This window comes from Lygodium microphyllum, chromosome 1, assembly GCF_053477565.2.
Source record: "Lygodium microphyllum isolate KBCC chromosome 1, Lygodium_microphyllum_v1.1.10, whole genome shotgun sequence".
Lineage (NCBI taxonomy): Eukaryota > Viridiplantae > Streptophyta > Polypodiopsida > Schizaeales > Lygodiaceae > Lygodium > Lygodium microphyllum.
In genome coordinates, this window is record NC_141135.1 from 50,484,350 (window position 1) to 50,556,438 (window position 72,089).

Sequence of the window (72,089 nt, forward strand, 5' to 3'; positions counted from 1 at the left end):
GAAAAGAGAGAGAGAGAGAGTCCACTTTGCCACACACCAAAGAATGAGCTCTCAATTGTCTTTTGAACTTTATACAAAGCCCTAAATCCCATTTGGGTGGTCATCCCCTTTTTACATGGCCGGCCATAGCCTAGGCCCTTTTTTCGATTGTTCTCCTATCTTCGTAGCTTCCTTCCTACTGCCCATCTACATTTACAATTCGCTCTTTTACAAAAGTATTGACTTGCACTTTTTCTTGAGTGCCTCTCCTTGATTTAGGACTTTTTCACACTTCTTGTGTTTCTTGATTTTTCTTGGCGTGCCTTCATTGTCCATTCCGCTTTTACCTTGTCTTTGTCTTCTGCTTTAGATTTTCTAGATTTTTCACCTTATTCATTTGAGGGTTAACATTACCCCCCTCTTAGTTGAGTGCTAGTCCCATGGCACTTGTTGGTTGGTGAGTTGGACTCTGCGGCTAGAGTAGCCAAGTGGCTTTTTGAGTTTGTGTACAAGCCATGTTGGGAGGTGTGTCGGAGGGATTTATGGAACTTGAAGGCCCTTGAGTTGGAGATGATCCTTGGTGTTGGAGGGATTTATAGACTTGTTGGAAGGATTTATGGAATTGAAAGGCCCTTGTGTAGGATATGACCCTTGGTGTTGGAGGGATTTTTAGAACAAAAGGCCCTTGCGTTGGATATGACCCCTGGTGTTAAAGGGAGGTTGAGGGGCATGTCCATCCTTGAAATTGAAAATGATGCTAGATGGATTCATCATTTGACTCTCCATGTGGCTGAGTTTGCCTGCATCGTTCCCAATGAGCTTCTTCATTCACTTTTTGATTGTGGATGTTGCGTCCGCTTCTTGGTTGGTTGTGCTTTGCCTGATGGCACATGGCATATGATGGGGAGGGCATTGCATGGATGATGGGGTCTCTAAAGCTAGTGGTGGGGCCTTCGATTGTACTTGGAAAGAAAGGAAGGGTGCATTACCTGTGGGTGTGTGCCATTGTCATGTGGTGCATTGTGCGCATGCTAGTGGAATGGAGCTTAGGGTGACAAGTCTAACCACATGAAAGTGTTACCTCCTTGGGTGTGTCCTACCCTTGATGTGCCCTAAACGATAAGTGGGGGATCAAAATGAGGCTAGGGAGCTAGGAATGGAGCTAGCCAACCGGGGCCATCGAATGCACCTAACTTGAGGACCCCTAGGTGCAGTGGTTGTGGTGGATGTGCAACTTGTAGTGGTGACGTGTGATATCTTTTTCGTTTTATTTTCCTTTGCTTTCTCCTCTCTTTCTTTATTTTCTTTTCTATTTTTAATAATAATATTAATAAATTTATATAGTCGTGATAGAACTTTAATCTTCGTCATCAGAGTGAGGTGGAGAAGGGGGCTTAATAGATTTATTAAGGAATCAGTGGCTTTGGAGATACCCCTTGAAGTTTAGGCCAACTTGAAGGGTGGTGGTGGAGAGGAATAGATGATTGCAATATGTGAAGCGGCTATCATTCATGTCCTCTAGTAGAGCTAAGCAAAATGAAGGCAATAGAGTGGCTCGCATCATTAGCCGAGCCATCGCGCAACTATCTATAGCATTAGGATCAAAATGGAGCACTGGGAGGTCGCACTCCTGCAGGGTGGGGTCTTGCTTAAGGAGTATCCTAAGCAATCTAAGGTAATTACAAGTGGTAATAAAGGTGGATTCAGGGCATGAAGAGAATTCGCTAGTGAATTGGATTAGAGTATCATACAAGTTTTCTAACATGAAGACAAGGGCATCTTCATATATAGTACAATGAGAATTATATGTTACATGAAAGTCATAATGACCATGGATACTGGAGTCAAAATCCACTCCCACCCTTGAAGGGTAGGGCATAAAGGTTGGTTCATTCCGCTTGAAGGGTTGAGTATTGCAAAAGGCCATCCAAGTGTCCAAGTTGGTGTCGCAGACCCTTCTTCTCCATGTAGGTTGGCATTCGTAGCCGGGCATAGACTATGGTACTTCAAAAACTTTATTTTGCCAAAATTTAGTGTCTTTTATGGCCATAATGTGGGGTTCTGCTCTCTCTCCTCCATCCATCTTTTTTCGAGCCTGCTTTTGATGTTAATCACCTCCTCCACCACCTTGATAGCTAACACTCTACACAGGGTGGTGGGGAATTGGAAGTTGAGGTCGAAGGGGCTCCTTGCCATTTCTTCCTCTCCCAGATTATGAGGTTGGTGTGGAAGCTTGTTGGGGTGTCATCTGCACATGGTGGGATAGGTGCCTAGGGTGCCCTCACTCCCCTAGCATTCCATTTTCTCCTTGTTTCCTCCACCAATTGCTTCCTTCTTTCTCTCAGTGTGCCGCCTTTCTTTCAGTGGAGGTGTCTGTGTGTTGTTTCTCTTCAAGCCTCAAGGAAGGAGGCGATGGGACAAGCTCATCTTCATGTGGTACCATTTCAAAGTTCACATCCATCTCCCTTTCGCGGCTTGGCTCTTGCTCCTCCTCTTCAAGGAACCCGAGTGTGTCCAGTTCCTATGAGGTTAGGCCTGCCAATAGGAGATAATGGCATTGTTCTTCCAAGCTTGGGCCAACTCCACTAGGTTGTGGCGGCATCTGCAGCCTGCCTTTAGTGCCCTACGAGCCATTCCCAGTTTCTTTTTCATTGCCTCCATGGACTCTCCCCCCTCTTCCTAGGTGATGTTCAATAGGGTTTCTAGAAAGGTGCATTGCTAGGTGTGGAAGCTCACTTGAGCAGCCTCATCTTTGCTTTCGGTAGTATCTTTTCTTTTTCGGCTTGAGCGAGGCGATGTGCCAAGGCTTGACCCTTTTTTTGTTCTGATTGGCCCATTCTTCCGCCCTCTTGTTCATGTCTTCGAGGCTTTCCCCTTGCCTCTGGGCTAGCACTCTCAGCCTTCATTCTTGGTCTTCCATTTCTACCATTATCTTTTGCTGCTCTTCCTATGCCGCGGTAGCCTCTTGGGTTAGTCTCTCCACCTCTATTTCATACGTACAAGCTCTTTCCTCCCTCAACTTCTCCAACTCTTCTGTGGCTTTAGTGAGTTTCTCCATTTGAGCTTGTAGACCTTCATAGAGTGCCACAATCTCTTCATTGTGTTGTCTAGGCATCATGTGGCCTTAGTTTCTCCATTCAAGTGCACCTACCATTTAACTTCTATCTCTTCCTTAGCTTGTAGTTGCTCTTTCAACTCATTGACTTCCCTTTGGGCCATGGCCATTTTGCGTGTTCTCTCCAGCTGGAATGTTGCCATGGCCTCCTTTTCAACTTCAAGCTCTGCTACCGCGGTTCCCTTCTCCTCCTTGGCTCTACTAGTTGAGAGAGGAGCTCTTTGACATACTCATTGTATTCTTCGGGCGGCCTCTCTATTGCGGGGATGGAAGTTGTAGAGCCTGCCACCTTTTGCTTCTTAGGCTCTCGCCTCGACTTGGCGTCTAATTGCAGCCAATCTTTTGGTCCCTACCAGAAGGGTCCCTTCTCCTGCTCCTTGGCCCATTTCCTTATTTACAAAGTACTGGACCCAAGCCATTAGGTTGATGGCATCCACCTAGGTTGTAGAATTGGGAGTGGATATGGTGACGGTGATAGCGCGCATTAGGAGGGTAGGGATGGGGGTGATTGGAGCCTTGCCCTTTGCCTTCTTGCAGTAAAGGTGACACAAACTCAGGCACACAGGCACTTGAGCTCGGCCCTTCATTTTTGATGGGGCTTGTGGGTTCTGGCTCATCGTACCTAGACTGCTACTCAATGGACCTACGCATGGAAAGGGCCATGTCTTCTTCCTCTTTTTTCCTCAACTCCTCCTCCTTCTCTTCCTACTTCCTCCTCGGCCCGTTTGGACTCCCTGTGCGCCCTTTGCAAGTCTGCCCTTTCTTGTTTCCTCCTCTCCTCCTCCTATTGTTCTTGTGTAGTTTTCTTCTTTGTCTTCCTAGCCTCTCCCTGGCTAGTTTTCTCTTCTTGTTCCTTGCCCTCTTCTTTTTCACTCAGTGTCCTTTCACTGGACTGTGCCTTCCATTCCTGGTGGGGTGGCAACCTACTTGGTGTTTCATCCAGCCCTTCTTCTCCTTCTTCCTGCTCCTGTCCCAGGGCTTCCCCGATGATCGTGATGAGGACCCCACCGAATCCGATGGTTGCAACATTTGAAGATGAAGCTTTCCTTTTAGCCTTGGTGGTGGGAGATTCTTCTCTAGCGGGCTGCTCTCTTATTGCCATGGCTTTTGCTGAGATCTCAATGGTCTTCCTCACAACCCATTGAGATTGACCTCATCCAACAATGCTGTCATTATGGAGTTGCATCTTTGGCTAGAAAATAGTGTGTGTACCATCTTGGCTTGGAGTTGGATTTCTGGATTAGGAATTTCCGCCAAGCTAATGCTGTCATTGGTGTGGACTTTTACCTTGTCCATCCCTAGTAAGGCATATATGCCTCTTATCGGCTTCCTTTTTCTACTTTGTTCACCAGGCCCAATGCATTTTCCACTAGCTTCGGGGTCAATTCAATCTGCACTTGGCAAGTTTCCTCCCACTCATGCACAGTTATGGTGCCGCAATTTCTGTGGAAAGTCCTTAGGAACTCTGCACAGTGGAAGTAGTCCACCCCTCAGCTCACTGCTTCCACATATTTCTACAAATTGCATTGCTCGATGATCTACTTTACTGCCTATTCTTCAATGGCCACGTCATCTAGGTTGAAGATATGCTGGAATTTGAACTGGTTGAAGGCTCGCGTTTCTAGCAAAATTCCACATTTTGCTTGTTCTTCCTCTGAAAAAGGAAATTTGCTAGCCTTTTCTTGGCCTACCATGGTGGGTGCCTATCATGAAGCCATATTCACCATTAGTGGTTTTCAGAGTAATTGCAAGCAATAGGAAACAACTACATGCTTATTGAGCTGAAATGCTTGCGTGCAAAAGTAGACTTTTTCCTCCCATTAGTCTATTGATTTTAACTTTTATTGACCTTTTTCTTAACCATAAGATGTTGCATTTTACCCTTGCAATGTGTGCTTTTCCTTTATTGTTTTCTCTATGCATTTGGTTTGATTCACCTTACCCCTTTCTCCTTTGCAATGAAAAGAATCCTTCCTAGGATGAGAGGGTTAGAGGATGAAGGGCCTTTAGCACACAATCTTAGTGTTTTACTTTCACATGAGCCAGGCATAGAAACTCAGATTATATTCTAACCAAGCATAGATATCCATATCGAAAAGGCAGATGCCCACATGTGTAATGTAAGTGAGAACATCAAGTAAGAAGTCACTAGAGGCCACTCTGCTAGCAACATGCAACTCCTCCTCAGTGAGGATGCGATCTAAATAAGGGTGTTCTTTAATGTGGTCTTCCATGGGCCGATTACAAAGAGTAGTCAACACCCTATATGAAGTTGGAGCGACATAGGTTGCGTCATGTTTAGATGCTTTGATTGTGTATCGTTGTTCAATCTTGGTCATTATTTGGCATCCCTCTAGCTCCCATTGCAATTGTAGATCGTACCATTTCCACAAGAGGGAATTGTTGTCGGCAAGATGTTGCAACTTCTCGATTTCTTGGTTTGTGGCCATGATCGTGCTTTTGCTATATGATGTGATGAGACATTGTTTGATTGCTTGTTCCTTGGATACCTCGGTTGCAATTAACTCCGTAGCTGCTTCGAAAGCTTTAACGAATATGAATTTTGACTCCTCCCAAGAGCAAGGGAGTGTTCGCACTTTTGTCGCTATAGGTTCTTCCAAGAGTCCTAGATCTAGTCAATCGTAGCTTTTAGCCAATGTCATGAAAGCAGCATCCAAGTGTCGAAGGCAAGCAACTAAGTCATCCCCATTATTTTTCAGCTAAATCTGCAGCCAAGGTTAGAATTGAGCACCGCTCATAAGAGGGTCTAAGCTTGACAAGTGGTTGAGGTTTGACAGTGCTAGAGAGGTCATTAGCTAATGGTTGTCGATTGGTTTTCTCGTGAGGTTGTAGCTTAGCCTTATGTTCAATGGGTACAGTTGTGGCTACGGTTGACATACTACTTGGTGCATTTGAGAGTTGAGGAGGGGCATCACTAGGACTAGATGTGGTCCTTTTGTTAGTAATAGGTTGCGGTTTTGGCCGATATATTGGCTTATGCCATGCTGAGCTAGGCTTTAGAGGTTTCATGAATTTAGTGGCTTGAATCACTTGTGGTTTGAGTGATTCTGATGAGACGTTTCATGTGGTCAAGCTTGAAGATGGTGTTTGAGTAGTGCCTTTGGATGTTTGGGCTTTAGGTAGCCAAATCCAGGTGTTACCCACATAGTAGCCTTACCCTTACAATAAGGTCTCGGGGACCCATTGTGGCTTGACTGTGCATCGATGTTTATGGTTTGGCCTTGGCTTCCTAGATTAGTGGTTTGCTGGCCTTAAGGCTAGGTAGGCTATGACAAGTCATGATCCCCCTCCTGAGACTTGGTGGTGGGTTTCTCTACTAGTGGCTTTGTGGATGTGGAAGGAGTCACCCCGCCCTTGCTGAAAGCTGTAATAATGCGAATGTTACCCATGGCTAGGTGGATGCATCGCGACTCGTAGTCAACATTGCAATGAGCTTGCTTCTTAAAAGTTCATCCTACCAGTGATTTTGTGCCTGCATCCTTAGTCTTGGTGGGCAACACATAGAAAATTATCGGCATGCACTCAAAATCGATAGAAACTGCAACCTTGCACTTTCCTAGAAGTTTGTAGGGTTCACCTTTATAAGGGGTGAGACTAGCATTAGTGGGTTGCAACTGTGGTTTGCCAATTTGGGTTCAATGGTCATGAGTCAAGATATTAAAATCATCTCCCTCTTCGATCAATGCGTTGATGGTTCATGTGTGTTTAGTAATGATCGTCATGCATAGGTGAGCTGGTGGTATTGCTTCCTCATCCTCGCTGCTCACTTCAGTGATAGTGGCTACTCGCACGTGGACAGGGGGTGCTAGCAGTGGGGGCTCATGCAATGGATGCATGGGAGGGAAATATTTCTTTATACATCTACCATTAAAGAAGACTATGCCCTCACCCACTAGGGTTTCTAGTTCGACATTGCCAATTCAAGTGATGGTTTGAACCTTAAAAGGTCCTAGCCCTTAAAACTTCAACTTTTGCTTATGTTTCTTCACTGAGTATAGCAGTTCTAAGTCACCCTGTTCGAAGTTTCTCTGCTTGATATGATTATCAAACCAGCTTTTGCATCTTGTCTTCTTGCATATGAGCGCATGGGTGGCTAGAAGCTAGGTTTCTGTTAAGCATTCAAGTTCAATCAAGTGTTCCGTCCATGCCCCCTTCCCATCCCATCTTTCTTGAAGGGTGATCCTGAGACTTGGTACGAAGAATTCCAAGGGAAGGATTGCCTCTGTACCGTATGTCAATCTAAAGGGGGCTTGTCCTACTGCCATCTTGTAAGTTGTGCAATAGGCCCATAAGGCCATCATCAATTTGTTATCCCAATCACTGTGTGAAGCAGAGACGACCTTGGTCAAGATGTTTACTAGGATTTTATTTGTCGATTTAGCTTGATAGTTTGCCTATGGGTAATAGGATGAGGATTTTGATGAAGTGTGTACACTGGTCTCGCTGACTAGTTCAATGGGGCAGTCGAATCGTGAGATCACTTGCTCCCATAGGAACTTAGCAATAGTCCTAGCGTCATTCTTTCTCATAGCTCATGCTTCTGTCCATTTGGTTAAATAGTCGGTGGCCATAGTAATGTATTTAGCATGTGAATATTGTGCCACAAGACTAATGGGTCCGATGAAGTCAATCCCTCATTTCTCGAAAGGTTGTCATGCAATAATTGGGATTAGCTCCATGCGATCTTTATGGATAGGGAAGGCCACCACAGTTGGGACAGCAGCACTTTGCAAGCTCTCGCGTCTCCACTAAAATGTTCTCCTGCGATTCCACCGTGTGCCTCTATCAGTATGTCATGCATCTCATGCTCACACATATATCTGTTCAGCAACCTGTCTTGCCCCAGCTTGTAAAGTTGACCAGCTATCAACTAATAGGGTTGGATTTTCAAGATAAGCCACCTAAGGCAGGCCTTTTCTACCAGTCATTCTGATAGTCCATGTTCAAGCACTTGAACTATGTCATGTGCCCAATATGGCATCATGTCAGCTCTAAACAAATATTTTTCGCTAGATAAGCGGAATAGATGTGTGTCTGGCAATTCATCCATAATGCCCTGTCCAGTCGCTTCTCATGTGGGGACACGAGACAGATGGTAAGCCATGTAATGTTTCTTTCCTTTACATACCACCATCGAGAAGTCAAGCTCTAAAAGCAGAAGAAACCATCTAGCAATGCATCCTGTAGCGCATGGTTTGTTAACAAGATACAACAAGGCTTGATGGTCAACAAAAAAAGTAAAAGGCATAGCCAAAAGATAATGTCAGAATTTCTTTACAACAAACACCATGGCCAAGCCCTCTCTCTCCATTGTTGAGTAATTCATTTTGTTCTCAGTGAGTTGTCTACTAGCAAATCTCACTAGGTAATCCAGGTTGTGTTCACCACATTGGTAGAACACCGCTCCTACCACGAATTTCGAAGCATTGATGTGCACATGGAACGTGAGTGTCCAATATTGGGCTTATAGTATCGATGTGGTGGCTAGAGCATTTTTTAGTTTCTCATACGCGTATTGTCATTCTACGGTCCATTCAAATACAATCAATATCTTGTATAGAGGTCTAGCAATCAATGCATAGTTTAACACAAACCATCGATAGTACCCAATATATCCCAAGAAGCACTTAACATCCTTGTAATCAACTAGGGGTGGAAGATCAACAATGACCTTGATCTTGGAGGAATCTATTGGAAATGCCATTCTTTGACACCACATGTCCTAGGATACATCCATGCTTTACCCAGAACTGGCATTTCAAGGGGTTCAATGAGAGGCAGTATAGCCGACATTGTTCAAAGACCACTCAAAGCTTGCATAAGTGTTCTCGCCAAGTACTAATAAATGCACAAGTCGTCCATGAAGACTTCTAACTCCTTCCTCAGCATGTCTTTGAATATTGTACACATCAGTCGTTGGAAAGTGGCTGGTGTGTTAGTCAATCCAAAGGGCATGACTATGTAGGCAAAGACTCCCCATTCAGTGGCGAATGTCATCTTATGCCTATCCTTAGAGTGCACTTGCACCTGATTGTACCCAAAGAACCCGCCCAGAAAACTGTAGGCCTCCTTGCTAGCTACTCTCTCAAGCATGTGCTCTATGTACGGTAGTGGGTAATTATCTCTCTTCATAGCTACATTTACCTTCTTGTAATTGACATACACTCGAATCTTCCCATTTTTCTTTAGGACGATGACTATGGGCGAGGCCCAATCCATGTGTTCAATTTTGTAGATAAATCCCGCTCTTATCAATTTGTCAATTTCTTCCATAATGGCATGAGCATGCTTTGGATTCATGGGATATGGTCATTGCTTGGCGAGTGTTGCGTCAAGTGTCATGGGTATATTGTGAGTCACCACACTTGGGTCTACCTCTTTAAGTTTTTCTAGGGACCAAGCAAAGACGTCTATATACTCTCATAGGAGAGTAACGAGACTTGCTTCATCTTGCTCAGCCAAGTCATATGCTATAAAGACAGGTCATGGGATATCCCCTGCCTTAGCTAAATTGACCTCTTTAACCTTGGCGGGTCCCTCGATTGGTTCACTTGCTTGCCCCTATCGTTTGGCTCCTAGTAAGATCACCACCCTATCTCCCTTTTTGAACCTTATGAATCATTTTGGCAGGTCTTGTGGTTTTCATTATTTGTCTGTCCACGTTTCTTTACTTCATGTTTGTAGTTCCTCCTTTAATCATTTACATCGTAGGTGGATGGGTAGGTCCCCCTTAGTGCATCTAGTCTTGGGAGGCTGATGTATTTCTGGGTAACTATCTGAGTTGATTTCTGATTTGGAATTGAACTCTACGTCTTCGCTAGAAGAGGAGCTCTCTCTTGGTGGTCGCAGCTTAGAGGGCGAGTCTTTTTGCAGTAGTGGTGTGTCACTTGGTTGGGCTAGGCTTGCCTGCTCGTAGTTGATTGCACCTGTGTACTCCAACCAAGTTCAATTGCAATCCTTATGTCTGACTGCCTTCTCCACTCTAAGTGCACTCTGCTTGTGCAATCAGGGGTCTACTTGTATTTGTTCGATTATATGCCCCCTAGTGTCATACTCTAGGGTATCGATTTCCCTTTTGCTCTCATCACTGAAAGAACCACAATCCTCATATTCGGAGCTATCTTTGTCCAGTCGCTCCTGATTCTCCTAGTTCTAACAATTTCCTTCTTATTGGCTGAGGAGTAAGGTCCAATTATACTTCAAGTTCAAATCACATACCTTGGATCATTGCCATTCAGGCTCATCCAAGAGATCTTGTAGTGGCTTAAGGTTTGCCAGGCAACCTATTGGTTAAGTACCCTAGGATCTCCTGAAGCTCAAGTCTATTGATTGGAACTTGGAATGCAGCATGAGTGGATCACCCACGTAGACTCCTGGTCATCATACAGACTGGCACTGAAGGTGTCCTTGAACTTATCAGTTGCCTTAACAGCTTGTTCATACGCCTTAGTATCTGAGAACGATAGGTCGATGCAAGCAAGAATGTGCATCCAATCTTGTTTGTCCTCAAGGCATGGGATATACTTGGTAAGAGCCCCATAGGATCCCCTAGTCTATCCGTTACCCTTCAGTATGGTGGAGATGGCGTCAATGTTGATTAGTGTAGTCTTCCACATGTCCATCTCTACTCTTATAGTTTCTACTCGATTGCCTAAGAAGATAAGACCGTTGCCCCAGTCTTCTATGACTCGCACGTTGCATATCCAAGGTCGGCCTAGCAGGATGTCGTAGTTCACTCCCTTCATGACTATGAAGTCAATAGAGAATTGGATCTTTGCAATCTTTACTGACCAATTTTTCAACACTCCGAATGGCTTCACCTTCATTCCGTTTGCCAGTGTGACATTAAACCTAATAGTCTCGACTGGTGGTTTACCTCGAGTTTGGAGTACCGCATGGCTTAGTACACTCACTCTTGTCCCTTTGTCCACAATCCCCTTTCTGGTGACATCTCCAAGTGCTAGGACTGACAGGACTGCATGCATTTTCGTGCCTTCCCAAAAGGTGTTGACGTGTAGGGATTTATGTATGGAGTGCAACATCAAGCTCGATATTTGAGTTTCTACATCATGCTTAGGCAAGTTTGTGTGGCAATTGGCTCATTTGGTTCTTCAATGTTGAGATATCGAGCTCCACTCGTGATGCGCCAGGGTGACTTGTGCATTTATGTCACCGACGTGTCAGTTGCAGATGCGGTTGGTACACCGCCCATGAATAATAGCTACATGATAGCTATCCTTATCTATTCTAGTTTGTGGCTCAGTTAGTATGCCACCTTAGTTAGTTGAGTTTGGTTTGAGACCCATATATAGGGTTCTTCTATTTCTTTGTACTTGAGTTCTTTTGGCTTACACAACTAAGAAGAGGAAAACTGTTTTCAGCCTCCACCCTTGTGTGTCTTCCCCCATTGTGCAAGCAAGAAAGCTTCAAGCGAGACTCCTTCCTTCTCTCCCACAATCTTGACATGGTATCAGAGCCTTGTTCGTGGTAAGGAGCTCAAGAAAGCAAGCCAAGCTCGCGGTGTTCTGGTAAGAGGAGCAGTGTTGCTTTCATTTTCTGTTTTGGGAGCAGATCTCTACAGGTAGCACAGTCGAAAAGTGCAGGAGTGCATTGTCTCAGGTTGAGACGCCCTTCGTGGTGAAGCAAGAGGGCTGTATATGCTGCGGGGTAGGGCTTTAGCCCTTGGCGACCTTGTTTTTTTGATTTGAGGCCATTTTGGGGCTTGTTTTGGAGGCGGAAGTTTTCTACACGCACTCAGAAAAAGGCCCAGTTTTATGCTGTGCAGCCACTGTTCTACAGGTCGGTGAAAAGTTACTGTAGAAATTGCATCGTATGCTTGTGCGCAGAGACATTGGGAGTTACAGAATCATCCCTGTTGCCTGTTGATGCAAAATCGTCACTAGGAAGTGACTGTGTGGTCAAATACCACTTTTGCCAGTTTTGCAGATTTTCCCTTGTGAGGGTGAAGCTGTGTTTTTTGCAGTGATAGAATTTTTTGCAGTGTTCTGTAATGGCATCTGATTCTCTTTCACAGATTGTCACTGAAAAGCTTGACAAGAACAACTTCCAAGCATGGAATTTTAGAATGACGAATTTCCTTATGGGAAAAGGATATTGGGAATTTGTTGCAGGAAATGAAGAAGAACCAGTTCTTCCTGATGTTCCCAATCAACAGCAAATGCAAGCATTTAAAACATGGCATGAGAGAGCCAGGAAAGTTATGTACTGGCTGTCTATCAGCATTTCAGACTCTATGATTGTGCATATTCAGGATGCAAGTACGCCAAAGGAGGCATGGGATACTTTGTCAAAAATGTATAGCACAAATACGCAAGCCAGGAAAATGCAACTCAAGCAAGAGTTGCATAATGTGCAAAGAGAAAATATGAGCATCAATGACTACCACATGAAAGTGAAGAAGATTGCAGATGCACTTGCTTCCATCGGGTCGCCAGTGGAAGATGATGATTTAGTTTCTGTGACCTTGAATGGTCTAGGAAAGGATTATGCACAGTTTAGGACATCCATTTCAGTTCGTGAAAGATTTCCTGATTTTGAGGAGCTGATTGCTCTTCTAATTTCTGAGGAGCAAAGAAATGGTGGTGCATCTTCTTCAGGAGGAACTTCAAAATAAGCTGTCTTCTACTCAAATGCTGGAAGAGGTAGAGGCAGAGGTAGAGGAGGCCGATTTGGAGGCCGTGGCAGAAATCAGAATATGCAGCAAACTCAAGAAAACCAGTCCTATGGAGGAGGACGTGGTAACTCTAGAGGCAGGGGGAGCCAAAGAGGTCGTGGTGGATGGCAAAGAGGTCAAAATGCAAATAGTAATGTTGAATGCTACTACTGTGGTAAAATGGGTCATATGGCTAAATACTGCTATAAAAAGCAGAATGACATCATGAATGGAAAACTGCAACAAGGGAATTATGCATCTTCTAGCAGACAGGGTGATGACAGAAATGAGCATTTGTTCATGGTGCAGCACATGAACAATTCTGTGACAAGTGCAGAAGAAAGCAATTATGTATGGTATGTTGACTCAGGTGCATCAAACCACATGACAGGTCATGCAGAATGGATGGAGGATGCAAGGAAAATGGAAAAACCAGGATTTGTGGAGACTGGTGATGATACTGCACATCCTATTGTGCAGATTGGAAAAATTCCCTTGTCTATGCAGGATGGGAAAAAGAAATACCTGTCCGATGTATTTCATGTCCCGAATATCACCAAGAATCTGGTTTCTGTCGGTCAAATGGTTGAGCAGGGCTTGTAGGTCAGATTTAATCCTCATGGATGCTTTGTTGAGGATATGAAAAATAAAGGTCGCTTGATAGCAAAAGGAAAGAAGAAGGGCAGAATGTTTACGTTGGATGCAGACATGTCTGAATTGAGTGCAGCAATGTTTGCACATGGGACCGCGGTGTAGTTGCAGATATTGATATCTGGCATAAACGCATTGGTCATGTTAATGTACAGCGACTTAAATCAATGCAGGCCCAAAATATTGTTGCAGGATTGCCAAAATTCAAGGTTGCAGAAATGCATAAGGTATGTGAAGCCTGTCAGTTTGGAAAACAGGCAAGAAAACCATTTCCTAGACATGTTCAAGAGAGTGAGAAGCCATTGGAATTAATCCACTCTGATGTGTGGACTACTAAAGCTGCATCTCTTGGAGGCTGTCATTATTTTGTCACTTTTATTGATGACTATAGCAGAAAAGTTTGGGTGTATTTTATGAAAAAGAAAAGTGAAGTTTTTGGGCATTTAAAAACCCTTAAAGCTATGGCTGAAAAAGAAACAGGTCTGTAAATAAAATGCCTAAGGTCAGATGGAGGGGGAGAGTACCTCTCAAATGAGTTTCCAAAGTTCTTACAGGAGCATGGCATAAAGCAGCAATATTCATGCAGTTATACCCCACAACAAAATGGAATTGCAGAAAGGAAAAACAGGCATATTGGAGAGGTATCTCGTGCCATGCTCAATGAAAAAGACTTGCCAAATTTTTATTAGGCTGAAGCAGTTGCTACATCAGTCTATATAATGAACAGGACTCCCACTGCAGCAATACATGGGATGACTCCAGAGGAGAGGTATACTGGTAGGAAACCAGATATTTCTCATTTGAAAATTTTTGGTTGCATTGCCTATGTACATGTGCCAGATGAGTTGAGATCCAAGTTGGATCCAAAAGCTGAGAAGTGCATCTTTATTGGTTACTCTCTGCAGCAAAAAGGGTATATATGCTATAACCCTTCTACTCGTAAGTTTACAGTGAGCAGAGATGTTGTTTTTGATGAGATGAGTAGCTGGTATAAACCAGTAAATGTGATTGATGATGTAGATGCACAAAATGGTAATGCTGCACAGAATTCACAGCAGCAGTCACAAAATATTAGTGGACCTGGAGCGTCCTCTAGCAGTGGTTCACATTCTTTGCCATGGACAGGCAGATTGAGATCAGGAGAATCTTCTCAAAGCAATGCAGATAGTGGTATGCAGGTATCACGAAAAGGAAAAGAGAAGGTTGATCAGCCCATGTTTGATGTGAATGCAGGTCACTCTTATGTGGATGGTGAATCCAGTGGCTCAGAACAGAGCATTGATGATGAGTTGGGTATTCCTTCTATTGTTACACCTGGAGTAAGGAAGACCAGGGATGTTTTGAGAGCACCTGGGAGTGAACCCACTTTGCGCAGGTCTACCAGAGTTAGGTATCCTGTGGATAGGCTGAAATATGATGGATTTACAGCCATTCACTATGCATATATGGTCAAAGTGATACAGGAACCAGAACCCACTTCTTTTGAGCAAGCCATGGGAAAAGAAAAATGGGAGAAAGCCATGGATGAAGAAATGGATGCCTTGGAAGCAAATACTACATGGGAATTGGTACCTTTGCCTAAAGGTAAAAATGCAATTGGCTGTAAGTGGGTTTATAATGTGAAGCACAATGTAGATGGTTCTGTGAATAGATACAAGGCAAGATTAGTAGTCAAGGGGTATGCACAAACATATGGCATTGACTATGAAGAAACATTCAGTCCGGTTGCAAGAATGGCAACCGTAAGAGCAGTCATTGCTATGGTTGCATCAAAGGGATGGTCTTTACATCAGATGGATGTAAAGAATGCCTTCTTGCATGGTGATTTGCAAGAAGAGGTCTATATGGAGTAGCCACCAGGTTATGTGCATGCTGTTCATCCTGAGTTTGTTTGCAGGTTGAAGAAAGCCTTGTATGGCTTGAAGCAAGCACCTAGAGCATGGTCTGACAAGATAGGACAGTATCTTGTCACTATTGGCTTTCAGATTTCCAAGGCAGATTTCTCACTTTATGTGAGAAAAACAGAGAAATGTATTATGCTACTTGTCATTTATGTTGATGATTTGATCATGACAGGTGATAGTGATGAAGATATCCTTCATGTGAAAATGCTATTGAAGCAGAAGTTTGAGATGAAGGATTTGGGAGAGCTGCGTTATTTCTTGGGCATTGAGGTGATTAGATCACCAAGTGGGATACAGCTCTTGCAGAGGCAGTATGGATTGGACATACTGTCCAAATATGGGATGACAGGCTGTAAGCCTATTTCAGTTCCTTTGGAGCAGAATGTGAAGCTGAGCACAGATGCAGGTTAGCTTCTAGAAGACCCTACTATGTACAGACGCATAGTAGGAAGCTTGATTTATATGACTATTACTAGGCCAGATTTGAGCTATGCTGTTGGATTGGTAAGTCAGTTTATGCAGGCTCGAAGGAAACCACATTTGGATGCGGCTAGACGCATACTCAGGTATGTGAAGTCCACATTGCAATATGGACTATTTTATGAGACTGGGGTTCAGATACAGTTGCATGGATACACTAATGCTGATTGGGCTGGTAGTATTTCTGATAGACGATCTACCAGTGGATATGTGTTCTCTTTTGGGAGTGCTGCAGTCACTTGGAGCAGCAAGAAACAGCCTACAGTTGCCTTGTCGAGCACAGAGGCTGAGTACAGGGGTGCAGCAATGGCTGCATGTGAGGTAGCTTGGTTGCATAAGCTACTTTATGATATGCATCAGTCTACAGATGGACCAGTTGTCATTTATTGTGACAACATGAGTAGTATACACTTGGCAAATAACCCAGTCTATCATGCTAGAACAAAGCACATTGAGGTGCATTATCACTATGTGCGAGAGAGGGTTTTACTAGGTCTTATTGATCTAGTTTATGTCAGCACAGAGGATCAGGTAGCTGACATATTCACGAAGGCATTGGGCGCAGAGAAGCTGCGCAAGTTCAGAGACCTGCTTGGTGTGTAGGAATTGGGATTGAGCTCGAGGGGGAGTGTTGAGATATCGAGCTCCACTCGTGATGTGCCAGGGTGACCATTGTGCATTTATGTCACCGACGTGTCGGTTGCAGATGTGGTTGGTACACTGCCCATGAATAATAGCTACATGATAGCTATCCTTATCTATTCTAGTTCGTGGCTCAGTTAGTATGCCACCTTAGTTAGTTGAGTTTGGTTTGAGACCCATATATAGGGTTCTTCTATTTCTTTGTACTTGAGTTCTTTTGGCTTACACAACTAAGAAGAGGAAAACTATTTTCAGCCTCCACCCTTGTGTGTCTTCCCCCATTGTGCAAGCAAGAAAGCTTCAAGCGAGACTCCTTCCTTCTCTCCCACAATCTTGACATTCAACCCACTGCTTTAGCTCCAGCCATAGTTTTGGGTGCTACCTAAGCAGGTTGCCTAAGCTCAGAGTTACCAGGGTGGTCATCAATGTAGTGAGGAGGTTGCTAGTCACTCGCCTATCTTCTAGGTCTGTGGTTCTTGTCCAATAGCCTTGATTATTTTACTGGCTTGAAGCATTTAGACTTTTTCCAGGTAGCCCACCAACTTATGGTTCCATCGTCTCCCTTGATTTTGGTTATGGGAGAGAGATTGGGGTGCCTATGCTTGAGAGATCATCAATCTTATCCTCCAGTAGTATGGGCTCAGCGTCCTTTAGGTGCTCCTGGGCCTCCCTCACCCATTCTTTCACCTTCTTGATGGCTTCGATTTGGCACTTTGGATTGGGGTACTCCCCGAACTTAGTACTTTCCTTCTCGGCCATTTGTGGAGCCGATGTTTCTTCCTTAGTGTCAACAACTTTCCTTCCAATCAGCAGTGTTGTGGCACTTTCGGTTTTGAGGGTGACCTTAGCGTCTGGTGTTTTCTTCTTTTGTCTCCAACTCTTCTTTCCAACTGAGGTTTCGCCAAGGTTACTAGGCCTAGCAATGATATGCCGGCCTACTTCGTCTGCGTGTGGGTCATGACTTGTAATGGAATAGGTGTTGCCTCCCCATCGAGTGTCTCGACACCGAACAACCCCAATGGAATCGATGGCTCGTTCTTTGAACTAGAGAATGGCCTTCATCTAGGGCAATTGACAAAGAGATGAGTGTTCCATACTCAGCACATCTTAAATCAGCCTTATCTCTATTTGCTTGCTCCCTCTCAAGGCAGCACGAAGAAATATGTCTTGGGTGATCGCACACAATTGGCTCTTAGGCTTGCCCTCCTAGGCCTCTGCCTCTACCTCTTCCCAATGCCATCACTGGTACTAATCGATAGTCCATGAGGATAGCATTTCCTTCCTCATCATATCACACATATGGGTTTACATACAACTCATCGTTGCTAGGCTCGTCCGCATAATGGTCTCGGGTATCACTCGATGGATAGGTCACGTAGGGTCCATGTGGTGTAGGGATACATGTAGGATTGGTTTCCATCCTAGGGATGGTAGATTTAGCATCATTTGGTGTCGAAAGAGCCAACAAGGTTCCCCTTCCAAAGAAGTTCGGTGACCTGTTCTCAAGGTGGGGTTGACCGTAAGGCTGCGGGTATGGGAGCCTCCGAGGTGATCGACAATGCAGGGTGTCATGGCCGAACCTATCACAATTAGCATAAGGTCGTGACCTAGGGTCCTAACACTTAGCTGGCAAGTGATTTTTGCCACAATGCACACATTGGACATGTGGGCACATTGGTTGTCTCATCATCTCCTATAGTTTGGCTATGTCCATCCTAATCTCTACTAGCTCTTGTCCCAACTGAGTGCCCTTCCCTTTGTCATGAGTGTTTGATTCTATTCTCTCACTTGGCATTGAGACTCTCTTGGAACTCCTAGCACTAGACTCTTCCTGATTCGAGCCTTTGGAGCCTCTTTCCTTGAGCTGGTCATCCACTCTAATAGCTTCTTCAAAGACCCTTACCAGTGCATCTCGCTGCAAGCTTGAGTTGTCGGCCAAGGATTTGTAGAGCTCCTCACCCTATATTCCATTGATGAATACCGTGGATACCACCCTTTTGGTTGGTCTCTCACCCAGGGGAATTCTCTTGAAGAGGCTCCTTACATGGGTCACATAATCTCAAATGTCCTCTCTCTCTTTCTGCTTGACGTTCATAAGCCGCATTAACAGGTTATCGAGGTATCCTAGTTCGAAATATCTCTTAATGAATAGATTTTTCAGGCCATTGAAATCGACATGCTTTGTAGCATCTAGACTTGTGTATCAGGTCTGACCCTTGTCTCCTAAGCATAGTCCAAAGGCTTGGGAGCATTGAATAGGATGAGTGAGGCTGTTGGCCTCGCAAACCTACTCAAACTACTCCACAAAGATATATGGGTCGTCGGTTGCTTAGTATTTATCCAGCTACTTTACTACCACAGGGATTTTCGATTGGCTCCTAGAGCCTTGGTTTCCTCCCAACCCTATCATACTGATGTTGCCAATGATGCAAAGCTTTATTCTGCAGCATTCGTGTTATCTAGCAATCGCTTTGTCAAGAGCTCGCTTAGCGTGAGATCTCCTTCTAGCGCTGTCGTATTGCTGCGCATTCGAGGTGTGTAAACCACCCAAAAGTTGTGCATGTGATTTGGTACTTTGTACATATTTAGTTGTGATTACATTTATTTTCTGCATATGAGTATAGTGGCGAGCATGAAGGGTTGCTTTCAGTCTATGTTGAGCAGGGTCAAGGAGAGAAGACATTACAACTATACAAACAGATGCAAGAGGAGGGCATTTTCTCAAATCTGTACACGATCAATCTTATTGCTGTGAATAGCAAATACTGCAATGTTTCCACTGACAATAAGCATGTAATTAATATCGTCAACAGCAAGGAATTTGGAAAGGTTTCGGTTTATGTAAGGATCTTCTCATAGAAAGAAAGTTGATTGTTTAAGATGGCTTTTGCGGCATTTGGTACAACAATGGTGGGAAGCATTACTTTCATTAGAAATGAATGGGATTGCATTATCAGATGTACAAAGAGTAGAAAAGCTGAAATCTGCTGCTAATGCAGTTTTCCCACTAGTGCTGAACACCTTTTCGGTTCCATGTGATGATTGAAGGGTCTAAGAAGGTTCTAAGGCACTTGTTGGGACATTTTTGGGTTTTAGTGTTTCATATTTAGTGGAGGCATATTCGAGCCCATGAAAGGAGCCGTGCTTTGGGGGGAAAAAGAGAAGCTTTTGTGTTTTTGAAAAGTGCTTTTGGCGGAACAGGATGAAGACAAAAATGGAGAAGATGATATTCTACGACTTCAGGGGAGAAAACGACGCTAATTTGGGGAGGAAAAAGTGCGCTCTGCAATCGAAGAGGTGGGGAACTAAAACATGGAAAAAAGCCTGAGGAAGCTCTGAGCGCGGACGGAGGCGGAGTCGTATGGAAGAGAGAAGATTGGAGGATTGAAACAGGGGAAGAAGGAGGATAATACGGGCGTAGAATTCTGGGGAGGAAAGGAGTCGACACGCAGGGAAAAAGCTCTGCAATTTTGGGGGCACAGCATAGGGAGAACAGCTCACTGGATTTCTATCAAAATCAGAGATCTCTCTTCCCACCGTTATTATTTCATAGGAAGAGCTTGTTAATGTGACCTCTAATTTTACTTGTAGAGCAGAAAATGTCACTCTAGACTCAAGTTTTTGTGGAGATCTCAGTGATGGATCAAGCATTCTTGTGTTACAGATCAAAAATTCAGCTCAAAACAATAGATTCTGGACTGAAATATCAAAGAAACTTGAGTTGAGACACAGCAATGTTGTCCCTTTCTATGCGACTTGCATTTATGACTCTCACAGTTGGTGTGTTTACAAGTACACACACAAGCAAGGATCTTTAGATGTTTGGTTACATGTTGCCAATCAAATGTGCAAGCCACTAGCCATCAAGGACTGCTACGGAGTTCTTGTTGGTGTTGCCTGTGGTATTCAGTATCTTCATGCACAAGAAGTTCTATTTTCTGTTACAGCTGAAAGGGTCCTGCTTGATGAGGAGTTTGAGCCACAGCTTCTGATTGACCATCTTACATGTGAAGAAAAGTTTGACAGCAAACAACAGAGACTTGATGTTCAGCAGTTTGGTTGTTTTGTTGAACAGATTTTGTAATACATAAACATTCATCATGGGTTGAACTCGGGTAAAAATTGGAAATTTTGCGAAGTACAAAGTCTCTGTTTGAATGAGAAAACTGTTGGCATGGACAGGGTTGTGGAGATGGTAGAGTCATTCTTTTATCCTGCAGGAAGGGTTCTTTCTGAATTTAGTGGCTACCTGGCTGATGCTGCAGCGTCTGCGGAGCTTAATCGGACAAACCGATGCTACAGCCGACAGCAAGTATGGATTTCGTAGGGGCCGCGAACCTTTTCCATCTCCGCAGAGTCTGATGGAGTAGCTGAAACTGTGGAGACTTCAGAAGTTGGATTTCATGTTGCTTCGGCAGAGATGAGAAGAGCCACAAACCTCGCTTCAAGCGATCACAGGCAGCAGAGGTCGAAACAGTATCGGATGGTATCTCTAAGGCAAAGAATCGATGGGGTTCATGTGCTGTAGCTTCTATAGATGCCGAAACCCCACAATGGATGCTGTTTGGTGTCAGCCAATAGTTCAACTTTGTGTTCATTGGAGCAGACAGGGTAGATAGTGCAGGTGAAAGAAAGATCATAAAAGTCTGGAATTTCATATTAGCTTTCGAGAGTGAACAATAGGATTCTCTGTATAAGTATTCCAAGGAGAGAAACTGCACTCGGTGAAAAAGTAGATAACTGGTTTTACAACAGAAATTGTAGAGGAGAGATAAATATTTTACCTCAAGAGCACACACCTGTACTTCTCTGTCTGATTTTTTCTACTTGTCTCTGAACTGAATAGTGCAGAATATTTGTAAAAGCATAAACCCATAACTATAATACAGAATAGTCCAGAACTTGTTACTGTGTGGGAAATTGGACAATGTATGTGGAAATATGTCCATGGGATTTTATTCACTAAAGATCTTGAAACTGTTATCTACAGCTTAATCATTCATAAGAGTTAATGATGTTGCAAACTTATCGGATATAACAGAGGAAGATGTCATCCCTTGCTCTATTTCGGAGGGTGGATTTTGGATCATGCTGATATTGTATGAGCTCTGTTTTGAGCTCTTGTGGAGTGGAAAAGCTTGAATTGCTTAATCGGAAAGTTCTGAATGTTGCTGTTATACAGTTACCCTTTTATGCAACCATTATTGGCTGATTGTCAGGATTGCTGAAGAATAAAGACCTTTTTATGGAAAGACACGGAAGGCCTTGGTCCAAAAAGTAAAACAGAGTTGACATCATTTTCTCATCTTGATTATTTGCTTGATTGATCTTCTATCCTGAAATTAGTCAAGATCCTCTGTGGTTGCGACATTGCTTTCACAAACCCTTCGACATCTTTGGTGAACATGACGTGAAAGCGTCGCAGAAATTTCAGGATGGGAGATACTTCAGCCTCTATTTCAACTTCCTCTACAACTCCAGCTGCGTCTACTTCAGCTCCATCAATGACTGCTGCGTCAAGTACTTCAACGGAGGATCTAAAACAGATTTTGCAGAATATGTCCATGTATATGCAGCTCCAAAATCAGCAAACACAATTGTATATGCAGCAGCAACAACAATTGCATCAACAGCAGTTGTCTCAGCAAAGGCAACTCTATTCGGAGCAGGAGAATGCAAACAGCGCAACTAAGGCTATTGAAGCAGTTGAGAGTGAGAAGAAGCTATTTGACGGGCGTAATGTTTCAGCATATTTGAAGACATATGAGATCAAGATGGGTTTTTTTGGAGTTCCTGCTGGACTTATGAGTAAGTACTTCCTTCATCTAGTCACACCTGCTTTGAGGACAAAGTGACTGATCTTTTTATTCAAAATACACATTGGCAAGATTTTAAGAAGGCTCTAAAAGAAGAATACTTCCTTGAGGACTTTGGTATGGCTACTCGGCGGTCATTCCGAGAGTGGGTCTACATGCCAAACAAAGGTATTGCTGCTTCGGAGTTGATTCGAGAATTCGAAGAGAGGTATAGTCAGCTTGATGCCATTGAACAAAGAGCATTGGATGTTGAAAAAGTTGAACTTTTCTTGCAAGCTGCAGATCCTGCTCTTCAAGAAGAATTGGGTGAGCTTCTTGAAGATCGCACGAAGCCTATGGGTCTTAAAACTGATTGGCAGGATGCTCAGGATGCAGTCTCGACTTTGACCAAGAGGAGGATATGGAAGACTCGCCTACAGAATGGTTCCATGACACCTACACTATCATCTGCTCCTATGCCTACTTCTATCCCTGTTATTTCTTCTCCTCCTCAGCTAGTTTCTTGGCCTATGCCAGTGCCTACTATTTCCACTCCACCTATTCCTCCTGTTCCACGACCGATGCCTACACCTTCTGCTCCAAAACCATCCGCTCCATCGGTGCCTACCTCTATTGATGACATAATCAAAGGCATTACAGATTTGACACTAGAGTCAGTCAAAGTAGAGTTAGTGGGAAAGTTGAAGGAGCAGTTTGCTTCAACTGTGCCTACTACTTCTTCTAGTGCTCCTACTGCACCTAGGAGTGCTCCTAGTGCTCCTAGGAAAGATCGGAGATGTATTTGGTGTGATAGTACGGAGCATCAGCATTACAGGGATTGTGACTCTTTCCAGGATGCAAGGAGGCAGAATTTGGTATATTGGGGGCAAGATGGTAAGATTTGGTTGACTGAGACAGGAGCTCCACTTACTACCAACTTTGGTAAAGGTGGAATGAAGAAGTTAGTGGAGGACATGGCTGCGCGTACTTCTTATGTGACAGCTAGAGGTGATGCTTCTGCATATGGAGTACAGATTGAGAAGGGATTGGAGACTCAGTCCGCACTATGGACTTATGCTATGGAGACTGCAAACAAGGGGAAAATTCAGCAAACTGTTTTGACTAGTGCAGGCTCTAGCATCAGATCAGAGACAGGTTGGGACTCGCCTGTTGACAGGTATTCTACTTATGCTTATTTGGCTAAATCTCATGGTGCAGATGTATTTGTTGAGGAGAAGCGTAAGAGGGATGAAGAAAATCCAAGTGCAGCTAAGAAGACTAGAGGGGGTGAGTTTGTTACTCCACCTACTGCAGGACCGTCTTCAAGACCAGGGCCAGATCGACAGATGGAGGATGCTCAAAAGAGAGAAAAGAGGCAAGAGCCTAGAGAGAGAAAGCAGCCAAGATTCAGATTGATGTCCGATATTGAGACATCTACAAACATGAAGAAAATCTTTAATGATAAGATACTTGGCAGTGAGGTGACTTTCACTATTTCTGAGATTTTGGGCATCTCAAAAAGAGAGTTTCAGGATCAGTTTCAGGAGGTCCTGAAGAGAAAAAGACATGCATTGGCTACCATTGATACACAGGGAGTTTTGATTGGAGAGTTGGATGAGGATGATGATTAGGTTATGGTTGATAATGCTTCTGTTTTGCCACAGGTAGAGAAGAGGGTTCAGCCTATGCATTATGCTGAAATTGATGAGCCTGTCATGATACCGCGTAGTCACTTTTCGCGGAGCCATTGGGCTAGGGCAACTACAGAGACGATGGTAAAGGTTGGAGAAAAACAGGTGCCTTATGTTGCATTGGTTGATCATGGTTCAGAGATTAATCTCATTGTTCGTGGAGTTTATGAGAGTAACAGATGGCCTATGGATGTAGAGCATGGGTGGCGTATGAGAGCCGCCAAGAACACTGCAGGTGATTTATATGCTGCTTGCCCTAATGTCAGGGTTTCTATTGGTGATGTAGAGGAGGATTTTCATTTCTTTGTGCAGGATTCATGCTCTTATCCCATAATTCTTGGACAGCCATTCATTACAGAGATGCGCATGGAAACAAAGGTCATGGATGATGGATCTGCTTATGCACGGATTCGCAGTAAAGATGGTATGAGAGCAGTTCAGTTTATGACTGTATGTGTGAACCATGTTAGAAACAGAGATACTCTCAGAGATGCACCCTTGCCCACTGTGAGGGATTCGGATTTTCATTAGGTACCGCCGTTTCGCGAGACGACGGTGGTACAGAGGAGAGGAGATTGGAGTTCTCGCCTCCTGGCAGCAGTGTTTTCTCCTCCGGTTATGTTGGGATTTCAGCAAACAGTTCAATGAGCTATCAGAAGACTTCTAGGTTGCCTAGAGTTGCCAGGCAGTATATATGTAGGAAGGAGAAAAATTTGAAAAATGCAGGAATTTTGGAGGATGATGAGCACATAGATGGAATGTATGACAGTGTGATTTGTGTAGGTACGATGACAGAGATGAGATATATGCTGAAAACTGATATGTTGAATTGTCATGGTAATGTATTAGTGCAGTCCCTGGACATGTTTCATGAAATTGCAGATTTTGTGTCACAGATTGAGTCAGAGGCTGAGGAAACTCAGCAAAGAGTATTGAGTGCTGAAGAAATTCAGCAAACAGAGTTTCCAGCTGATTATGATCAGCTTTCAGAGAGACAGAGGGCTGAAAATATTCAGCCAACAGAGTTTACTGCTGAAATATTTCAGCATTCAGAGTTTGGGGCTGTTTTTATGCAGTCCATAGAGCAGAGGGCTGAGAATATTCAGCCATTGGAGTGCAGAATTGCTGATTTACAGCAAGGTTTATGTAATGCAGAAGAGCATAATGAAGCCAGGGTTGACACGAAATACAAAACTGTGGATAAGAAGGTGAAGCCGGTTGCTGTACCGCTTCCACCTGACAGTGATCAGCAAATAGAGAGGGCTGCTAAACAGCAAATTTTGAGGAATCCGGAGCATATTGGTCATAAATTTTCAGCAGAGACACTTGCTGAATTGAAAATTGGAAATGGTGATTTCTTGTTACCCATAGAGAAGCAATGCTTTCAGGAGATGCTTGAGCGTCATGGAAGGGGATTTGCTTTTTTGCCACATGAGATAGGATGTGTGAATCCTAATATTGTTGCTCCTATGGTCATTTTTACTATTCCTCATATTCCATGGAATCTCCGACCTATTCCAGTGCCTAAAGCACATTTGCCAAAGCTGATTGATTTATTGAATGAGAAAATCAGGATGGGAATCCTTGAGCCTTCATCTGTACCATACTCAAACAGGTGGTTTACAGTTCCAAAGAAGAATGGTACTCTTCGATTTATTCAGGATATGCAGCCAGTGAACAGAGTTACTATCAGGAATGTTGGTATAGGTCCAGTTGTGGATGAGTTTGCAGAGGCATTTGCTGGACGTGCCATCTATTCTTTGGGTGATTTGTATTCAGGATATGATCAGTTTCAGCTGGCTTTGGAAAGCAGGGACATAACCACCATGAGAACTCCTATTGGGCTTGTGAGGATGTGTACCTTGCCTCAAGGTGCCACTAATTCTGTTGCGCATATGATGAATGCCATGCATAAGGTCCTTCGTGATTACATACCTCAGCTTACTATGCCTTTCTTGGATGATGTGCCCATTCAGGGGTGTGCAGAACAAAAGAAGAATGAGAGCCTAAATGAGCAGGGATGCAGATACTTTGTGGCTGATCATATTTCAGCATGTGAGAAGATTTTGGCCAGGTTAGAAGAAGTAAACTTGACACTTTCAGGGCAAAAATCTGTTTTTGGAGTGAATGAGGTTGTTATTGTTGGGCATATGTGTGGATATTATGGCAGGAAACCCTCACCTGATAAGGTGAATGCTATAGGCAAGATTGCAGAGTATTGTTCTACTACTTTTGAGGTACGGAGATTCATTGGTGCTTGTGTGTTTTATATGATTTGGATACCTCATTTTGCACACATTGCAGATTGTTTGTATCAGCTGCTTCGGAAGGGGCAGAAATTCTATTGGGATGAGAGCCACACTAGAGCCATGCAAAAATTGAAGAAGTTATTGCAGAATGCTCCTACTCTCAGGAAAGCGGATTATAATTGTGATAGGCCTATTGTATTGACAGTTGACACTAGTCCAATTGGCATAGGTTGGGCTGTGGGTCAAGATGATGCAGATGTAAATAGGTATGCTATTCGGTTTGGGGCGAAAGTCCTAAACGAGAGACAGAGGAGATATCCGCAAATCAAGAGGGAGTTATTGGGGATTGTCACGGCTCTCAAATGTGACAAGGAGTACTTTATTGGAGCTTCAGTTGTGGTAGAGACAGATTGCTTGCCATTGATTGGTATGATCACGAGTTGCTCTACTCCGGATATAGCCATGTTGAGATGGATTGCATACATCAAGTCATTAAATCCGGAATTTAGACACATAGCAGGAAAGGATAACCCAGTGGCAGATATGTTGTCTAGAGCTAGATATGATGATGAGGAGACTCTACTTGCAGAAGAGGATGATGCAGAAATTTCAGCCACTATGGTTGATCATGTTTGTCATGTCTATGATATTGTGGCTTTCACAGAAGAGCTCTATGTTGGAGATTGGTTGCAGATTGGCAGATACCTTAGTACACTAAGCAAAAGAGATGAATGGACAGATGAAGAGTTCAAGAAGATTAGAAGGAAAGCCTATGGATATTTTCTCAAGGATGGATTTCTTTGGAAGCATCCGAAGAAAAGAGGCGGATTACCTTTGCGGGTTATCTGCAATAGAGAGACACAGTTACAGGTGATGAAGGAGTTTCATGAGAGTCCTTGGGCTGGTCATAGAGGAGTATGGGCTACTTATGAGAAAATCAAGGAGAAATATTAGTGGAAAGGCATGTATAAAGATGTTTCTCACTTTGTTGAGACTTGCAGAGACTGCCAGATGTATTCAGTAGTGCGTCATAGAGATGAGCTTCATCCGACCTATCCGCTATGCATTCATTATAAGTGGGTAGTTGATTTGGTTACCATGCCTATGGGTCTATGGCAGATGAGGTACATTGTTTCGGCTAGAGAGGATCTTACTAATCATGTTGAGGGCAAATCTTTGAGAACGAAGACCACTAGTGCAGTGTGTAAGTTCTTATTGGAGGAAATTTTCTGCAGGTATGGTTGTGTAGGTAAGATCACTGCGGATCGTGGTGAATTGGATGCAGATGAAGCTAGGGAGTTTTTCTCTCAGCTAGGCTCTAACCACAGCATACAATCCAGAGGGAAATGGAAAGAGTGAAAGAGGGCATCCGCCGATAGTGAAAGCATTAGCCAAAGCATGCAGAGGACGGATTGGAGAATGGCCAAGACTTCTACCATTTGCTTTATGGGCTGATCGTACGACTCATAGTGTTACCACAGGATATATGCCTGCAGAGTTGATGTATGGTCAGAAACCTGTTATGCCGATTGAGACTTGTGCTTTGACTTGGTCAATTTTACCTTGGCAGGAGGATTTGACGAGAGAGGAGCTCTTAGCTCTTCGGATTCGACAATTGGAGAGGAGACCTGAGGATATTCAGCTAGCTATTGACAGGTTGAAGGTTGCTAGACTAAGGAATAAGGACAGGTTTGACAGTAGGCATCGCTTGCGGCCAAGAGCAATAGAAGAAGGGGATTGGGTATTGGTCTTTGATAGCAGCCTTGAAAATCAGCATATTGCACTTCGGAAGATGGTGAAAAGATGGTTTGGGCCATACATAGTCAGACATGTCTTTGATAATGCAACATATGAGCTGACTGAATTGGATGGGACAGTGCTTAGAGTGCCTATTGCTGGAAAAGAAAAAGAATCAAGATTTTCAAGAAAAGAGATGATGAGGATTATGCATTGGAAGAATTTTCAAGAGAAGAGCAACAACAAGAAACTTTAATGGAAGAGACAGATGATATGGCTGGTAATCTTGTTGATCTACCGGAAATGCATAACGAAGAGATTGATTTGTTTGTGGATCTTGATGATAATGATCATGGGTAGTTGGCCCATCCGGAGGATGCGCAGGATTAGAGGGGGTGGATGTCGTATTGCTGCGCATTCGAGGTGTGTAAACCACCCAAAAGTTGTGCATGTGATTTGGTACTTTATACATATTTAGTTGTGATTACATTTATTTTCTGCGTATGAGTATAGTGGCGAGCATGAAGGGTTGCTTTCAGTCTATGTTGAGCAGGGTCAAGGAGAGAAGACATTACAACTATACAAATAGATGCAAGAGGAGGGCATTTTCTCAAATCTGTACACGATCAATCTTATTGCTGTGAATAGCAAATACTGCAATGTTTCCACTGACAATAAGCGTGTAATTAATATCGTCAACAGCAAGGAATTTGGAAAGGTTTCGGTTTATGTAAGGATCTTCTCACAGAAAGAAAGTTGATTGTTTAAGATGGCTTTTGCAGCATTTGGTACAACAATGGTGGGAAGCACTACTTTCATTAGAAATGAATGGGATTGCATTATCAGATGTACAAAGAGTAGAAAAGCTGAAATCTGCTGCTAATGCAGTTTTCCCACTAGTGCTGAACACCTTTTCGGTTCCATGTGATGATTGAAGGGTCTAAGAAGGTTCTAAGGCACTTGTTGGGACATTTTTGGGTTCTAGTGTTTCATATTTAGTGGAGGCATATTCGAGCCCATGAAAGGAGCCGTGCTTTGGGGGGAAAAAGAGAAGCTTTTGTGTTTTTGAAAAGTGCTTTTGGCGGAACAGGATGAAGACAAAAATGGAGAAGGAGGAAGACGATATTCTACGACTTCAGGGGAGAAAACGACGCTAATTTGGGGAGGAAAAAGTGCGCTCTGCAATCGAAGAGGTAGGGAACTAAAACAGGGAAAAAAGCCTGAGGAAGCTCTAAGCGTGGATGGAGGCGGAGTCGTATGGAAGAGAGAAGATTGGAGGATTGAAACAGGGGAAGAAGGAGGATAATACGGGCGCAGAATTCTGGGGAGGAAAGGAGTCAACACGCAGGGAAAAAGCTCTGCAATTTTGGGGGCACAGCATAGGGAGAATAGCTCACTGGATTTCTATCAAAATCAGAGATCTCTCTTCCCACCGTTATTATTTCATAGGAAGAGCTTGTTAATGTGACCTCTAATTTTACTTGTAGAGCAGAAAATGTCACTCTAAAGTTTTTGTGGAGATCTCAGTGATGGATCAAGCATTCTTGTGTTACAGATCAAAAATCCAGCTCAAAACAATAGATTCTGGACTGAAATATCAAAGAAACTTGAGTTGAGACACAGCAATGTTGTCCCTTTCTATGCGACTTGCATTTATGACTCTCGCAGTTGGTGTGTTTACAAGTACACACACAAGCAAGGATCTTTAGATGTTTGGTTACATGTTGCCAATCAAATGTGCAAGCCACTAGCCATCAAGGACTGCTACAGAGTTCTTGTTGGTGTTGCCTGTGGTATTCAGTATCTTCATGTACAAGAAGTTCTATTTTCTGTTACAGCTGAAAGGGTCCTGCTTGATGAGGAGTTTGAGCCACAGCTTCTGATTGACCATCTTACATGTGAAGAAAAGTTTGACAGCAAACAACAGAGACTTGATGTTCAGCAGTTTGGTTGTTTTGTTGAACAGATTTTGTCATACATAAACATTCATCATGGGTTGAACTCGGGTAAAAATTGGAAATTTTGCGAAGTACAAAGTCTCTGTTTGAATGAGAAAACTGTTGGCATGGACAAGGTTGTGGAGATGGTAGAGTCATTCTTTTATCTTGCAGGAAGGGTTCTTTCTGAATTTAGTGGCCACCTGGCTGATGCTGCAGCGTCTGCGGAGCTTAATCGGACAAACCGATGCTACAGCCGACAGCAAGTATGGATTTCGTAGGGGCCGCGAACCTTTTCCATCTCCGCAGAGTCTGATGGAGTAGCTGAAACTGTGGAGACTTCAGAAGTTGGATTTCATGTTGCTTCGGCAGAGATGAGAAGAGCCATAAACCTCGCTTCAAGCGGTCACAGGCAGCAGAGGTCGAAACAGTATCGGATGGTATCTCTAAGGCAAAGAATCGATGGGGTTCATGTGCCGGAGCTTCTATAGATGCCGAAACCCCGCAATGGATGCTATTTGGTGTCAGCCAATAGTTCAACTTTGTGTTCATTGGAGCAGACAGGGTAGATAGTGCAGGTGAAAGAAAGATCATAAAAGTCTGGAATTTCATATTAGCTTTCGAGAGTGAACAATAGCATTCTCTGTATAAGTATTCCAAGGAGAGAAACTGCACTCGGTGAAAAAGTAGATAACTGGTTTTACAACAGAAATTGTAGAGGAGAGATAAATATTTTACCTCAAGAGCACACACCTGTACTTCTCTGTCTGATTTTTTCTACTTGTCTCTGAACTGAATAGTGCAGAATATTTGTAAAAGCATAAACCCATAACTATAATACAGAATAGTCCAGAACTTGTTACTGTGTGGGAAATTGGACAATATATGTGGAAATATGTCCATGGGATTTTATTCACTAAAGATCTTGAAACTGTTATCTACAGCTTAATCATTCATAAGAGTTAATGATGTTGCAAACTTATCGGATATAACAGAGGAAGATGTCATCCCTTGCTCTATTTCGGAGGGTGGATTTTGGATCATGCTGATATTGTATGAGCTCTGTTTTGAGCTCTTGTGGAGTGGAAAAGCTTGAATTGCTTAATCGGAAAGTTCTGAATGTTGCTGTTATACAGTTACCCTTTTATGCAACCATTATTGGCTGATTGTCAGGATTGCTGAAGAATAAAGACCTTTTTATGGAAAGACACGGAAGGCCTTGGTCCAAAAAGTAAAACAGAGTTGACATCATTTTCTCATCTTGATTATTTGCTTGATTGATCTTCTATCCTGAAATTAGTCAAGATCCTCTGTGGTTGCGACATTGCTTTCACAAACCCTTCGACAGCGCTCTCTCGCTCTTTGACCAATTCCTACCCGCTAAGGCTAGCACTCTCTGGATCTCTCACATTTCTAAGCTCTAGCATAAGTTCCTAGTTTGTTGATCCTAGTTGTACGCCACTAGGCCTTGTAGAGCTCTGCGGGCCAGTTTTCATTCCTCCTTTAGGTCTGCTATGATATCCTTGACTGGTCTACCACAGTGTTCTAGCTCGGTTTGAGCATCGTATTTGTACACTAACTATTGGATAACCTCAGGAAAGTCTCCTAGGTTAAGCTTCTTGTCGCTTCTATGATCTGATCTGCCTTCTTCCATGTCTAGGATTTCATGTTCTGCCAAGTTGTTAATCAAGTTGATAAGGCTGGGTAGATCCACTTCCATGATATTGTTTGGCCCAAGTGTCCGATTCTAGGAATTAGACGATTCGCTCGATCTGATTTTGGGAATCGGACACTGTGAGAGGCATCTAATTCCGCCGACAAAACGTGTATCAATCACTTATTTGCCAAAAATCTAGATATAGATGTTGCTAGTAGCTACCAAAACTTCCAGGAATCAAGGAGGAGTGTAGGCCAAGGGCATTCCATAACTGAATCTCACTAAAAATCCTGGTATGCTCCGATTGATCTGATGTAGACCTGGACTTGCAAGCTCTCTCTCTCTCTCTCTCTCTCTCTCTCTCTCTCTCTCTCTCTCTTACACTCAAAGCCAGAACTATAAATGAGGTTTTCCTTGGTCACCCGGGACCTTAAGCCCTCACTGGCCTACACCTTAGCATTCCCAATCACTCGATCTTCAACTCTGAGACATCTGAGCACTCTTTTGTTTTCATTTTTCCTGTTATTGCCATGTTCATGAGATTGTTTTACAACAGTGAACTTCAAGCTTCCCTCTCTGATTTCCTCTGATTTCTCCTATATGTCCTACTCTAAATGTGACAAAAATCAAAAGCAAGGTACTAAATGGATTTCTCCTACTCAACCAATCATCAAAAAACCAAAAATACTTACTTGTAGCACACATTAAAACCCAAAACCTTCTATCTATCTCAAGCTTCGGCTCCGGGATGAAACCCTTAATTTGATGCTTGATTTGAAGCATGCAAGCGCTCAAGCTTGAATCCATTGGTCTGGGCAATGGAATCAAAATGTAGAGACAAATGCCAAGACCCACAGACCACTTATTGTTCAAGCGTTTCAAGTGAGTACTAATGGCTACCTCTCACATAGCCAATGTGCCATCCCTCTCTACGAGTGTAGTGAGCTTACCTTGATGCCCAATAGAGTTGCTTTCTCTCTCAAACACTTTGATAGATCCATGATTCTTGATGGAAGCTCAAGCATCCTCAAACCTCCATCTCCAAGCTCCATCCTCCATAGCTATGCGCGAGACACGAGAAGTGTTGGGGGTAAAGGCACCTCCACCTAGCCACCCGTGTATTACTGATGGACCTAAAAACGGGTCGGCTCATGCACTAGCCGGGCCTCTATCTCACGCGCTCAACAATCCCACGGCCTCGCGGCCAGGAGCGTCTATCAAACTCTCTGCCTTCCTAAACATTGTGTTTGTAATACGTGGTAGTCCAACTGATCCTAACCCAATATTACTCCTCAGAGGGAGTCCCTTACACATTGCCTAATGGCATGAAGCACAGACATAGGGGGTCCTCCAACGGCTGAGTGCCGCCACCCCTCTGCGACTCTCCTACACCTTGGGGATTGGCCCCTCGATGCGTCGCTCAACATATAAACATTTTGCACAGAATCCACTCAAGGTACCATTTGATCGTATACAGAAATGCACTATTGTCCTTACTCCTCTTTCCCTTAGACCCCACGACTGGCCTATGGCTTAGGGTGTCCTGTCTCTCACTGAACGTGGGTCAAGGTCCTAATGAAAGCAATTGCTGTGCATCCAGGATTTCTGATACCTTTAAATATTTCCATGATTTATGCATATTGTGGATGCTAAGTGCTCAAACATTTAGCAAAATAGTATCGTGCACAAGTGCAAAACATTCTTTTAATGATTTCCAACTACCGTTCGTGCTTCGTTACATGGGCCTAGCACCGAGGTGATCCTCGTGCTACTAAGCTCTTAATTTTAATCATTATCCGTCCTAAATGCTATGCATAGAAATAAGCAACTTTTCCATCATCTCACATGGCATTTAGACATATTTCAACTTCCCTACCCTTCCCTGTTTAAATATTGCATCATTGCATAGATTTATAAGGCAGATGCACTGCAGTAGTAACTACTTGAGTCCAAAAGTTCTGCAGTAAGCTAGCCTAGCTAAGCATGCTACGGAACCTTTCCTGAATGGTCCTATTTATGCGTTTAGCCATACCATTCTAGGGTGGGGCAGTTAGCTGACGCTTAATACCCCACTCATCACAAAATTGCTCAAAAGCATGATACATACTCACCCCCATTATCTGACCTTAGGCATTTTAGCATTTCCCTAGACTTGTCTCTACTAATGCAAGCCAATATTGAAATGTGTCTAAGACATTGGATTTTATCTTTATGGGATGGGCCCAAACCTTACGTGAGTAATCATTTATGAAAGTAACAAAATACTTTGCCCCACCACCAAGTGACTGAGAGGGCATGGGCCCACATACATCTGAGTACACAAGAGCCAAGGGCTCACCCATGTGTTTCTTACTAGACGTTTTATGCGTATTTCTAGTCTACTTGTCATACAAACAATGATCACAAGAATCAAAATGCGAAGAGTCAAAAGGCAGAAGATACTGCAAATCGCAGAGCATTTTCATTCCTTTAAGGGACATATGCCCCAAATGAGCATGCTGCCAAAGGGATACATGGGGGATAGAACCCACAGACAAAACATGATCTAAGGTAGCTCCAAATATAAGTAAGAGATAGAGGCTGCTAGACTTGGCACCTCTTGCAAGAACAAGCCTGCCACACGAGTAATCTTCCATGCAGAGTCTCCAAAAGACACAAAATACCCTACATCATCAAGCTGTCCAGCTGACATAAGGCTATGAGTCAACGAAGGTACATGGCATATATCATGCAAAACAAAAGAACTGCTAGAAGGAAACTGCAGCCTAACATCTCCAATGCCCACAATGTCAAGAGACCTGTCATCACCAAGATGCACAGAACCAGAGATGGTACGATAGGTATGAAACCAATCTCTATAAGATGTCACATGAAATGATGCACCTGAATCCAAAAGCCAGCACTGTGCATACATAGAATGTATCTCACAAGTCTGTAAGGCATCATATGAAGAAGCTGCAAGTATGTAATCTTCATCTGAATCACTGACCTGCATGACATTAACCTCTTCTATCTTCACACTGGATTTTGCAGGTACAATACTGTGCTCAGAAGACTTTTATTGCAAGTCTTTCTCTTTTCCCTTTTCCTTACGCTTATCATCGTGCATCTTATGGCACTGTGGCCTAATATGTCTTGCTTTCCCACAATAATGATAGGTAAGATTAGAATTTTGTCCACGGGACTCACTGCGACCACGTGACTTGGACCTAGACTTATGAGAGTCCCTGCCCTTATGATCATCATGCCAACCATGTCTGCCACCTCTAATGGTCAATGCATGTGAAGAGTGGGAAGCATCATTGTTTCTCCTATTGATTTCCTCAGTCAATAAAGCACTCTCAACATCTTTGATTTTCAGCCCATCAAGCATGTTCGTGCATATGGCAGTACGGAAGACATCCCATGATTTAGGCAAGGTGCCAAGTAGAAACAACGGGTACAAGTTGTCTTTGAACTTAATACCCTGTGACAACAGATTCTTCATCATAGCATGAATCTGACTAAAATGAGATGATAGGGATGCCCCCTCCTTCATGCAAAGGTCCATTAACTACTTGAGCCAATACATCTGTGACGTAAGACTCTGCTACACATAAAGCTCCTGAATCTTCTTCCATAGATCCCATGCACTCTGATTCTCATCTTCAACAACATTATGATGGACCTCTTCTAAGAGTGACAAGATAAAGATAGACTTGCATAGCTCATCAACTTCCATCCAAACATCATCATCCATGTAATATTTCCGCTCGGAATATTAAAGAGCTTGGATCCCCGCACACCATGTAAAAACTGTGCAAAGTCATCTCCCGTGTTGACTAAATATTGGCAGCTAAATCCTTACCCCACATGCGCAACAATGCAGCCATCCACATTGTGCAATTGAGGCCGGGGTTTAAGACCATGAAGCTGTGGGGGAACACCCTTTTTGAAGGGGCAAAAATGGATAATGATGAAAATTAGGCAAATTTTTTTAAATTATCCCTTCCCCAAGCCGATGCATGGCTCAAGGAGAGGGAGTGGGAGAAGGAGGTGAAGAGGTGAAGTGCATGGGGAGAGGAGAGAAGCATGAGAGCTCCACGTGTGTGGAGTCTCTCCCCCCCCCCCCCCCCCCCTTGAGCACTATATAACCCCCCCCTTAGCCTTGGGGGGAGGTATAAAAAAGAGAATCCTGCCGTGCTGAGAAGAAGGCCGACACCTATTGTGAGACCGCCACCGTGATAGCCGCCAGGTCGCCGCCCATCCCCGCCATCGTCATCAAAGGCCCTCCCCTTATCTTTGACACCTTCTCCTTCCTAATCATTGGCCCTTCCACGACGTCTCTGCTGATCTTCAAAAGATTTTTAGAAGCTTCTTTAAGAAGCTTCTAAGGATAAGCCCATAAGCCTTGTTTCTACGTGTCCTTCCCAGTTTTAAAATTGGGCTCATAAAGCTCCAATTCCTATGCAAGAGAGAAGGTATCCACCTACAGGTGGCCTACAACCAAGCTCGAAGAGTGTGAATAGAGGCTAGGAGGAATCCGCGGAGTTCAAGTCATCAACGATGGCTCCCAAGAAGACGCAAGGTGCACCCGCGGGAGGTTCTTCCCCAAACATACATGTGGACATCCCCACGAGCCCACAAGCCCAGATTTTACGATTTTGATTCCATGCAAAAGAAATGCGTTAAGCACGACAACTTTCATGGAAAAAGAAGCACTTATGCATGTTTCAAATTCACCTAGCATAGTTAAAATGCATTTGGGGAAAATTGCTTACTCAAACGATTTACCAGAATTAATGCACGACATGAAATCAGGGTATTTGCATTTCCAATGTTATGAATGTAAATTACCTATCCATCTTATACGAGCTTAGTAGCATGTTGCCTTGTCGTGCATTTCAAAGTGACAAGCCTAAACGCATTGTTAAGTGCATTTTTTTGATTGGCCATGGAAAGAATAAAGTGTATATCGCATTTAGGAAATAACTTCCTTGTTGTGATTCGCATGAGGAAAAATCATTAACATCTGTTAGTTGTTGTCCGAAAAATTGCATAGCATGGGATTGGAACCATGGACTTGTAAGTTGCATGCAAAAGATGCTTGGAAATGGATTAAGTCAACACTAGCCTTAGTCTTGCATGAACTTCATTTACGATGTTGTATCTAAGGGTCGCATGTTACATATTCGTCATGTGAAAAATTCATTCATCAAGAGTTGCATTTAGGAAAGGTTGCATGGGTTATCAAAGTATGAAATTCTAAAGCTTAGACAAAAGGGTTGTAGGCATGATTCTTTGATGTAAATCCTAGTAGGTCCTATGTAAGTTATTCTTCAAATTATCATGCGTTTTGAATTTAGCAAGAAAGGGTTATTGCAAAGCTTTTGGTGCGTAGAAGTAATGAATCGCATGTTTGCATGTATTGTGACGTCTTGAAACTATTTACATCCTTAGAACAAGTTTAGCATATCTAGGAAAGGATCGTCCTTGTCGCAAGACAAGTAGAACAATTTAACCAAATCACTTGTAATATTATAACCGTTAGGGATTTGTATAGGCATAACTAGTCCATACGATAAACACCTCAAGTACTAGCTAGGGCTTGGCACACTAGAAATGCAGCATCATACTTGGACGCCGAGTCGAGACCCTTAAACCCAAAGGTCCTACCCACATTCACTGAATGTTTGGGATTAATTGGACACCCATGCAAACATCGATCTAGGATTTCTACCGTAAGGATCGATTGACCTAATGTTAAAACTCGGATTGAGTTTGGAAACCCTAGAACTGGGCCTAGTACAATTAGGGTTGGGTTAGCAAGAAGACACCCTAAACCCTGAATTTTATCTAGACAAAATTCCTTGACCAGGAAACGCTATTCAATGGGTGAAATGATCCCATGAGTTAGGTGCGACACTTGTGCAGTAAGTTGCAACGTCGCATGGCCTTGTGGTTTAACCATAAGATAAATTTGACACTCCTTGGAATAAGGTTGGCAGGTTCTAGCGCAAGTCTAACTTGCAAGAGGATGAGTAGACATCCTGTTACATCACCTTTATTGGGATGATTTGACAAGTTAAGGGAAGTTATGTTTTGCTTAGTAAGCAAAGTGAAGCTATACTGATACATATGTCACTGCAACTACCAGGTAGCAAGATAAATCCAACAGTGAGTGTCAAGAGGCAAGAAGGTACCAAGAACTGTCAAACCAATAACTTGTCAGGCAAGAGACATCTCATGGATCTAGAAGTCATGAATGTAATGGGACTTGGGGTAAGAGAAGAGATCAACCACAAGCACAACTGGTAGAGCAAGAAGCTCAATGCATAACCATCCAAGATGCATACAAAACCGACAAACCTGTGACAGAGATAGGTGCCTACCCCAATAGGCATATCAAATCAGCCCACAATAGACTAGTTGCAAACATAAAGCTCTTAAGAGAGAAAATGCATGTAACTGTCCCACAAGCTCAAGCTCAAGTGTAAGTAAGAATCTATGTACATCCAAATATACCAAGAGGCTCCCACTGGTAGTAAAGTCAGATGCAAATAGAGCAAGCAACACTCAAATACATTGAGTACATAACATTAGCCCAGTAGGGTACATACGGAGCATAAATCCCAAGCTATCTCAAACCTGTAAAGCATAAGCTTGAAAGCATTCAAATAGCATGTAATTGACAACCAAATGTAATGCCCAGTAGGTCGAGAATGCTCAAATACATCTGAAGACAAAGCTCCAAGTGGCTGTCAACATGGGAAAACCAAGTGGCATCCATATCTAACCAAAGCATAAATGCGAGAAGCTTAAATGCCAAGTAGTGACAATAGGCATAAACCAATCCAAAGCATGCCAACAATTGAAGCCAAATTCCAGTGAATGATGACCAAGGCGGAGCCTATTCCAAGCTCAAAAGCATTCCGAAACCAAAAAGAAGCATTTGACAATCTTCAAATACATATGTATGATTATTCAAACCTCCAGTAAGCACCCCGTATTCAAGTACCAATGCATACACCAAGTAAATGAGCTTTAGCCCACTATATAACAATAGCATATTTACTGTCAAATGAAGCTCAATCGATGCCCAAATCTGCTCCAAATCAGTCCCAAAGCATAGACATAGCATCCCATAACATCCCGGCATCACTGGGCATCAATAGGCATCAAACGGGCAATGTCAAGAAGCAACAAACAATAAATGTCAAGTGTTGCCCTATTTTGACAGTCCTGGGACTGTGTATACAACAATGGATGAAGGGGGAAGCACTCGAATTGATCATCGAGAGCCAAAAACTAATGCCGAGGAGTCTAACAATGATTGGGAAGGTTTCCAAAGTGCCAAGAAGTCGGGGAAGAAGTGGGAAATGTCAAGAATAGATCAGCCCAGCCGCCTAAAAATGCGCCGCATTTTGCATTGGCTATTCTTGGGGGCTAGGGGGTCTTCGACAGTGCTCTAGAGCACTTGGCAATGTCGAGGAGGACTCCGATGCAGCCCTGGAAGGTGCCAATGGAAGTTCAAAAGTTTGGGGAGGAGGCGGGAGATCAAAACATGCATACAAATGAAGGTGCCATGGCTGCCATTGGAGCTCGGGTTGAAGCTCTTCAAATCCGGGCTAAAGAGAATGTCGGGCAAGCTCCAATGCCTTTTTCTGATACCAATTGAAAGGGAAGTGGAACCCAGGAGGAAGAAGCTTGGTAGTGAGAGCTATGGCGAATGGAGAGCAAGAGCAAGAGAGAGAGTGAAACTCAAAGTGGGAACTCCAACAACCACAATGTGTGGCCAGGCCTTCCTTTATTCAAACTGTCACTAAAAGAATAAAGAATAAGTGACTATGACAGGTGCCCACCACCTGCAATGTGCAGTGGCAGGTACTGTTAGTGTAGAAAAGTGTAGTAATACGCGGGTGGCTAGTCGGAAGTGCCTTTACCCCCAACAATTTGGGGGAAAAATAGCATGGTATGGAGGACCCCTCACTTATCCCATTTGGGTGGCCAAGTGGATGGCTGCCATGCTCCATATGGTTGATGCATGTCATTGTGTCATCCTTAGCATCCGTCGGTCACCTCTGCAGCTCCCCCCCTCCCTCTGCCATGTTGTCACGTCATCCATATAGCAGTCCCCCCCCATCTGCCAGCTGTGGCAGTGTGAGTGAGGGGGCGTTAAATCTTCATTTAAATAATAATAATTGTTAATTAAGGGAGGGAATCATACGACAAGAGGGAGAGAAATATTAAAAATAAAAAGTTAATATCCTTCATTATTTTCTTAAGAGATCATTTTCAAATCAAGTGACAAGCCATTATCAAATTAAGCTTTTTGGTAACCAAGTTATACCTTTAATTACTCCCATAAAAGAGCCATCTCAAATTTTAACAAAAATTAAAAAATGTGTATGAGGATCTCGTAGACCTAAGTAACAACCCATGATCATTACAAGAAATTTAAGTACAACCCCTTCAAATCTTGAGGAACATTAGATGAATTGATGGGATTTATGCCAATGATATTTCCATGTATGGTTAGCACCATACTCTATTACAAGTAGCTAAAAAAATAAGCATGTTTTGATTGGACAACTTACATGTGTTAAGAATATTTCTAGCATTCATTTTGGGCTAGTTGACTAGGGAGTTCCAAAATCATGAAAGAGAGACTGTTGGCCCCTCCACCACATGATTAATTATGTGAAAATGCATCTTCCAATGGATGTTTGTGATTCCACTCTTTCATATGTAAGATGTGCCCTGGATAGATCCAACTAAATCTTATGAGAAGCCCCTTCTAAAGATATTCCTCACATGGATCCAATTGAATCTTATAAGAAGCCCGTTTTGAAGATATTCCTAGGATGGATTCCATAGAATATGCATAGTAAAAGCACATGCATTCCCACCATATGTGTACACCTACATCTTTCCCTCAACATGCACTAAAGATGGAAAATCTTAGATAAGGAATAAGAAGCACCTTTCAATGCATAATATTGTAAAAGAATTAGATTGACTATGGTTGATGTGATAAGTTAAGGGTAGACAACAAAGAAGGTTAATGTCCATTGTATATGTTGTGCGCATAAGATGACCCCTCTCTTAGGTGGGTGCTAGTTCCAAGACACTTGCAGTTTTGAGCTGATGAAGGTTCGATGAGAAAGGGAAGACGTGTGAGTCGATGATGATGGGGTCTTAGGGGAAATGGTCTTACAAAGAAATGGATCACCTGATTAAGATGGTGGAGGCCAAGAGTGCATTGCATGGATGATGGGGCCTCCGAAGTTGGAGGATTTGAGTCTTGTTTGTACCTGAAAAGAAAAGAAGGTGCACTACTTGGGGGTGTGCCTGCTTTGCCGTGTGGCACATTGTGCTTGTGCTAGTGGGATTGGGAGCTTGGGTGTTCTCCCTCACACTTGAGGGACAACAACCAGGTGGGATTGGGAGTTGGGTAAGCCTGGATGTTGTCCCTCACACTTGAGGACCCAATTTGTGCATAAGGGAGATGTGATGCGTGTAGCTTAGGGTGACAGGTCTAACCATAGGCACGTGTTACCTTCCTAGGTATGTCCTGCCCTTGATGTGCCCTAAGCGTGAAGTGAGGAATCAAAATGAGGCTAGGGGGTTAGGGACGGAGCCGGTTGAAGCCATCGGCAGACACACCTAACTTGAGAATCCCTAGGTGAGGTGACTGTGGCCTATGTGGTGTTAATTGCTGTTTGTTGTGATGTTGTCGCTTATCATTTTCTTTCTTTCTTCTTCTCTTTTTTCAAAAAAACTTATAAATAGTTATGGTGGTGATCCTAGGCTATACCCCAGTCCTCTTCTAATGATGCATCACAGGATGGCCTAAGAAATTTTCTCAAAAAGGCATGTCTTTGCATGTAGCTCTTGAGATTAGCCTTGACGTTTAGAGGTGGGGTTGACAAAAAGGGGTGTCCACACATAGTAAACTAGCTATCGTTCATGTCTTCAAGCACCTTCATACAAAAAGAGGGTAACAACATAGCCGTCATCATTAGGGCCATGGCACAACTATCTATTCCTAGGTTGAGATCAAAATAGAGTGGAGGTAGGTGGGCCTCCTCAGTGCGGGCGGTTGGCGGTTGCTTTAGTAGAAACCTAATGGTACTAAGATAATTGCAAGTTGTAATGAAAGCGGGGTCTAGACAGGATGAGAAATCCTCAAGGAAGCACGTGATTGAAGGACAAATGTCTCCTATCATGAAGGTTAAGCACTCCTAGAGATTCTCTACATTGGCATTGTAGATTTTAGGGAAGTCATACCTACCATGCTCCTCCCTATTGTAGTCTCTTCCGTGCATGCGAGGGTAGGGCACATAGATAGGATGGTTCCTCTCTTCAAGCAGTGTGCTCTAGAATGCCATCCATGCATCAAGGTTCGTATCCCAGATCCTCCTCCGCCAACTTGGGTTGTGCTTCGAAGCCTTGGACCATCTTGGGGATCTGGTATACCTTGTCTTGCTAGTAGTTTGGAGCTTCTCTCCTCCATCACGTGATCACTATGCTCCACTCCGCGACCCATTGATTCGCCAAGTTGTTGGCCATTTGAATTATTCTATCCACTACTTCCACTAGTAGGACTAGGGCCCATGGGTAGAGGAATGATAGTTCAAAGGGCCGGGTTTGGAGTTCTCCTTACTCCCAAATGCTCACCTCCTGGGGCTAGTTGACAGAATAGCAATCCTCACATTGCGGCATGGGCTCTCCAAGAAGCTATTGGGGTTGTGATCTAGTTCTCTGCTGCATTTGCTACACCAATTCACATCTTCTTCCCCTAGTGGCAATGATGCGCTCTAGTAAGCTCCTAGGCTTGTTGCTCTTCTCCTAGTTCTTGCTCAAAATCTAGCCCTTCCTCTAGACATTGCTCCTGTGGGGTCTGAGCTGAGGGTGGATGCGGTGGCTCATGCTCTTCAAAGCCTAGCTCCTTCAGCTCATCCGTGGAGAGGCCGGCTTGCCTCATAAACTGGCATTGTTGTTTTTCTTGTTAGGCTAGTGCTAGTGGGGAGAGCTTGCTTATGCAAGTCGTACTTTAAGGCTCTCATGGTCAATTCTAGCTTCTTTTTCGTCCTCTCCACACAATCCTTGCCCTCCACTTGTGCTACATGGAGCATTGTTCCCAAGAAGGCTTGCCATTGCGCTTTTGAACTTACTTCTGTGGCTTTAGCCCTAGCCTCTGCCCAACACCCACTTGCATTCAGCTATGGTGAGAGCGGAGTTTTCAGCCCGAGATGTGCCTAAAATTTGCCAAAAAATCCAGAATTTAGGGAAAAAACATTTAACATCGAAGGCGGCGGTTCTAGCTAGGATGATTTTAAGCACCAAGTGAAACACAACTCTTAAAAGGCGCCCGAGCGACACTTGTTGATTTTTGATAATCTTTCAGACTGCTCTGTGGGTTGTTAGGAGTTTCCAATCAATGCGGGATGTCAATCTGGATGCGCAAAAATTTACAGCACTCGAATCGGAGCCCGGACAGAAAAATGGCCAAGAAACCGGTCGAAGAGGTGGATAAACTTTGGGCACTTTGGGCCAAATGGCTAGTGACATTTGGGAGCCCAAGAATTTTATGCAACATGAAACTTAGCATGAAATCGTGGAGAGAGAGAGCATGAAGAGCACGTCGTCTGCAGGCTTCGATTTTTGCGCTCCATGGAGATGGATGGAGATTCCCGCCTACAAGCAACCCACCCAACTGACAATGGGGCTGATCTACTCCTTCTCTGCTACTTATTTCGCCTGTCTTTGCCCGTACAATGGTGGCTTGAATGAAGAGAGCCAATTCTAGTTTTTCTCTCTCCTCCCTCTCTCCCCTCTAAGGGGCTGTACTTGTGTGCAAGAGGAAAATGAAGAATGGTGAAGGAAAGATTGTCTAGTTGGGACCGGATTGCTTTCGGATCGATGAAGACATGAAGATTGCTGATTGTGAAGATGCTGGACATTGAATGTGGGCTGACTCGTAGTCCCGCACCAAAATCGAGATCCCAAGTCATGGAGCCTAAGCGGTAATTCAATTTTTATGAAGAAAAAATGAGTTTTTATGCTATTTGATTGATGAAACATTGTTCCCATGGGATGATGATGCATTATGATGTTGTTTGCTATGAGTATTATCAGTTTATGATCTGAAAATCAGAAGATCATAAGTGATATGGCTGAAATTAATGTTATAAAACCCGTAAAACACTTGTTTAAGCGGGTAAAAATGTGGTTTTTTGCAAAATAATTGGGAAATATGAGATATAATACTTATAAAAACCTGAAATTTTGCTGTCAAGGAGCCTAAGGGCCACAACCCACAATCAATCCTAATTTCTAGTCATTTTATATTGAAGAAAATAGAGGAAAAAATACCAAAAAATTGTGAAAAATGGGTTTTAAATGGGAGAAAATTAGGAAACGGTAAAAGGAAAATTCTAGAAAATTACATGTGTGTTTGTGAAATGTATAATGAAGGTAGAGCACGAGGTTGGCCTCGGTTTACCCTCGTTTCTTTGTTTTCATCGGTGTGTATTGCTTTCTTTGTAAAGAAATACACATAAAATGACTCTTTCACCTATCAACGAATGCAAAACATTAAACGGTAGGGTGAGAGGGGAGGTTGAGCATCAAAGTATAATCCTAAATCTGTTTTATGTGTTGCATCATGCTATAGGACGTTGTTTTAAAATAAAGGAAAAGGTAGCATGAGCATAAGGCTCAGTGTTTTTTCTCATTATATAAACGTTAACATGGAAATCATAAAAAGATTGGTTTCACACGATGCACAATGCTGATTTTCTTCTCTTTGTGCAAAAAATGGTTCACTTTATGTACTATGCATAGTTCATGGTATCAACGGAAAAGCTCGTGGACTGCATAGCAATTGTTTTCTTAGGAATTTGACCCAGGATTGAGAGTGTAAGGTTATCCCTTGCCGTAGGATAGAGGGGCGGTTTCCTAAGGGACTCTTACGTAAGGAAACATGGTATATCTCCTGGATTTGGAATGAAAGAGAGGAGTTTGTGATCGTTTGTTGTATATGTTGAGTAGCGCCTCAAGGGGCCAATCCCTGCGATGTAGGAGAGCTGTAGTGGGCCGCAGTGTTTCTACCGAGAGGTTGCCTCCATGTATGTGATTATCGTGGCATTGCCAATATGTATGGTCTCCCTCTGTGGAGTTTGTAGAAAGGGAAATGTTGGACTACAAAACGATGAAACTATAAATGCATAGATTAGACTTTAGGGCAGGTTGTCCTTATAGACGCTCCTAGTCCGCGAGGTTGTGAGGGTGTGTTTGTCTGTCACGAGCATGAGGTTTGGCTAGTGCCATAGCCAGTGCCGGCCCATTTCAAATCCCATCAGTGGTGTGTTTGTCGGGAGCTACCTATAAGTGGTGGCTTTTGAATCTAGGGTTTCAAGGGACCCTAAATTATCCATAAAATGGGGTTTGTTCAAGGATGGAAAAACTTGGCTTTTCCTTTACAAAACTTACTAATGGACTTAATTAGTTATGTAGAGTATGAGTCCTCTGCAGAAGATAATCTATGTGATGAAAAGAGTAGCCAATTAGTGGTTATCCCATCCTCTAATACGATGGCATGGGCCGAGGTTTGCCTTAGTGTGGTCTCTACCCAAGAGAAATCATGTTTAACCATCCATCAACTTAGAGGGCATGAAACAAGCATGTTTGAAACTAGGTTAGTTATGGCATCAACATGTCATCATGCTAAAGCCATAATGCCATGGGAAAGTGCTCATATACGATGGAATATTCTTGTGGTTGAAACATCCTATGTAATGGGCCACCATGACGACATATTAGGCATCACAAGGATGTTAGAAGCCCTAGCTGTTAAGGGAAAACTATTGCTTAAAATGCATGGTTCCCAAGTTTTAAGAAGTGGTAATGATAAATCTGCTTTAGATAAGCACCAAAAGCTCTTATATAAACCCGTTATGGACTTTCCTTTTAAAGGGAAAGATATGGAAGATCCTCTAAGAGGGGATCAAAATGACATGTTGAAACCTATAGAACTCCTTAGACCACTCAGTGAGTTAGCAGAAAGGGATGTCAATGAGGGTATTAACCCCCCTACATCGAAAAGGGTGGGGATGAAAGAGGTTAAATATCCTAAGAGGCTGGACCCAGATCATGATGAATATGAAGATTTTAATGACCCGGTGTTGATCCCAAAGGAGAGGACTAAATGTCCTCCTCTTTATAGGGATCTCCCAGTGTTTTATGGGTTGCCAAATGAGGATCCGATGATTCATTTAAGAGAATATGGCCTAACTTGCATTGCAAGTGGGTTTGACGATATACATCAGATGCTCGTATTCCCAAGTACCCTAAAGGGAGAGGCAAGTAAATGGTACTAGAGCCTCCTAAGAGGGTGGATCAAATCATTTGAGGATTCTTGTGATAGATTTCTAGATGAGTATGAAAAGAAGCCCCCTATGATTTAGGTCTTAGGGCAGCTTATGTAGTTTAGACAGGAGTCTTATCCTTCTGTTAAAGAGTATGCTAGAGCCTTTGATAGCACTCTTAGGCTTTGGCAAAGAGGAGCTACTGCACTACTAGATGATGTGCTATGTGAGCTCTTTCTGAATGGTTTAGAGATTAATATGCAAATCCAAGTGGGACTGTGGAATCCTAAGTCGTTAAGGGAAGAAAAAATGCAGGCCATTGATTATGAGGGTCATATTTAGAGATGTTGGGAAAACTTTTGGAGTTTTCCTCGCTCAGTACAAGTGCATCCTTTCTTCCAACTATTTCTGCAAGAAGACAGCTCACTTGTTGATACCAAGGCAGCCTATGAGGGGAATCTTGGTGGCCAAAATCTCAAAGCAGAAAATGGCCATCCTACGAGTAGTAATGACATGCCTCTCAGTGAAAAGATTCCAAGCCATGTAAGTCCCATTAGGGCTTACAACACTTCCACGAGAGGTAGTTGTGATGGAAACATGGATAGAACCAATGGGCGTATGAGTGCTGATAAGCATTCTGTGTGTGGTTCTAATTTTGTTGCTAGTAAGGCTCTTGAGATACCTTTGGTGTCGGAATCATGCTTTCAGGTGGATGTTGTTCCCTTTAGTGAGACAGCATGGTTCTTATGGAAAAAAATTTGCAGTGTGGATGTAAACAAGTAAATACATCTTTTGTAAAGAGGATGAAAAATGCTAAAAGTCCACCTGTGCTTCACAAAGGTCATAAGGATGTGAGGCCATTTGGCCATAGGGATAAGTTTGCATTGAGTTCGTTAGACCAGTGCAGCAAATTGAGGGAATGCAAGAATATTAAGGGAAATGTGAGATGGGTTTGGAGACCCAAAATCTCCAAAAGTATGGTAGGAGTGTTGGATGCAAGGTCAAGGATCCCACCTGGATATATTTTGTTGAACCCCCAAGAGGATAAGACTGGATATACATCTGACAATATACACTGCCTTGGGATACACCCATGTGATGTGCCTAGGATTAAAGCTCTACCTAGTTTGGGTTGTAGCACTAATTTATGTGAAAACCCAAATAGGGGAGGTTCGAATGAGTACAAAGCTATGATTCTTTCTCCCAAAAGAGCCACTCAGCCGCTTGAACGACCAGTTTATTCGGATGACAATAAATGTAGGGCATGCGAGCCCACTGAGGCCGTTCATTCAGCTCATAGTGCCCAAGAAGGAATCGGCCTTATTGATGAGTTATTTGTGGAAAGGCTTGGATTTGTAGCTCTACAAAAAACCTAAGATCAAAAAATACAAGATCAAGCTTTTAGCTAATTTGCATGAGTAGCATGGGGTTAGTCGACCTATGATATCCTTGGCACTCTAGGTAGTTTGATAGGGTGTGATGTATATGCCAAGGACATCAGTATTACATGGACTAAAATGACCTATGTAGTTTTAAGCTAGGAAGGATAGCTGATTTGGATATTACGTCCAGATTTAGTTAGGCCAAGAGGACCAGTTGTCTGTTTAGTGCAGGTGCGGTTAATGGTTTCTTGTTTTAGACTGTGTTAGACAGGTTCAAAGACGAGCTTGGAAGGAGCCTTTGTTGCGCGGAAGCTTCTCGTCACCCTATCTAGGTGATATCTCTCCTTTATGAGTTCTGTGGTATTTTTATGCTATATGTGTCTGTGTACTTGTAGGGGGTTTTTCTTTTCTTGTTGGGGACCGGCGTCCAAGGCATGAAGTCCCACGTTTAGATTGGGTATGTTTGAGGGGGGTCTGAGTAGTCGTTGCCTCCTGTAAAGATATTGCCAGGCATTGAAAGACCTATTTTAGAAGGCGTCTTAGTGACCCTATTTTACTAGCCTACTAGGCAGCCGTTCTAGGAGTTTTTGTTAGTTGTGAGGCAGTTAGAGAAGCTTGCCACAAGAAAATGATGATGATAGAGAGAAAAGAAACCCTGAATATCTCAAAGGGAATCGATATATACAAAGGTGTGTAAAAATGAGTTCTAACCCCCTATAACAATAGAAAAGAAAATGTATAAGCAGTTGATCATCACCTTGTGAAGGCCTGTGGCAGGTTTTGGAGGATGAGTCAGATCTCGGGGCCGATGCCTTGTCTTCCTAGGGGTGGCATCTTGTTGGAAAAGAAGAAATTAAGGAAGGTTGAAGCAAAAATAAAAGTGAGCATCAGAAAAGGATTAAGTGTTGCCTTGCGAGGGCTTGGTAGGTTCTTGGGTATCGAGACACGACCTGAGGCCGATGCCCTGTACTCCTTGGGTCACTACGCTCAGCTCCCTCCTTTTTACATGCCCGAATATGGACAAATAAAAACCATAAAAGAAGGAATGTGCTAAAAGAAAATACTTCTTGATCAGGCTATAGGAGTCCTCGCCTAGTAGGATCTCCTGGTTGTGTTGTTCTTATCTAGGTAGGTTGTTCAGACCACCACTTAGGGCAACATCTTTGACAGTTCTTTTTAGTTTGGCCGTGTTGGAGCAGTCAGTTAGTGACTAGCTTCGAACCTTCTATCAGATTATGCTAGGGCTACTCCTTGTGGATGTCATGGCTTGGTTTGGTCAGGGATTAGGGTGAGCATTGTGTTGGGTTTTAAGTATGTATCGAGACGGACTAAGTCACCCTATCCCGTGGTCACCAATGAGAGCAGAGTTTTGAGCCCGGGATGTGCCTAAAATTTACCAAAAATTCCGAAATTTAGGGGAAAAATATTTAACATCAAAGGGGGCAGCTCTAGCTAGGACGATTTTAAACACCAAGTGAAATACGACTCTTAAAAGGCGCCCGAGCAACACGTGTTGATTATTGATAATTTTTCACACTGCCATGTGGGTTGTCAAGAGTTTTCGAGTCAATGGGGGATGTCAAGACACGCAGAAATTCACAGCACTCAAATCGGAGCATGGACGGGGAAATGGCCAAGAAACCGGTCAAGATATGAAGAGGTGCACAAACTTTGGGCCAAATGGCTAGTGACTTTTGGGAGCCCAAGAATTTTATGCAACATGAAACTTAGCATGAAATCATGGAAAGAGAGAGCATGAAGAGCACATCGTCTGCAGGCGCCGATTTTTGCACTCCATGGAGATGGATGGAGATTCCCGCCTACAAGCAACCCACCCAACTGACAATGGGGCTGATCTACTCCTTCTCTGCTGCTTATTTCACCTATCTTCGCCCGTACAATGGTGGCTTGAATGAAGAGAGCCAATTCTAGTCTTTCTCTCTCCTCCCTCTCTCCCCTGTAAGGGGCTGTACTTGTGTGCAAGAGGAAAATGAAGAATGGTGAATGAAAGATTGTCCAGTTGGGACCGGATTGCTTTCGGATCGATGAAGACATGAAGATTGCTGATTGTGAAGATGATGGACATTGAATGTGGGCTGACTCGTAGTCCCGCACCAAAACCGAGATCCCAAGACATGGAGCCTAAGTGGTAATTCAATTTTTATGAAGAAAAAATGAGTTTTTATGCTATTTGATTGATGAAACATTGTTCCCATGGGATGATGATGCATTATGATGTTGTTTGCTATGAGTTTTATCAGTTTATGATCTGAAAATCAGAAAATCATAAGTGATATGACTAAAATTAATGTTATAAAACTCGTAAAACACACGTTTTAAAGGGTAAAAATGGGATTTTTTGCAAAATAATTGGGAAATATGAGATATAATACTTATAAAAACCTAAAATTTTGCTGTCAAGGAACCCAAGGGCCACAGATCACAATCAATCCTAATTTCTAATCATTTTTTATTCAAGAAAATGTATAATGAAGGTAGAGCATGAGGTTGGCCTCGGTTTACCCTTGTTTCTATGTTTTCGTCCGTGTTTATTGCCTTCTTTGTAAAGAAATACACATAAAATGACTCTTTCACCTATCAAAGAATGCAAAACATTAAACGGTAGGGTGAGAGCGGAGGTTGAGCATCAAAGTATAATCTTAAATCTATTTTATGTGTTGCATCATGCTATAAGACGTTGTTTTAAAATAAAGGGAAAAGCAGCATGAGCGTAAGGCTCAATGTTTTTTCTCATTATATAAAAGTTAGCATGGAAATCATGAAAAGATTCCTTTCGCACGATGCACAATGCTAATTTTCTTATGTTTGTGCACTAAACGGTTCACATTATGCACTATGCATAGTTTGTGGTATCAACGGAAAAGCTCGTGGACTGCATAGTAATTGTTTTCTTAGGAATTTGACCCATGATTGAGAGTGTAAGGTTATCCCTTGCCGTAGGATAGAGGGGCGGTTTCCTAAGGGACTGTTAAGTAAGGAAACATGGTATATCTCCTAGATTTGGAATGAAAGAGAGGAGTTTGTGATCGTTTGTTGTATATGTTGAGCAGCACATCAAGGGGCCAATCCCTGCGATGTAGGAGAGCTGTAGTGGGCCGCAGTGTTTCTACCGAGAGGTTGCCTCCATGTATGTGATTATCGTGGCATTGCCAATATGTATGGGTTCTCCCTTTGTGGAGTTTGTAGAAAGGGAAACGTTAGACTACAAAATGATGAAACTATAAACACATAGACTAGGTTTTAGGGCAGGTTGTACTTTAGCAACAGATAGACGCTCCTGGTCCGCGAGGTTGTGAGGGTGTGTTTGTTTGTCATGAGCATGAGGTTTGGCTAGTGCCATAGCCAGTGCCGGCCCATTTCAGGTTCCAATTAGTGGTGCGTTTGTCAGGAGCTGCCTATAAGTGGCGGTTTTTGAATCTAGGGTTTCAAGGGACCCTAAATTATCCATAAAATGGGGTTTATTCAAGGATGGAAAATTTTGGCTTTCCCTTTACAAAACTTATTAATGGACTTAATTAGTTATGTAGAGCATGAGTCCTCTGCAGAAGATAATCTATGTGATGGAAAGAGTAGCCAATTAGTGGTTACCCCATCCTCTAATACGATGGCATGGGCCAAGGTTCGCCTTGGTGTGGTCTCTACCCAAGAGAAATCATGTTTAACCATCCATCAACTTAGAGGGCATGAAACAAGCATGTTGGAAACTAGGGTACTTATGGCATTAGTAGGTCATCATGCTAAAGCCATAATGCCATGGGAAAGTGCTCATATACGATGGAATATGCTTGTGGTTGAAACATCCCGTGTAATGGGCCACCATGACGACATAGTAGGCATCACAAGGATGTTAGAAGCCCTAGCTGTTAAGGGAAAACCATTGGTTAAAAGCCACGGTTCCCAAGTTTTAAGAAGTGGTAATGATAAATTTGCTTTAGATAAGGACCAAAAGCTCTTATATAAACCCGTTATGGACTTTCCTTTTAAGGGGAAAGATATAGAAGATCCTCTAAGAGGGGATCAAAATGACATGTTGAAACTTATAGGACTCCCTAGACCACTCAGTGAGTTAGCAGAAAGGGATGTCAATGATGGTATTAACCCCCCTACACCGAAAGGGGTGGGGATGGAAGAGGTTAAAGATCCTAAGAGGCTGGACCCAGATCATGATGAATATGAAGATTTTAATGACCCGGTGTTGATCCCAAAGGAGAGGACTAAATGTCCTCCTCTTTATAGGGATCTCCCAGTGTTTTATGGGTTTCCAAATGAGGATTCGATGATTCATTTAAGAGAATATGTCCTAACTTGCATTGCAAGTGGGTTTGACGATATACATTGGATGCTAAATGAGGATTCGATGATTCATTTAAGAGAATATGTCCTAACTTGCATTGCAAGTGGGTTTGACGATATACATTGGATGCTCGTATTGCCATGTACCATAAAGGGAGAGGCAAGGAAATGGTACTGGAGCCTCCCAAGAGGGTTGATCAAATCATTTGAGGAGTCTTGTGATAGATTTCTAGATGAGTATGAAAAGAAGCCCCCTATGATTCAGGTCTTAGGGCAGCTTATGCAGTTTAGACATGAGTCTTATCCTTCTGTTAAAGAGTATGCTAGAGCCTTTGATAGTACTCTTAGGCTTTGCTCAAGAGGAGCTAGTGCACTACCAAATGATGTGCTATGTGAGCTCTTTCTGAATGGTTTAGAGATTAGTACGTAAATCCAAGTGGGCCTGCAGAATCCTAAGTCGTTAAGGGAAGAAAAAATGTAGGCCATTGATTATGAGGGTCATATTCGGGGATGTTAGGAAAACTTTTGGAGTTTTTCCCACTCAGTACAAGTGCATCCTAGCTTCCAACTATTTCTGCAAGAAGACATCTCACTTGTTGATACCAAGGCAGCCTATGGGGGGAACCTTGGTGGCCAAAATCTCAAAGCAAAAAATGGCCATCCTATGAGCAGTAATGACATGCCTCTCAGTGAAAAGGTTCCAAGCCATGTAAGTCCCAATAGGGCTTACAACACTTCCACGAGAGGTAGTTGTGATGGCAACATGGATAGAACCAATGGGCCTAGGGGTGCTGATAAGCATTCTTTGTGTGGTTCTAATTTTGTTGCTAGTAAGGCTCTTGAGAGACCTTTGGTGTCGGAATCATGCTTCCGGGTGGATGTTGTTCCCTTCAGTGATGACAGCATGGTTCTTATGGAAAAAAATTTGCAGTGTGGATGTAAACAAGTAAAGACATCTTTTGTAAAGAGGATGCAAAATGCTAAAAATCCACCTGTGCTTCACAAAGGTCATAAGGATGTGAGGCCATTCGGCCATAGGGATAAGTTTGCATTGAGTTCGTTAGACCAGTGCAGCAAATTGAGGGAATGCAAGAATATTAAGGGAAATGTGAGATGGGTTTGGAGACCCAAAATCTCCAAAAGTATGGCAGGAGTGTCGGATGCAAGGCCAAGGATCCCATCTGGATATATTTTGTCAAACCCCCAAGAGGATAAGACTAGATATACATCTGACAATATACACTGCCTTGGGATACACCCATGTGATGTGCCTAGTCTTAATGAAAGGGATGAGAGGATCGAAAGACCATGCATGAGCTATGGCGGAGAGCAAGAGCAAGAAAAGAGAGGGAGAGAGACAGATGGAAACTCCAACAGTCACACTGTGTGACTGGGCCTTCCTTTATTCACTAGTCACTGAAAGAATAAAGAATAAGTGTGATGGTGATGGGTGCCCGCCACCTGCAGTGTGCAGTGACGGATACTGTCAGTGTAGTATTTTATCCCAACAACCTTCCACTTAAAGGGGAACCTGCCCCAGTGAGAGAGAAAAGAAAAGAAAAGACAGTACAAATGTACATAGGTACAAGGGATGAGGAAAGGCAACATCTCATCCAACGCCCATCAATCTCCTAAGGAAGGCAAAGCGCTCGGTAGTGAGGCTTTTCGTGAGCAGATTTGCAGGATTGATGCCAGTGGAGATCTTTACAAGGTCAATAGACCTGTCTTCCACGACACCCCAAATAAAGTGATATCTCACCTCAATATGTTTCATCTTCGCATGGAAGACCGGATTCTTAGCCAACTGAATGGCACTCATAGAATTCGAATGCAGTGTAGGAATAACATCAATCACAAGGTCAGAAACAAGACGGCCTAGCCAGATAGCTTCCTTGCAAGCCTCAGTGGCTGCAACATACTCGGCCTCAGTGGTAGACAAAGCCGTACACTTCTACACCCTGGACATCCAAGAAATAGCCCCTCCAGCTTAAGTGAACACATAGCCAGAAGTGGACTTCCTACTATCTGCATGTCCTGCATAGTCGGAGATAGTGTAACCCATGACTAGTGTATCCTGGCTACCATAGCATATAGACATATCTGCATTGCCCTTCATGTACCTCATGATACCTTTCACGGCATTCCAATGCTTCTTGCTAGGTGTAGCCATATAACGCGCCACAACACCAACTGCATGCGCAATATCTGGACGAGTGGCTATCATAGCATACATGAGACTGCCCACTCCTGATGCATAAGGGATCTTGGCCATCTCGACCCTCTGCTCATCTGTCTATGGACAATCGGCTTGTGAAACCCTCACATGAGAAGGCAAAGGACAGCCCGCAGGCTTTACATCCTGCATGCAAAAGCGCTCAAGGACTTTATGGATGTACTCCCACTGTGAGAGATACAAAAGCCCTTGATGCCTATCACACTTAATGCGCATCCCAAGAACATGTGAAGCCTATCCCAGATCCTTCATCTCAAAGCTCTTCTTGAGCTGAGCTTTCAGAGCATCAAGCTTTGCATGAGCTTTCCTTGCTATCAGCATGTCATCAACATAGAGAACCAAAATCAGTAAACTGCCATCACGGGCTTTCTTCGTGTAAAGACATGGATCCATAGCACTCCTGTTGTAGCCCTGTGAATGCATAAAGGCATCAAACTTATGATACCATTCCTTAGGTTCATGCTTCAAGCCATGAAGACTCTTCTTCAATTTTCACACTAGGTGCTCCCTGCCATGTTCTGCAAAGCCCTTAGGCTGCTCCATATAGATCTCTTCATGCAAATCCCCATGCAAAAATGCAGTCTTAACATCCATTTGATAAAGATCTAAGTCAAGTTGCGCGACCAAGGACAAGACCAAGCGTAGGGTAGTCATCTTGATGATAGGAGAGAAGACCTCATCAAAGTCAACTCTATGCTCCTGCTTAAAACCCTTAGCTACAAGTCTAGCCTTATAGGCTGGCTTGGGGTGCCCAGGGGTACTTTTTAGCTTGTACACCCATTTGCATGGCAAAGCCTTTTTACCCTTAGGCAAGGCAACAAGATCCCAAGTCATATTCCTATGCAAGGAGTCCATCTCAGACTGTATAGCCCTCTCCCAGGAGTGACTGTCACCCCTGCACATAGCCTCATCATAGGTGAGAGGCTCTCCTACATCCATCAACAAGACATACTGCATAGAGGGCTCATAGCGATCAAGTGGATGTCTATCTCTAGTAGACTGTCTCACAGCAGGATCTACTGCCTGCCCAACTGCCTATCCAATACCCTGGCCCTATGTAGGAATTGTTGCAGGCTGTACTATTGGCTGTGCTGGAGACCGAGGCTCCTCCTGAAAGATCACTCTGTGGATCTCAACCACCTTCTCAGGCTGCTTATGCATTTTGTGTTCATGGAAAACTACATCATGACTGCGTACTATTTTCCGGGTCTGCGGATCCCATAGGCGATAGCCCATCTCTCCTGAATCACCATAGCCAAGAAAGATGCATTTAATGCTATTTGGATCCAACTTACTCCTCTTGTCCTTGGGCACATGGCAGAATGCCTCACATCCAAAGACACGGAGATGCGCATAAGAGGGTGGCTTACCAGCCCAAACTCCCTCTGCAACCTGGAAATCCAAACCACTAGAAGGCGATCGGTTTATGACATGCACTGCCGTACTAACTGCCTCAGCCCAAAATCTCTGTGGTAGGCCTGCATGGCTAAGCATAAAGCACACACGCTCCTGAATAGTCCTGTTCATGCGCTCAGCCAAACCATTCTGGGGTGGGGTGTAAGGGGCGGTCAACTGACGCTTAATACCCCTGTCATCACACAACTGCTCAAAAGCACATGAGACATATTCTCCCCCATTGTCAGTCCTAAGGCATTTCAGCCTATACCCAGTCTAGTTCTCAACAAGAGCAAGCCAATGCTGAAAGACTGCCAAGACATCGGACTTCTGCTTTATGGGATAAGCCCACACTTTCCTAGAAAAATCGTCAATGAAGGTAACAAAGTACTTCGCGCCACCCATAGACATACAAGGCATGGGCCCACAAACATCGGAATGCACCAAAGCCAAGGGCTCATTCATGCGTGGCTTACCCGATTTCTTATGCGTAGACCTATCCTGCTTACCATAAAGACAATGATCACACGAGTCAAAACATGCATAGTCTAAAGGCGGAAGATAGTGCAAACCAGAAAGCATTTTCATTCCCTTCAAAGACATATGCCCCAAACGGGCATGCCAAAGTGATACATGTGGGATAGAACCCATTGACAAAACATGATTAACTATAGGACCATCCACTACAAGAGGATAGAGGCTGCCAGCCTTAGCACCTCTAGCTAGTACAAGTCTGCCTTTCGTAATCTTCCAGGCAGAGTCTCCAAAACCAATGTGAAACCCTGCATCATCCAGCTGACCTACAGACATCAGGCTGCACGTAAGCGCAGGTACATGACGTACATCCCTGAGCACAAAAGAACTACCAGTGGAAAACTGCAACTGTATGTCACCACTACCCACAATAGCCAAAGACCTGTCATCTCCAAGCCTGACTGACCCTAATACAGTGCGGTAGGAGTGGAACCACTCACGATAAGGCGTCACATGAAAAGACGCGCCTGAATCCAAAAGCCAACACTGTGTATATATGCTAGGAGTCTCAGTCAACTGTGATCTGTCAGATGAACTAGCTGCCAAGATAAACTCATCACCATCAGATGGCTCCTCAGTCTGCATAACATTGATCTCTTCGATCTTTACACTAGACTTCGCAGGTACAATACTGCGATTAGAAGACTTTTCCTGCACTTTATCCTTCCCCTTGTCCTTGCACTTCTCATTGCGCAACTCATGACACTGTGGTCTGATATGGCCCTTTTTTCCACAATGATGGCAAGTGACATTAGCGTTGCGCCCACGCAACTTACTACGCGACTTTCCACGAGATTTGGACTGACCCTTCTGAGAGTCACGACCACGGCCATTCCCACAGTCATTCCTATTAATCCTGCCTCTAACTGTCAAAGCATGAGAAACACGAAAGGCATCCAAGTTCTTCCTGTTGATCTCTTCTTGCGGAAGAGCACTCTCTACATCAGACAATTTCAGCTCAGTATAGAAGGAGCACACAAGGCAGTACGAAAGACGTCCCATGACTCTCCAAGAGTCCCAAGCAAAAAGAGTGGGGTCACCTCATTGGGAAATGTGATACCCTGCAATGTTAGATTCTTCAAGATCACATGGAACTGGCTCAAATGAGCAGACATCGTCGCATTCTCCTTCATGTGCAGATCCATGAGTTGCTTGAGCCACTACATCTGACTAGCCGGGCTCTTCTTATCATAAAGATTCTTGATCTTTTCCCATAACTGCCATGCGGTCTGTGCCTCATCCACTACATTGTACTAAACCTGCTCAGTCAGAGAGAGTATGATTGTGGACTTACAGTATACATCCAAGTCAAACTAGTCATCATTGCTCATACCTGCAGGCTACTGCCCGCTCAATCGAAGTGGCTTTACATGGTTCTTCTGTACCAAGACCTGCCAAATTTGGCTCTTCCAATAGCCATAGTTGGTACCATCCAACTTTGTGATATTAAATATGGCATTATCAGTCAAAGACGAAGCCATAATGCAGGCTATAAATGCAGAGACAATTCAAAACTGCTTGTTGTTTTCTGCTCTTCAAATAGCCAAAAAACCACTAAATCCAAGGCAAAATGATTGGGAAACTGACTGAGAAGCTGCTGCCCACCAAGTATGAGGTATAGTACACCAAATCAGGACATTTCAGCATGAAAAATACAGCTCAGTCCACCAATAAATGTTTGATGTAATAAATTGCAGACCTGCAATAATGAGAGAAAACTGTCCCAAAACTGGATCCAAAGTCAACTAGACAGTGCTAGGTCCAAAGCCAGCATGAAAAGGACAAAGCAAAGCCAAATGACGGTGAAAATACATGAGCTTAACACTGAGACATGTCAAATAGCATCTTTTAGTAAGAGGCACACCCTTAGACAATCTAGCCAAGATGTACCTGCAACTGCCAAAACCTGACATAAATAGGTGTCTGCCCAAAATGAAAGTGGATCCAAAGCAAGAGACTCAGCTCATAAGCAATCCGGAGACCAAGACATACATCAATGCAACATCCAAAGGTCAGAGGGTAATCCCAAAGTCTCAAAAAACATCTACTCAAAGTTGTAAGCTACTCCAAGACATGAACTGCTCAAAGTTGGTCATGCATACACTATGCTCCCACTGGCACAAACAGCATACAGGCGAGCTAAAGAGCTCAAATAACCCAAGACAAAGTACCAATGAAAATTGACCAAGTCAATGCACCAGGCGCATCCAAGAGAGCATGACATACATGAAGCAACTGTCATAGCAACCATTGAGCAAGACATAATCCCAATGGCAAGATCTTTGTCAAGTCAATACATCCAGAAGCAACCCAAAGTCAATATCTCTGTGAGTCGGAAGTGCTCAAAACATCCAAATCGGAGCTCCAAAATATCTGTCAAGCATGGACGAACTAAGAGGCATCAACCACGGACCAAAGCATGTAATGCATAGAGCTTATCCATCAAGTACAGACAATAAGCATAAGCGGCCCAAATGCCAGTCAAGTCGACCAAACTGCCAATGACAAACCAATAACAACCAAGAAATTGTGATGCTCAAAAGCATTCCGGAATCACAATCATGAGTTCGAAGTCGATCCCCAAAGTGTAATACATCATGGCATAACCCATAGCATACATCGAGTATCAATAGAGAAGCAATACATGTGACAAATGAGCTTCAGCCCGCTCATGTACAACACCTCTAAACAGTCCAAAATTGTGAATTTCCAGCCCAACAACAATGCCAAATCATGGGCAAATCGAATGCATACATTCCCAAGACATTCGGGCATCAAGTAGGCCGCATATGGGCATCAAATAGCACAACCGGAATGGAGTGTAAGCAACAAATGCTAATGCCAATGTCGCTGCCCTATTTTCAGCCTGTTATGACAGTTTATGATAGTCCCAAATCTGAAGAAATCAGCCCCGAATGATCAAGACTAATGCCCAAAGCTTGAATGACATCAAACATGAAGGCTAATAGCCCTCTTGATCAAGGTAGAGAACAAGAACCAATGGCCAAGTGTGGAGCTGAAGTAGACGAGTGCTAACAGCCTGGAAGAATGGCGCAATCTATCCTGTTGGTGCTAAACTTGCTGCTGCTCCATGTGGGCTGAAAGGGGGTAATGGGGGGCTCAAGAAGGGCCTATCAAAGGCCTATGACAAGACTCTTTGAGCCTTGATAGGTGTAAGGCACAATATGAGGGGAATAAGCTTCAAGGGTTTGAAGCCATGGCTGCCCTTGCTATTTGCAACTTGTAGACTGAAATAAAACCCTGAAAGAATGATCAAATACCTCAGTACCAATGCCTTGAAAGTGCCTCAATAGGCTGGGAAGGTGCTCAGGAAGCCGAGGAGTGACGGGAGCTTGGGGAGATTGGATATAGCTGCCGGGATGGAGATCCAATGCAAGAAGGGAGTCGATGCGAAGCTAAGCAAGCACCGAGAAGAGCTCGAGAAATTGAAAGACAAGCTCTGATACCAGTTGAAAGGGATGAGAGGATCAAAAGACCATGCACAAGCTATGGTGGAAAGCAAGAGCAAGAAAAGAGAGAGAGAGAAAAATGGGAACTCCAACAATCACACTGTGTGATTGGGCCTTCCTTTATTCACTAGTCACTGAAAGAATAAAGAATAAGTGTGACGGTAACGGGCGCCCGCCACCTACAGTGTGCAGTGGTAGGTACTGTCAGTGTAGTAATACACGGGGTGGCACAGCGGAGGCGCCTTTACCCCAACACTTAAAGCTCTACCTAGTTTGGGTCACAGCACTGATTTATGTGAAAACCCAAATAGGGGAGGTTTGAATGAGTACAAAGCTATGATTCTTTCTCCCAAAGGAGCCACTCAGCCGCTTGAACGACCAGTTTATGCGGATGACAATAAATGTAGGACATGCGAGCCCACTGAGGCCGTTCATTCAACTCATAGTACCCAAGAAGGGATCGGCCTTATTGATGAGTTATTTGTGGAAAGGCTTGGATTTGTAGCTCTATAAAAAACCTAAGATCAAAAAATACAAGATCAAGCTTTTAGCTAACTTGCATGAGTAGCATGGGGTTAGTCGACCTATGATATCCTTGGCACTCTTGGTAGTTTGATAGGGTGTGATGTATATGCCAAGGACATCAGTATTACGTGGATTAAAATGACCTATCTAGTTTTAAGCTAGGAAGGCTAGCTGCTTTGGATATTACGTCCAGATTTCGTTAGGCCAAAAGGGCCTGTTGTCTGTTTATTAGTGCAGGTGCAGTTAATGGTTTCTTGTTTTAGTCTGTGCTAGATAGGTTCAAAGACGAGCTTGGAAGGAGCCTTTGTTGCACGGAAGCTTCTCGTGGCCCTATCCAGGTGATATCTCTCCTTTATGAGTATTGTGGTGTTTTTATGCTATATGTGTCTGTGTACTTGGAGGGGGTTTTTCTTTTCTTATTGGGGACCGGCGTCCAAGGCATGAAGTCCCAGGTTTAGGTTGGGTATGTTTGAGGGGGGTCTGAGTAGTCGTTGCCTCCTGTAAAGACATTGCCAAGCATTGAAAGACCTATTTTAGAAGGCGTCCTAGTGACCCTGTTCTGCTAGCCTGCTAGGCAGTTGTTCTAGGAGTTTTTGTTAGTTGTGAGGTAGTTATAGAGAAGCTTGCCAGAAGAAAATGATGATGATAGAGAGAAAAGAAACCCTGAATATCTCAAAGGGAATCGATGTATACAAAGGTGTGTAAAAAGGGGTTCTAACCCCTATAAAAATAGAAAGGAAAATGTATAAGCAGTTGATCATCCCCTTGCGAAGGCCTGGCAGGTTCGTGGGGATGAGTCAGAGACCCGGGGCCGATGCCTTCTCTTCCTAGGGGTGGCATTTTGCTGGAAAAGAAAAAATTAAGGAAGGTTGGAGCAAAAATAAAAGTGAGCGACAGAAAATGATTAAGTGTCGCCTTGCGAGGGCTTGGTAGGTTCTTGGGTACCGAGACACGACCTGAGGCCGATGCCTTGTTCTCCTTGGGTCACTACGCTCAGCTCCCTCCTTTTTACATGCCCGAGTATGGACAAATAAAAACCCTAAAAGAAAGAATAAGCTAAAAGAAAATACTTCTTGATCAGGCTATAGGAGTCCTCACCTAGTAGGAGCTCTTGGTTGTGCTGTCCTTAGCTAGGTAAATAGTTCAGACCACCACTCAGGGCAACATCTTTGATAGTTCTTTTTAGTTTGGCTGTGTTGGAGCAGTCGGTTAGTGACTAGCTTCGGACCTTCTATCAGATTATGCTAGGCCTACTCCTTGTGGATGTCATGCCTTGGTTTGGTCAGGGGGTAGGGTGACCATTGTGCTGGGTTTTAAGTATGTATCTATTTTGTATCGGCTTGATGCTTCCTTTGGTTGTTTTGTGCAGATCTATTATGGGATTTGACAGGCTGAGTCGCCCTATCCCGTGGTCGCCAATGAGAGTGGAGTTTTGAGCCCAGGATGTGTCTAAAATTTTCCAAAAAATCCAGAATTTAGGGGAAAAATATTTAACATCAAAGGTGGCGTCTCCAGCTAGGACGATTTTAAGCACCAAGTGAAATAGGACTCTTAAAAGGCGCCCGAGCGACACTTGTTGATTTTTGATAATATTTCAGACTACTGTGCGGGTTGTCAAGAGTTTCCAGTCAATGCGGGATTTCAAGCCCGACGCGCAGAAATTTACAGCACTCGAATCGGAGCCCGGACGGGGAAATGGCCAAGAAACCGGTCAAGATATGAAGAGGTGGACAAACTTTGGGCCAAATGGCTAGTGACCTTTGGGAGCCCAAGAAATTTATGCAACATGAAACTTAGCATGAAATCGTGGAAAGAGAGAGAGCATGAAGAGCACGTCGTGTGCAGGCTCCGATTTTTGCGCTCCATGGAGATGGATGGAGATTCCAGCCTACAAGCAACCCACCCAACTGACAATGGGGCTGATCTACTTCTTCTCTGCTGATCATTTCATTTGTCTTTACCTGTACAATGATGGCCTAAATGAAGAGAGCCAATTCTAGTCTTTCTCTCTCCTTCCTCTCTCCCCTCTAAGGGGTTGTTCTTGTGTGCAAGAGAAAAATGAAGAATGGTGAAGGAAAGCTTGTTCGGTTGGGACCGGATTGCTTCCGGATCGATGAAGACACAAAGATTGCTGATTGTGAAGATGTTGGACATTGAATGTGGGCTGACCCTCAGTCCCGCACCAAAATCGTGATCCCGAGACATGAAGCCTAAGCGGTAATTCAATTTTTATGAAGAAAAAATGAGTTTTTATGCTATTTGATTAATGAAACATTGTTCCCATGGGCTGATTATGCATCATGATGTTGTTTTCTATGAGTTTTATTAGTTTATGATCTAAAAATAAAAAAATCATAAGCGATATGGCTGAAATTAATGTTATAAAACCTGTAAAACACGCGTTTAAGGGGATAAAAATGTGATTTTTTGCAAAATAATTGGGAAATATGAGATATAATACTTATAAAAACCTGAAATTTTGTTGTCAAGGAACCTAAGGGCCACAATCCACAATCAATCCTAATTTCTAGTCATTTTATATTGAAGAAAATAGAGGAAAAATACCAAAAAATGGTGAAAAATGGGTTTTAAATGGGAGAAATTTATGAAATGGTAAAAGGAAAATTCTAGAAAATTACATGTGTGTTTGTGAAATGTATAATGAAGGTAGAGCACGAGGTTGGCCTCGTTTTACCCTTGTTTCTATGTTTCTATCCATGTTTATTGCTTTCTTTGTAAACAAATACACATAAAATGACTCTTTTACCTATCAACGAATGCAAAACATTAAACGGTAGGGTGAGAGGGGAGGTTGAGCGTCAAAGTATAATCTTAAATATGTTTTATGTGTTGCATCATGCTATAGGACACTGTTTTAAAATGAAGGGAAAGGCAGCATGAGCGTAAGGCTTAGTGTTTTTTCTCATTATATAAACGTTAGCATAGAAATCATGAAGAGATTGGTTTCGCACGATGCAATGCTGATTTTCTTCTGTTTGTGCACTAAATGGTTCACATTATGCACTATGCATAGTTCATGGTATCAACGGAAAAGTTCCTGGACTGCATAACAATTGTTTTCTTAGGAATTTGACCCACGATTGAGAGTGTAAGGTTATCCTTTGTCGTAGGATAGAGGGGCGGTTTCCTAGGGGACTGTTAAGTAAGGAAACATGGTATATCTTCTGGATTCGGAATGAAAGAGAGGAGTTTGTGATAGTTTGTTGTATATGTTGAGCAGTGCATCAAGGGGCCAATCCCTGCGATGTAGGAGAGCTGTAGTGGGGCCACGGTGTTTCTACCGAGAGGTTGCCTCCATGTATGTGATTATCGTGGCATTTCCAATATGTATGGGTTCTCCCTCTGTGGAGTTTGTAGAAAGGGAAACGTTGGACTACAAAATGATGAAACTATAAATGCATAGATTAGGCTTTAGGACAAGTTGTCCTTTAGTAGCAGATAGACGCTCCTGGTCCGCGAGGCCGTGAGGGTGTGTTTATCTGTCATGAGCATGAGGTCCGACTAGTGCCATAGCCAATGCCAGCCCATTTCAGGTCCCATCATATGGCCAAGAGCTCAGCAAGTTCTCACACTCATTCAAAGTTGTGCTCTTCCCACTTTTTAGCCTTCTCTTCCAACTCCTCCTTGTCCTTATCCATGCTTTGAGACAACATCATCACCGCCTACTATTGTTCATTTCACACATCTGGCATGTGTATTTTCTCCTTGTTTTGGTGGTTCAACTGATCCTCAGCTATTATTTGGGCTTGTTGTGCCACGGAGAGCTACATGGAAATGTGCGACAGCCTCTTGGATAGATCTTTGTTCCTTCGTGCGTGGGTGTCTTGGTTTCCTTTTTGCCACTGTCTTTCGGATTTGGACACAGTTTTTATCTCTTCCACCTCCTATTTCAGATCTTCTACCTCCTCCTGCAGCCTTTGGGTTGCTCGCTTGATGGCTTCTTCCTTATCTTTCTCCAAGTGTTTGATCTCCCTTTCCAATCTACCTTGCTCCACCAGCTCTAGGGCAGCTTTCTTTTGCAAGTCTTCTATTTCCTTTTGGTATCTCCATGCCCTCTCCTTTGTGTTGCAATCTTTAGCTCTTCTGTAGCCTCCACGATGTTGTTCATATTCCCTTGTAGCTCCTCACCCAACTTTGCTGGTCCCTCGTTGAGCTGTTGTAGGCTTATGTGGCTTCGTTTCTCCTCGACCCACTTTGTTTTCCACTCTCCTTATTCTCCTTTCTTGGCTTCAAGCTGCTCTTTCAATTCTAGGATTTCTCGTTGATGCTTTGCTACCGATGGGTTTCTTCCAACCTAAGTGCAACTAAGGCTTCTTTTTCAATCTCTAGCTTGGCTCTATTGCTGCTCTCCTCTCCTCCTTGGCCTTCTCTATCTGCGTTAGGAGCTCTTTGACATAGTCATCGCACATTGTGGCAGCAGGCATTGTAGGGGATGCTCTAATCGTGGAGGCCTTTAGCTTTTACCTCTTGGGATCTTGCCTTGATTCAGCATTGCCCAGTATTTTGGCTCCAACAAGTGGGGGGCCTGATTTCAAATTTGGAGATATCTCATGCATCTTTGTCACCAAAAACTGCATCATGGACATCAACTTTCTCGTGTCCATGATGGCTACAGTTTCTTGGGTGGTTGAGGTGGTTGGAGCATGGGACATGAAAACTGGGGGAAAGGGGGTTCATTGAGGCCTTACCCTTGCCCATTACTATCAGTACTGCTTCAACTTTTGAGGCTTTGGTGCTATTGCTTGGCTCTCCTTCCCCTTGGGGGCTCATGGTGGTTGGTCCTTCCATGCCCAAGGTCTCCTCCACTGACCTGTATATGGCATCGGTCATGTCCTCATCTTCCTTTCTTCTTAGCTCTTCTGCCTCTTACTCTGCTTTTCTCTTTCTCTCATCTTCGGCCCTATTGAACTCTTTTTGGGCCCTGCGCTGCTCGGCCCATTCCTCCCTTGTCATTATTTCTTTCATCTCCTTCTATAGCTTTGATGGGTTTACCTTCTTCGGTGCCTGCGGCTCTCCTTGGCCAGCAGACTGTGTCTCCTACTCTTCCCTATCACTTATAGTCCTCTCACTGGACTGTGTAAGTTTTTGGTGAGGCAATTAGTCAGGAGTTTCCCCTACTCCCTCTTCACCTCCCTCTATATCCTTCAAGGCCTCCTATATGATGGTCGTTAGGATTCTACCAAACCTGATGGTTGATGCCTTGGAGAAGGACTTCTTTTGAGTTGATCTTGCTGTGGAGGTTGAGGATTCCCCTCCTGGCGCTATTGTGCCACTGGTCAAAGCTTTTGCTAAGATTTCAATAGTTTTTCACACAAAGGCGTTCCAATCTATTTCATCTGGGGATCCAGCTGCAATGCTCTCCAACAACGGCACCCCGATTTTGTTCATAAGGGCATTGTACCTTTGACTGGAAAATAGAGCATGGACCATCTTTTCCTACAACTTGTCTCAAGATTTGGGATTTCCGCTAAGCTTATCCCATCCACTATGCATACGGTGGCCTTGTTCATCTCTAGCATGCTACACATCCCTCTTTGGGCATCGCTCTGTCCTGCTAGTCAAACCTAGGGCCTTCTCCACCACTGCAAGACTCAATTCCACCTCTACTTAGTGGGCTTCTTTCCCTTTCCTGATTGTCACCGAGCAACATTTCCTTTCGGCATTGAAGCTCCTTAGAAATTCTATGCACTTGCCGTAGTCCGACCTTCTCTACGTACTTCTGTAGGTTACACTAGTTCATGAGTTGTTTTAAGGGTGACTCTTCCATGATGGCATCTTCTAGGTTCATGGCATGCTTGAATGTGAACTAGTTGCTCACTAGTTGTAGCCCCTCATTTCTATTGTCCAGCCATACTTAGCTTGCTCTTCCCATGAACGAAAGCTTGCTACCTTTATCTTGTCTTGCCATTTTAGGTTCATGTCATATATCATGGCTCACCATTAGCATTCTTAACAGATTTTCTTGTTGGAAGATAAACAAGACTTGATCATGCTTTTATGGAAAGAAGAACATGCTTTAAGCATAAAAGAGAAATTTTCTTCGAGAAGTTCTATTCATTTCCAGAATTTTATGACATTTTTCCTTGATTTCACCTTACCCCCTCTCCCCTTGGGAATGAGGAGAATCCTTCCTAGGATTAGAGGTTGACAGGTTAAGGGCATTTAGCATGTGTTCTTGGGGCTTTACTTCTGTATGAGTCAAGTATAGAAATTTAGATTGTATTCTAAATTATCATAGTGGTCCATGTCAAAAGGGCGGATGCTTGCTTGAGTGATGTAGGTGAGAACATCTGTGAGGAAGTCTCGACTGGCAATGTGTAACTCCTCCTCGGTTAGAATTTGATCTAGATACAGGTGGGTAAGGAGGTGCTCTTCTAGGGGTTAGTCACATAGATGGTGGTCGACACCCTATAGGAGATTAGAGCTACATAAGTGGGGTCATAATCCGAGGTTTTGATGGCCCATCGTTGCTTAGCTTTAGTCATGATTTGGTATCCCTCTAGCTCCCATTGAAGTCGGAGATCATACCATTTCTTCAAGAAAGAAGAGTCGGTGCGAGTGAGCTGTTTTAACTCCTCAATGTCTCCGTCTGTGGGTGGCAAGGATAGTGCTCTTGTGATATGACATAATGAGGCATCAATTTCATACATGTTCTTTGGAGACCTCAGTGGCAATTAGCTCCTCAGTTGTGTCTGAAGTCTTAATGAATACAAATTCCGATTCTTCCCAAAGGGGAGTGTATACACTTCCGTCAGTATAGGCTCATCCAAAAGACATAAATCCAACCTATCGTAACTTCCATCACTATTGGTTTAGATTCTGCGGGGTGCCTAAACTTTGGAGATTCTAGGGATTAAGTAGACCAAGTCTCTTGTTGTCTGAGTGCTTGATCTCTCTTGATGTTTCGTGTGGTCAAGCTTGAGGGCAGCGTTTGAGTTGTGCCTTTGACCGTTTTGGCTTTAGGTACCCAAATCCAAGTATTTCCCTCATAGTAGCCTTGCGCTTGCAATAGGGTCTTGGGGACCCATTGCAACTTGACTGTACGTTGATACGTATGGTCTCATATTGGCTTCCTAGGTTTTGAGTGTGGGTCCTTAGCCTTGGGAGGCTGTGTATGTCTGCTCCTAGGTGGCAAGTTTTTATGTTTAGGCATCCATTGAAGCCTTGGCTTGCGGGCCTCAGCTTTGGCTCTATGGTTTGCTCGTCTTGGGGTTTGGAAAGTGGTGACAAGTCACAACCCCCTCCCTAGACTTGATGGTTGGGTTCTCTACCAATGGCTTTGTAGACTTTGAAGGAGTCACACAGTCTACCAATGGCTTTGTAGACTTTGAAGGAGTCGCACAACCCTTACTAAAAGTGGTGGATGACTATACACAGGTTGCATATGATGAGGTGAATGCACTAGGACTCGTAGTCCACATTGCAATGAGGTTGCTTTTTAAACAAGTTTCCTAACAATGAGTCCATACCAGTATCTTTAGTGTTGGGCAACACATAAAAGATCATTGGTATGCTCTTAGACTCAATAGAAATTGCAATTTTGCACTTTTCCAAGAGGGCATATGATCGGTCCCTAAATGGGGTGAGTTTGGCGTTAGTGGGTTGTAACTACGGTTTGCCAATTTGGGTTCCAATCCACATGAGATAGGACATTAAAGCCAGCTCCCTCATCAATCAATGCATTGAGGGTGGTCGTGTGCTTGGCAGTGACTGTCATGCTACTTAGCTAAGCTGGTTCTACCATTTCCACATCCTCATCTTCAATATTCATAATTATGGTCAATCGTATGTTGATAGGGGGCTCCAGCATTGGACGCTCATGTAGTGGGTGCATGGGATGGTAATACTTCTTGATGCAATCGCCATTGAAGAATCCTATGCCCTCTCCTTCCAAGGTTTTGAGTTTCATATTACCCATTCTGCTACTTGAAAGGCCCTAGCCCTCTAAACTTCATCTTTTGTTTATGACCCTTGACTGAATACAAGAGTACCAAGTCTCCCTATTACAAATCTCGATATTTGGCATGCTTGTCAAACCAGCTTTTGCATCTTGCCTTCTTGCATATTAGCGCATGGGTGGCTAGAAGTCGAGTTTTTGATAGGCATTCTAGCTCAACTAGGCACTCTGTCCATGCCTCCTTTCCATCCCATCTCTCTTTATGAGCAATTCTCAGGCTAGGAACAAAGAACTCTATAGGTAGAATCGCTTCAGTTCCCTAGGTAACCTGAAGGAAGTCTGTTCCATAGTCATTTTATAAGCTCTACAGTAGGCCCATAAAGCTACCACGATCTTGTTATCCTAGTCATTACCCAAAGCAGAGACTACCTTAGTCAGGATGTTTACTAGAATTTTATTTGTAGACTCAGTCTAGCCATTAGCCTAAGGATAGTAGGATGAAGATTTTTGATGGATGATTAGAAAGGTGGATAGGAGATGAGCGATCACTTCATTGATGAAGTGTGTGCCTTGGTCACTAACGAGTTTGATGGGGCATGTGAATCGTGAGATCACCTGCTCCCAAAGAAACTTGGTAGTGGTCCTAGCATCATTCTTTCTTGTAGCTCGTGCTTTCACCCACTTCGTGAGCTAGTCTGTGGCAACAATGATGTATTTTGCTTGTGAGTATTGTGTTGTGGGACCAATTGGTCCAATGAAGTCAATTTCCCATTTCTTGAATGGTTGCCTTGCAATGATCGGACTTAACTCAAATTTGTCCTTGCAAACTGGTACCTTCGTCCTTTGGCACTCATCACAGTGCTTTACAAATCATGTTGCATCTCGGAAAAGAGTAGGCCACCATAGCTGAGACTGTAGTACCTTGCAAGATGTTGTGTCTCTGCTGAAATGCCCTCCTATTATTCTGCCGCGTCTCGGAAAAGAGTAGGCCACCATAGCTGAGACAGAATAACTGCCTTCCAAGAACAGAGAGTCCCGAGAAAGGGAGGCTGTGAGTACTCCCACAGATGCAAGCAACAAACAAAGTACTTAAACACTCTCCTTTCTCACACAAAACCATGAACCTCTATGCACAAGAAATAGTGCCATGAATTCATCCTCACTCCCTCTCTCCCATAAGATTAGACATGAAGCACTAGAGAGGGGAGGAGAGTTATGCAGAATGAGAGAGAGAAAGAATCGTGAGATTAGAAGATAAAGGAGAGAGGTAGTTAAAACCACCTTTTCCAACCTCCTCTCCCACGACCTTTTAAACCTCTTTTTTTTTTAAATTCATTTTATGGAAGCACAAAATACACAATTATTCTTAGATTCATAGCCTTTATAGTTTGTTAGGCCAAGTACAAATGAGATTTACATGTCTAAAAGACCATGTAGTCTGCACTACATTTGACAATACGTAGCATTGATTTTTGACAAATTTTGCACTAAAATAAGGGTTCATTAGAGACTGTAGTACCTTGCAAGATGTTGTGTCTATGCTGAAATGCCCTCCTATTATTTTGTCGCATGCTTCTATAAGTGCATCCTGCATTTCCTACTCGCACACACATCTGCGCAGCAATTCGTCTTGCCCTAGCCGATAGAGTTAGCATGCTACTATCAATTGATAAGGTTGGACTTTGAGAATGAGCTGCCTAAGTCATGATTTTCTCTATTGGTCATTCAAGGAGTCCGTGCTCAAGCACTTGGACTATGTCATCAGCCCAGTAAGGTGTCAAATCATCTCTAAACAAATCTCTTTTGTTGGATAGACCGAATAGATGTGCATCAGGTAATTCGTTTGCAATACCTTGCCCAACAGCTTCTCCCATGGGGATGCGAGACATGTGGTCATGACCATATAATGTGGCTTTCCTTTACACATGACCATGGAGAAGTCAAATTCTAAAAGCAAAATGAACCATTGAGCTATGCATCTTGTGGCGCACGGTTTATTTACAAGGTAGACCAGGGCTTGATGGTCAACAAAGAAGGTAAAGGGTGTAGCCAAAAGATAATGCTGAAACTTCTTTACAACAAATACCATGGCTAACCCCTCTCTCTCCATTGTTGAATAATTCATTTCTGTATCCATGAGTTTTCTGCTAACAAAGCTCATAGGATAGTCTAAGTTGTGTTCACCAAGCTGGCACAACACTACTCCTATAGTGAATTTAGAAGTGTCAATGTGAACATGAAAAGTGATTATCCAATCTTGGGCTCGTAGAATTGGTACAGTGGTTAGAGCCTTTTTTAGTTGCTCTCATATGCGTGTTGGCTAGCTTCCACAATGGGAGACTCATCCACAAGCTATTGTTAGCAATTACCAAGACTTTTAGGGGAAGTGTTACTTGCACAAGGAACATGCAATGTACATCAACTAACTTGAGATCTTTGGGCACCTCTGTATCTTGAGGAGTTGAAAGATTCAAAGTAACATGAACATTTACAATATGACCACTAAAGACAAGAACTTGCTCTATAATATGCACCAAGATGATTGCAAATCTACTTGATGTTGTACTCCTCTTAATTATTCACCCAAATATTAAGGGAAAACTCATATATTGGAAGTGAAAGAGATAGAATTGACTCTTCTCTTTCTAGTGAGTATGAGATTGTACATGATCCACTACCTTTCCAATATTGCCACTCTAGTTAAGGAGAAGACATGAGTGATGAGGAGCCCTTGTTTCGGGGTGCTAGCTCATCAGGTGTTGGGGCTAATGTTATTGACTTGGAGGGGATGCAAGGAGGAAGAGTAGACATTCAAGAGCATGCACATTAAAGAAGAAATGTGTCGTGACTATAAGTGCTTTCAATATGATACTTGGAAGTGACACCAATAATGTTTTCAAGGGAAACATACATGCAATGAAGGATAGGAACACAGTGGGAGAGATTCCTAGAATATATGGTAGTAACAAAATATTTGAGTTGGCACCCACATATGGAAAGGTCTCAACAATGGATGGTATGGAGTAGAAATATAATAGACACCACTAGATCACCAAACCTATAATGTCTAACATGTCAATCCCATGCACTATGTGAGTTAGCTATTATGTTGATGTGCTAAAGTTCCATAGGATAAATTGTCCCTTCTATACCACCAAATCAAATATAAAAAATCTCCTCTTCTTCAAGGGTTTATTGAGATAAGCAAGGTGGAACTCAGACATTATGTTAACAATGGTAACAATGCTATGTTGTGTACTATCAAAAGCCAACTATTTGCGTGGACACTTGTAAATGTGTACTATATTATGTCATGCGACATGATAATAATATGACAATACTAATGCTTTATACTAGTCAATACTCTCATTTAGTATAGTCTGGCATGTTCAAGTCAATGATCACAAAAACAAGAATTTTAAGAAAAGATAGGACTGCAGGGCTATGAAAGGTAAAGTTGATGATAGCAAGATACCTTCTCATGAAGTCACTAATGGGACAAGGCCAAAATTCAAGCAACAATGCTATGGGGGATTTTGAGTTTGTAAATTTCTTAGAGTGAGTTACTACCTCTTGTTGAGAATCACAAGTACACAACTTATTGTTTTTGTTATCCACATTAATTACTTGTTATTAACATTTTGAGTGCTGTATAGATTTTGATGTATTGTGCAGAAAGATAAAAAAGCTAAAATGCTAGTAAGGGAGTACTATGATGCACTATTTCCTTTAAATAAAAGATCAATGTATACTTTTTTCCATGAAAGTCACTTCCCTGGCCAAGGTCTCTACCTAGATAGAAATGTTTTTTTTTTCAAGATGTCCACAAAAGGCCCTACCTCAAGTGTAGACTTGGTGAATTGCATGAGAAAGTCACAAAATGGAAATCTTTGCAATGAATGGGGATAATTTGATCATAATCACAGAGTAAACAGATGGGTTACAATGGCCTACCATGTGTATGTGCCAAGGAAAGAGGATTTGTTACATAATGCCATATGGTACAAGGTACTAGGGCTTATTTTTTACTTGAAATCTACTTGAGTGAGCAAGAACTAATGACAATAGCCACATGTGAGATGAAAGAGGACACAACTAGTTACGTCTTGTTTTAGGAGTGGTTGAACTCCATGATACAACAATGTGGATATCTGCGTGTCAATTTTTACAAATTCATGGGGCAGACAAGGCAGGAGCTAATTGGTTAGCCATCAGAATTGTATTCAATAGGGGTCCAAAATATGTGATGGGGATAGGAGAGAGATGTCATGCTTATTTCATTGGAAGCAAAGCTTGTAGCAATATATTAAAAAGTTTGTGAGGAAAGAGAAGCAATAGGAGCGCCTCTCTATATGCAAGTAATGGAGGTTGGTGCAAACAAAAGCTAATGCAATGTCACAAGCTACATTGATAAGAAAGTGGTGGAGAAAGGGTTA